Raw genomic sequence first — 72,089 nt, forward strand, 5'->3', positions numbered from 1 at the left:
GTTTGTGTTTTCTTAACCTCTTGCCTATTGAAGTGAATTTTTGGGTCAGGATTCCTGGAAAGACACTAGGAATGAAGGAAATGCCCATCTCGGGCTGTGTGAGGGCCAATCTGCTGGGTAGAGTTTCAGCCCTGAAAGACCAGTGGACAGTTAGAAGTGAGATGAATTGACTGAAGGCTCTTCTTTATGCTACCCGTGTTTTTATTCTCTATCTGAGAACTAAGGATAATGTGTTGGGAGCAGTGAACCCCCAGATCCTGAATTTCTTGTAAACAACTCGTTTTCCCCTGATCTGAGTGCCTACAGCTGCTCTGAGCACGAGACCTTCAGGAGTTCCTGATGGCAGGAGAGTGGTTTCTGGTGTGTTTGGCTGGGGCGTGGCTATCCCTATATAAGCTGCCCCTGAACACAATAAAGGGGGCATTCTTGGGGCATTCCTGTTTCAAGGATGACCTGTGTCTTTGGCTAGGAGTCTTTGTGTGGGTTTCAATCTTCAGTTCCTTGCCCGGTTCCCAAACAGTATGGTGGTGCATAGAGCACAGATGTGTGTGGTGAGCTGCAAGAATGTATAACTTAAAAGGTTGGAACCAGCAGAGTTGCATGATCCGTCCTGCATGCTAAGCCAACAAACCAAGAGAAGCACAAAGGCTTCCTTCAGCCCAGAACACCACCTGCATCCTCATCTTGGAGACTCTTGATGATTCTACAGTAAGTTGATGTAGGGAAATTTCACAAATAATTTTTCTTCTTGTTCTCTTAGTGTGCTTTGGCCTCCCAAGTTCATTTATAGAAGACTCGCCACGTCTCTGTCACAAAGATGTTCAGGGGAGGCTTAATGCAGAAAGGCTTCATCTCTTTCTGTCCCCTGAAGAATAAAGTCACACACTGTAAAACCTATAATTTGCTCAGAAATTTCTCTAATGGTGAAATAATTGATAAGGCATACCAATTCAGACTTATCATGAATTATATTTAATGATTAGAGAAAACAAGATTTTTGCTTCTTTATTTTTGCTTTGGGTTAAGCCATAGTTCTGCATTTTCTTCATTATTTTTATAACATACATCTATGCACATTTCACATGAAAAGGCTGATATCTTCATAAACTGGCCCCTGGAAAATCTCTAGCAAAGGTGATTATTAGCATATCCTGTGGGCTCTATCATGTGCCTTCGGGTGAGGTTCATGAAAGGGTATACAGAGCTTTCCCACTTCCGGTGAAATTTGCTATATGTAACTATGTGTTAAGTTCAGTCCCTTTACCCACTCTTCTTGTTTCAGGATAACCATTGCTGAACTTATATGTCCTTTTTTTTTTTTTTTGTATTTCAAGCTAAAGTTCACATCAAGGAACACATAAATCACCTATTTGTAGCTAACATTATTTGTTTTTTTTTTTTTTTCCTTCAGTAATTTCCCTGCCTAGTTCTCAGACACTTGACTTCTCAATACCCATGACTACCCTCCCTGGGTCTCTCCTGCTTCTATCCTTGCTCTGACCTGCAGTGAATGCATATGTTGTGGGTGTTTTGCTTTGACTACCTGGACTCCTGAGAGCTGACTCACGTGGCCCGGGGCCAGCAGCATATTCCCAGACACTTGTCAGATTGGCAGTCTTGACCCAGACTATGACCGCAGAGCTTCTGTCCGCGGAGCCTCTGAAGCTGGGAGAGCTTGGAGAGGAGGGTAGTGAGGTAACTTCCTTGGGAAGTTTTCATAAGAAAGGTTGAACAGACTTGCTTAGATAGTCGGAGTCTAGACTGGTACTCAGAAGCCGCCTTGCCGTTGTACGATCCTTTCCACAGTTACCATAAAGCAGCCAGGGCGCTGTAGAAGCAGAGAATGTCTGACTGTCTCCCTCCATGTTGTGTTTTAGGATTTCTGGGTCAGGATCCCTGTAAAGACACTAGGGATGAAAGAAAGGGCCACCTCGTGCATATCTGAGGGCCAATCTGCCCAGTAGAGTTTCAGTCCTGAAAGACCAGTGAACAGTTGGAAATTCACATGACAATTGGACAAGGAGGTCTTGAAATGCCAAAAAATGAATTTAGACATTTTTCCTGCAGACAGGGTTAAACTGTCAAATCAGGGACTCCATCCAATCACCAAATACTTATGAATTCCAGGCAAGAGGCTAGAGATATAAGTTAATTCAGGACTTACATCCACATACATTCATAAAACAGGGTGACTGGTGTTCCAATATGTGTGTCCTTCGAGTTGAAGACTCCTCTCTGTGCCCAGGTATGGGAATCAAACAATGATTGCATTAAAGGCAGGCTGCAGATGCTACTGCCTGGCAACTCTTTGCAAGCAATCCTTTATTAATACTCTGCTCCACCCTTTGCTTTCTTGACATAGATGGAATTATCTCCTCGCTTTCCCAAGAATGCTTCGAACACACCTTCACCCATACGGCTTTACTCCACTTGCCCCATTCAGCCTAACTTAGTATCTGTCCAGTTTTGAACTTCTACTCATGGGTCAAACTGAACTCCCATCACCGAGCCTCGCCACGGCTGTACTGCATCTGAACTCCCCTGAACCGACTGTTCCACGTCTTCGCCTCTCTGCTCCCGTTGTTATTTCATAGTATGGCAGTCACCTCAGTGCCACTGAAGAACAGGGGCTGTGTCTTTGGCATCTATTGTAGTTCCTCACTTATTGGCTGATTCAGTCACTTAAACTACGAAACATTTGCCGAGTATCTGTGCTGTGCAAACACAGCGGAGGAAAATGAACTTGACCTGGACACTCCATACCAGGATTTTAAAACGAATAAGAAAGTTCTTTGTGGATAATGGATTTGAAAGCAGAACAAATGATTATTATAACCATCAAAATAATTTACATTTGTCTGTTAATCTGGAGTGTAGAGATATCTTACATCAGAGTCAGGAAGGCCAGGATAGGCCTTTTAAAACACAATATACACATGATGTTGTACAAAGTTGGAATTTCTTCCAAATTCATAAAGCTATCAAAATATAGTACGTGCATTACGATTGCTCACTGCCTCCACCTGATAAACATCACAAGCAATCAAGTGTCCCCAGTTTCTCAGTAGCCATTGACAACTTTAAATGTCACTGAAAAATCTGAGTCTGTATAAGACTCTGCTTAGGGCCAAAGGAAAGTAATTATTTGATTCAGTGTGCGTATGCAGTGCATATGTGTATGTGAGGTGTTTCAGATTGCCCTTAAAATGTGTTACTCCAAGAATGACCTGTAAGTTGTGTGTGTAGCTCATAACTGGTGTCATGGCTCACACCTGAAGACTGATGTAGATGAAAGAGAGTACTCCTTGGGCAGAAGAAATGACATAGCCCCACCTCACCCTCATGACCTTCACCAGGCCCTTCCTTGAGAGTCCTTGCAGACCATGAAAGGAACAGCACATGACATACAGTGTTACACTGAGCTGCAACAGAAGAAAGATATGTTTTTGTTAGTTCTGTTTCATATGAGAATCTTTGTGATGCCTGATAATAATTCACAGTATACGTTATTAAAAGTACTCCATTTGTTATTGACAAAATATCAGCTTTAATCCCTCCCTTAGTTCATTCCTCCCGAATGCACATATTATTTTGTAAGAAAGATGCCTCCTAAGGCTCACTGCTCTTGGTAACTGACGTCACCTACATTGGCATCTTCTCACTGTCCACCAAAAACCTGTTTCTTTCCTCAGAAGAGTCATTCAGAGGTTGCTTTTAAGGTTATCCCATGATGCCTCTGGAGTTTCTTGATATCCCTTAATGCCACTGGAGATTCTGGATTCTCTCAGAATGCCCCTGGAGTTTCTGAATTATCCTTTAATGCCTCTGGAGTTTCTAGACTATTCCATGATGCCTCTGGAGTTTTTGGATTATCTCATAATGCCTCTGGAGTTACTGGATTATCCCATAATGCCTCTGGAGTTTCTGGATTACTGCATAATGCCTCTGGAGTTTAAGACTGATTTTTCTACTCAATATGTACAGTTCCTGATATATAAAGTATATCTTTATATTCATAATCCATATAGAGTTTCCTTAAAAAGAAAAGTGTAAAATAGTAGAATAAAGGTAAACCTCAATAAGAGTTTTTGTTCTCACTGGCACTATTTTATTAATTTTTTTCCTTTTATGAATGATACTGAAATAGGTTTTAGCTCCTACTTAAAATATGGTTAATTACATCTGGATTCCTGGTTGTTACATGTCTTCCTGATTGTAGTCTTGATGTCTCAAAGTGCAAATTCCTAGCTTTCAATAACACCCATTCTTTCTTTTAGAAGATTTATCTTATTTAACTATCTGTATAGGTGTGTGTGTGTGTGTACATGTGTTCAGGTTTCTGCTAAAGTAAAAAGGGGGTGTCAGATCCCCTGGTATACCCTTGCCTCTAGACTGACTCTTAACATAATAACTTTAAAGCATATATCAAGGAGTTTCTTGATAATTTTCAATTTTCTTTTGAACTCTGAATGGTTTTGCCTTCTCTCATTTTGTAGCAAATATCCTTTGTTCTGACTCCCATTTCTAAGGAGTCAGCCCCATTATTTCCTTCTCCTTCCATCAGCGTTGTTAGTATTTCCTTAACCAGTGATCACACTGCAGCCCTTTCTGCATGCCACTTTGAATGTTTTGTGAGATTTAATGTAGTATTTCCAGACGATTTAATTTTAAATCATTTCACCAGGAAAACATGAGTGGAAATCTGTGCCATGATGCTGGTAACCACCCTCCGTCCCGCCCTTCCTGCAGGGACCCTCACAGACCGTGTGTGACCCAGCACTGTTATTCATATCAAGGGGCAGTCATGTTAAGACACAGAACGGAGTCCTATGCTTCCCTTTAGATGAGAAAACAAACATAAATAGAAACTCAATATTCTCTTGCTCTACTGACAAAGGATTGTATTACTCTCCAAATGAGTGTGGAGCATCTCAATTTGGAGTGCCCTTGACGGGATCAAAGAACATCAAGAGGCAAAGAACTGATGTATTCATGAAAGGGATACAGATGACTTCATCTGGCATGACAGTAGAGGACCAAGTGAGAGGAAGCAGTAATAGCATTAGTAAAGAGTAAAAACGAATATACCATGCTGGTAGGGAATTGAGTAAGTGAGGGAGGGGCTTTCATAGAATTATGAAGATGTGGCAGAGGAAAAAATAAACATGGAAAAAATGAGGTAAATGTTGCAGAGCCTATCGTGTGACCACCAAGCATTCCAGGATATTTGTGCTTATCTGAAGGACCACATGCCATCGTGTGTGACAAATGGCATACACTGACAAGATATGCTGAACTCACATATGAAGCCCAGCAAAGTTTCTGGATGAGGACCCTGAGACCTCACTTCACATGGGATGAGAGGGACAAGCAACCGAGGCTGAGCTTGGTTTAGCATCTCAAGCACAAGTATAGGATATGGCACAGTGATGCCCTCCAAAGGGAAACAAGCCTAGGGACTGCAGAACTGGGGAGTATAAAGAATTGGGAAAGAAGCTGATTAGAAGCAGGACCTCAAAGCCCTTGGTGGAGTAGAAATCAAAGAGAAGAGAAAAGCAGCAGGGGCCATAAATCAGCAGCAGAATGGCAGCTGAGAGGAAGGGGATGGTGGTTCAGTCAGGAACACAGAGGGGACTAGAAGAGCCAGACATGAGCAGGAAAGAGAGGAAGTAGGACACCATCCTGGGGCTGGGGTAGGCCAAGAAAACATTCACCAGGAAAGCTTTCTAAGCAGATTAGGACGCCTAACTCCTAATGATATCCCGGTGGGAGCCATAGACTTCCGGCTTTTGTTGTTGTTTTTAATATGATCCCAATGCACCTTCATCTGTTGTGCTTCAGGAAACTTCCAGAATATGACTATTCTTCAGAGAAGTTTCTATAGTTATCCTAGAGGATAAATATATAGATAAATTTAAAAAGTAAAGTCTCTTTTTAAAAAATTATTCATTATTTTCATTTTATGTGCACGAGTGTTTGTTTATATATATCACGTACATTCAGTGACCACAGAGGCCAGAAGAAGGGATGGATTCTCTGAAACTAGAGTTACAAACCCTGTGAGCTACCATGTGGGTGCCGGGAACCAAACCTGGGTCCTCAGGAAAAGCAGGGAATGCTCCATCTCTGCAGGCGCTCGCTCGCTCTCGCTCTCTCTCTCTCTCTCTCTCTCTCTCTAGCTCTCGCTCTTGCTCTATCTTTTTGAAGCAGAGTTTTATATAACCCAATTTGGCCTCTAACTTCCTATGTAGCTGAGGGTGACCTTGAATCTCTGAATTCATGATCCTCCATCCTCCACCTTGCCAGGGCTGGGATTACAGGCTTGCACCACCATGCCCATATCTTCCCTTTTCCATTTAAATTTGATGGGACAGATAATACCACTAGCCAGATGACAGTGTGAAATCCTAGCAACCATTGAGCCTGTCAGTCAGATTCATGTGTCTTAGGCCCAGCGGACTTAAGGTAAGATCTAGTCACGAATCTTAAAGCTCTGCCAATTCTACAGCGCTAGAACCGAAAATGTGTCAGTATATATCTCAGAATAATTGGGAGCCCTCCATGGTAATATACTTCTAATATGTCTGCTCAATCAATCTCCCAGAGCTTATGGAGCATGCATAATTAGAAGGCATCTGCCTAGATTTCCGAATAAGATTCTAGTCAGTGCTGAGAGAGCAGCCTGAGACACACTGAGACAGACTGAGTGAGCCAGAAGGCTGGGCAGTCCAATACTGCGTTTGTCTTGTACAACAGCCCTCCATGCCAACCATATACAGGATAAACTCCTCAAACACCACCTGCTGTCCACTGAGCCCCTCATATTAGTAGACTGTCACACATAGGGCAGAAGGTATATCTGTGTGCTAACCACATCATCCTACACCCACTTGTGCTGATATATGTGTGTGTATGTATGTATATTTATGTCCTGAAGTACACATATAAACATATGTTTGGGGGAATTGAGTTTCAGGGACTTTTGTGCTTTGGTAACACAGAAAATCCCAATCTCTCCTGAAGGTCAATGAAAGAGAACCAGGTTTTATAATCTTCACAGGACAATCTTACTTGTTCTCAAATAACTGGCAAGTAACAATTAGCACAGGGTCCAACAGCAATAGTTGTGGTCTCTGGATAACAGTGTGGTACCCAAGCAAGCAGAGGAACCCCCGTCTGTACGGAATCCCAGATAGAAATCAAAAACATCCCTGACTGTCCTTCGACTTCCTGCAGTTTTCCGTTTGAGCTTTGAGACGTTAGAATGCTTACTTCATGTCCCTGTGGCGGTGGCTGATTTGCATTTGTGTTTTTGTTCTGAATGCTCTCATTTATTTTTGCAGCTCCTAATTGAAGCGGAAATGGTTGTGATGCTCTCCCAGAGAGCCGTCCTCTTGCGAAAAGCCTGAAAGAAGGAGGTACTGGTCATGCCTCACACCCCAGTAACTTCACAGGCTTTCACTTTCCACATCGGCGGGGTAAAAATACAAATTTGTGTGCTCTTTGGCAAAGCAGGTTTAAAAGAGGCCATCAAGAATGTACCTACTTAAGGAGGGTGGTGGTGCTCTCCTTTCATCCCAGCACTCCTTGGGAGGCAGAGGCAGGTAGATCTCCGTGACTTCAAGGCCAGCCTGGTCTACAGAGTGAATACCTGGAAAGCCAGGGCCACACAGAGAAATCCTGTCTCAAAAAAAAAAAAAAAAAAAAAAAAAAAAAAAAAAAAAAAAAAAAAAAAAAAAAAAAAAAAAAAAAAAAGGAACTAGTTATAGTGAGTTCTTAAAAATATATGTTAGCTCTAATTATAACATGGAGCCATATTTCTTGCTGTCTCTTTTCCTAGGAACTTGGAGACACAGTAAAATCAGAAGCTCGTGTCCCTTAGCACAGGTTAGAGGTCTGGAATGGAACCAAGGGAGAGACTTACAGAAGAGTCATGTTAATTGAAAATACCTATCTGAAAAGTAAAAATTTTTATTTTCCTGATTTTAGAGAAAAAAAAGGTCAGTAAACAGACTATTGATGCCTGCCCTGTCTACTGTAGGCCATAAACGCCTGTTCTTCCTAACAAGTATACAAGGCTCACTGGACTATTGAGATTTACCACAGAGATTTCCTCATCATTCCCAAAGACTTTTATTAACCAATGCAAGAGGTAGGCAACTTCATAAAAAAGATAGCAGTTAAAGCTAACTTAAAATTGAATGCGTAGATTTTAACACGAATATTTGTACTAATTTGTTGAGAATGGCAAGCAGTATATTTTGATGTGGCTTTTTCCTTATCTGCTCATCCTTGGTTAGGGGCTCGGCCGTTTCCATGGCTTCACTCTTGGGACCAGGGTTGCAGTAAGCATGGGCCTGCAAGGATCTTTTTGATGTGTTGATTTTGTTTCCTTTGGCTACAGACCTAGAAGTGGGCAGCTGGGTCATAGAAAGCCATCCTCTCAACACACAATGATCATATGTGGATGGCGCAATCTCCACCAAAACCAAATGTTTACCTATGAAGGCACAGGCTAGTTATAAAAGCTTAAGTAAGCAGGAGTTCTTGGTGTAATGGCTAAGTTATTCTGTGGGAACCGAAGACAATAAGACTCCATTGAGCCAACATTTTTTTTTTTTTTTGAGGCCATTAATCTTCTGAGATTAACAACTGTTTAAAGCTACCCTATGGAGAGCAAATAGATAGAAAAATTAAAAGCACTCAACCCAACCTCGTCCCACTGGGAATCTGATCACAGGGCCACAGTGGTCATAGTCCCCTATGGATGCAATGCGTTATGGATCAGATTGTAACTGTCGTGGTACAGCTTCTGTCTGCAACCATACCTGGAAGAAATAGCCCAATCCATTCCTGCCAAAACCACTTGTGTATCTACCACAGCCACCTTAAGAATGGACGCCATTACAATTCTAAACGCGGCAACCAAACTCCGGGGAGAAGGCACACTTGAAATGCAGGGATTTTTGTCAAAGTTGCTGGTACGAAACAGAGCCACTTACATCAAAGCCTAACAAAATGGAGTCAGTCAACCATGGTGGAAGGGCCCAAATGCATTAAAAGGAGCTATTTAGTGAACTCCTTAGAACTGTATTGCAGGTAAAGGCTGCGTAATAATGTTTGCGGAGGAGCCAGCTCCAATTCTCTCGTCACCAATGGTTGTGTCAAAGCAGTCTCCATGAACTTCTCCTTGTTTCCTTTGAAATGCTTGCCCCTATTTCTTGGCTTCACCCATGGTCTATGGTAGTAGCCTGAGTCCAGACTACAGCCTCCTGATACTTACAGATAAACCCCTTGTGAAACTCAGCAGGGTTTGCGGCAGGATAGGAAAGCTCTTCCATGGCCTTTCTCTGTTTGAGACTATGCTGCTTATTTTAGCTTAGCACCTAAGAAGTGACTGTCACCTAAAAACACAGGGGAGAGGAGGCCCAGGAGGGTGGCACTGCGGACCTGGAAGATGACGTCACTGAGACGTGCAGTTTGGCTGCCAAGTTGGGCACGCCCACCAGGAAGCTGGAGACAAAAAAAAAGAGATGGAGGTTGGGTAGATGTTTCATCGCATTTAGAATTGCTATCTCGCAGGAAGAGCCAGGTGGCGTCTCCGGCTCGCAGCCTGGTTTGCAGGAGAAGGAACTCTGGATTTCATGGACCTACGCTCCGCTAGTGAAATAGGTTGATGCTGTCCCGAGGTAGCCTAACCGGCGGCTCAGCGCTTCACCCGAGGAACAGCTCTGCACCACACGTGCTACGGGGCTCTGGCACATAGGCCCTCTTGCAGACGCTTTGTTCAGGCATGCTGTGGAGACAGTCCAGATGTGTACAAGGCTGGGTTTGCTTCACATGGGGACCTCTTGGTGTGTTCTCACTGGAGGGAGTGGAAACACTCATGACAGACCTCCCTCAGAGAGAAAGAAAGGGGCCCGGACATTTCAACACTGGATTCCCCAAGTCCTAGGTGGATCCCGTGGCTGTCTGCATTTGAGAACAATCCAAATGGCCCCTTTGAAGTTTCCTTTTTCAAGTCCACTTAAACAGAATTAACAATATTCAGAACGCTAAGTTTACAAAAGAAGAGTATCCAAGAGAAAAGGAGGCAAGATACTAAACTCATCGTTCTACAGATTTCTATCCAAAACACACAGGGGAAACGCTGATGGAACAATTACTCCCGAGCTCCGGGGACAGCGAGACAAAGAACAAGACAGGCTGGTACAGAAAAAGAAAACAATGACGTCAGCTTTACAATTTGGCGAGGCAAGCCAGCAGGCAGAGGTGTGGGTCCTACTCCAGGGCCTGCTTAGGAACACCAGCTATGGACCAACAGTGTGACCTCATCCGTTTGGCCAGGTTAGGGCCAGAGAGGCCACACTGCCATGCTAGTTGCTTGCTCTGAGCTTTGCAAATCAGTGGTGTCTACAGCTGCTGAGTTCCTCTCAGCGGGGACCCATTTTCAGTTGTATCTTCTGCCCACTTACTTGCATTTATTTTATTTTTGATTGACAAACCGTAATTACATATGCTCACTGGACATGATGTGATAGTTCCCTCCGCGTGGTCAGTGTGGCATGATCAAATCCAATAAATTAATATAGCTGTTATCTGACTTACCTGTAATTTCTATGGTGAAGTGTTTGAAATATATTCTTTTAGATCTTTGGAGATTTATAATACATTATTTCTGACTGGGGTCACCCTGCTGGGTGACAAATCTGAATATCTGTTCCTTCTGCTTATCTGAAAGGACCCACACATTCCTATCCATCCTCTGGTAGCCATCTTCTTGTATCAAGTCTTCAGTTTCCTAGGATTCCATACATAAGCAAGGAAGAGACCTGGCCAGTCGTCCTCATCACCTTAGACCATGAAACCCAATATGGACAAGTTCAACAGAAACACCATATATGGGCTGCTCATGCATGCTTCAGGCTGGGGCATGAATTTCATTTTTTTTCCATACATGAGTAAGGTCATGTAGTGTTCATCTTTTTGTATTTAGCTTACTTCATTTAACACAATATTCTCCAAATTTATTCTTGTCACAGATTACAGGAGTCCCCACTTTCATACTGACTACACTTCATGAAGTAGTTTAAAATTCTTACCACATTTTAGACACACAACACAGTATCAGGAAATATAGCTTTGTTGTAATGAGGCTTGCTAGAATTTAAGCATCTTGTATCATGAAGAATTTATACTGTGAATAACAGCTCCTGTTTTCTTTCTCCAGATCATAGGACAAGTGTTTTACTCTCCGTATTTGTCTTTGATTATTTTAGGTATTTCATATAACAAGATTAATTTTTTCAAATCTATATACTATTCTCTCTCTCTCTCTCTCTCTCTCTGTGTGTGTGTGTGTGTGTGTGTGTGTGTGTGTGCAGATATTTTGTTCATTCACCCATTTGTTCATGGGCCTTTAGGGTTGTTTTCTTATCTTGGATATGTTATCTAATGCTACCATGAACCTGGAGTTTTGCCATCTCTTTAAAATCACGATTTTAATTATTTTGGACAAAAACTGGAAGGTGAAATTGCTAGACACCATGATAACCCCAATTTTAGTTTTCTGAGGAATTGCCATTGATTTCCATGGCGGTAGCTTCCATTTTAGTGCTAAGTACACAAGGGTTCCCACTTCTCCACACCCTCACCAGTATTTGTTACCTTTTAGTGCTGTTGTGGATGATAACGGTGCTGGAGGTGGCAGCAGTGATGGTGGCAGCTGCATCCCATATGGTAGGGACTGGAAGCCCCATTTTCCCAAGTGCTCAGACTGGAAGCCATCAGTCTCTCCCCGCCCTGCTCACCCCTCCTTCCCTCCTTCCCTCTCTCCAGCCATCTCTCATACTTTATCTCTACTTTCAGAAGAATCCCAGAGGTCAACACTTCTCAACATGTCCTCTCCGTCTAAGCTGTCACACTCTCTTTCTGAATTCATGCACCAGTTGGTCACTTGCCCCTGCTTTGTCACTGCTTGTTGAAGAAAAAAAAAATGGTCTAACCACAGAGCCAGAAGATATCAGTTCAAAACACTCATTGCCTTGTGTTTTCTTCTGCTCAAATCTTCCCAAAGGCTCACTATAATTCCCTGAGTAGAGTTCCAGTTTCTTGCTAGTTTCTTACCTTGTTTCCGAGTCTCTTCATTGTGTTTTTCCATCATATTGACCTCCCTGCTATTCATTTAAAGCATCGAGCACATGCTCAGCACTGGGCGTTTGAAACTGTAGATTTCTCTATCTAGCATGCTGGTCTACCTACGCGACTTTATCTCCCATTCCATTCGGGTCCCTGGTCAACAGTCATCTTACAAAGGAGGCTTTGCCCAACATTGTGTATCACACACAGTTCTACTGCAGTGTTTTCCATTTTGAACCAAAGAGGTGAATCCTCCCCTTTCCTGGAGGTTGAAATCTCCTACAGAGATAAAAAAAAAAAAAAAGTGAATAAAAGCAGCTCAGAAAATGGTGTCAGAAACTCAATGAAGAGGTGAATACAAGAAGTAATATGACTTCTACATGCATTTGAAACAAGTTGAAAAAAAAAGGATACACAGAGAAGTTGATCTCGAAGTTCTGTCTTGAAAAAATGGTGAGAGTATTTACCCCACAATCTACAGGAGCCAAGTTCCACTCCAATGAGCACCTGGAACCATGAGTAGTCAAGCCCTAGGTATATTACTTTTCCCTACGCAGAAGCACCTACAGCCAAGCTGAACTTATAAACTATGTATGGGAGAGAGAGGCAATAGTATTCAACAAAAAAGTAGAATAACTGCAGCTATATACTCTACAAGGAGTTTGTACTCTGGAACTTGTCGAGTGAAATCAGATGAGGGAGGTATAGCAAAGGATTCTAAGTAATCAATGTGCTCTGTGGTACACTTCAAGGCAGCGTGGCCTGGCACTTATACAGGGGAAGAAGGATGTTACACCAGGAACTGCTGGAAAATGTAAATAGAATATTACAGCGAATGTTAAGAGAGAGAGAGAAAACAAACAACCCGGACGTCACGTGGACACCTGGTTTGGGTGTCTATGGTGGTGACACTTGCCAAGTGTAGGAGTGTACGCTGGGGTGGCAAGTGTTCCGAGTGGGGATAAAGACTGAGAGGATATTAGTGAGGGTCCTGCAGAAAACCTGGCACACACAGCGCTAAAGGAAACTTTTGGGAAAAATAATTTAGAAAGCTGTTTAGGAAAAACTACCCAGTTTAGGGAAACTACCCAGGGATGTTCATTACCTAGGACAAGAAAAGGGGACCATTGTTGTTAATAGGCCTAACGGAGATGTCATGGGGGCAGTGTCTGGAAGCCATGCTGTGTCTAAGAAGCCCTGCATCCTTGAGTTAGGTCACCACACCTGAGCGTACTGTAGAAGGGAACAAAGGCCTTCTTCACCTTTGCTGACGCCTCCTGCTGGCCAAACCAGCAAGAGAGCAGAAAGAGAGTTTGTTTACACATTACCACTGCCCATGAAAGAGAGCCTTTCTGCATCCAGAGTGATCTTGATACAGAAAACACAGTAGCCTCTCCATTTCTGTGTTCTTTCAGGATAAACTCAGCCTCATTCCTCATTAAAACATAGACTATCAGTCAGTGTTTCTGATCTGCATCCTAGGTATATACAGACATCCCCTGCATGTGTAGCAATAACCATCCATTTTCTCCTACACGAATGTGTGATGAGCCCAGATTAGTGCAATGCACCATTCTTCTCCAGGTTACTGCATCTCCCTGTTCATATTTCATATAGGATCATTGTGCATACGTTCATAGAGAGATCAGTTTTGTGTCCTTGTCACCATGTTTTCTTATGATTTTTATATTTAAAACTTTACCTGGTATCATGTATTTGTTTTTATTAATGTCTTTCACTACTGGAGTATTTAGTATTATATTTTATTTATTATATTAATATTGTATATATTTATTTATTATAATTTACAAAATTATGGGTAGGTCTGACCTTACATGTGATCATCAATTTACTTCTTTCCCAGTGACGGCCTTTTCTCTCTACCTATTTCCTGCTGAAGTGTTCCTTATTAATCCACATTCTCCTCTGTTTACTTATTGATTCCTAAGTTACCTTACTTTTCCCTTTGGGGTCACAATAGGCTCCTTTACGTCTTAGACTTCAGCGGTTCTCGGCCAGTGGGTCTCAACCACTTTGGGGATAGCACATCAGCTACCCTACAAATCATATATTTACATTAGGATTAATATCAGTATCAAAATGACAGTGATGAAGTAGCAATGAAATGGTCTTAAGGCTTGGGGTCACCACAGCATGAGGAACTACATTAAAGGGCCGCAGTGTTGGGAAGGCGAACCACTGGTCTTTGAGTGTTGACGTGCTCACCTCCCTTCCTCCTTGCTGATACTGTTTGAAATGTTGAGATCCCATTTGCTAAGTCAGTCCCGTTGTCACAGTCATGCATTCCTATCCCAGGGTCTCATTTCACCTCCAGCAGACACTAGCATTATTGTTTCGTGCAGTCAGCATTTATTTGCATTTCCATATATTTTCCCATTATATTTTTCCTCATTTCCTCCAGTGCTTCCACGTTTCCATCTGGAATCACTTTCTTCGGGCCTGAGGAATTGGCTCAGAGTTCCTTAGTGTGGCCTGTTTTTGACTAAAAATATGTATTTTACCCATTCTTTTTTTTGCATTTACTTAACATGTATGTGAGTGTATGTATACATATAGGTCAGTGTATGTGTGTATTACTGTGTGTAACTGTGTATATAAATGTGTACATATAAATACATGTGTGTACTTGCGTATATGTTCATGTGTATGTGTTCATGCAAATGTGTCTGTATGTGTGTGTGTGTGTGCCTGGGCCACAACACAGATGTAGAAATCAAAAGACAACTTGCTGAAGTTAGTTCTCACCTCCTACCATATGGGTTCAGAGAACCAAGCCCACGTGGTCCAGCTCAGGGCCGAGGACCTTCACCTCTGAACCATCCAGCCATCCCTCATCTTCATTTTCGGATGATTTTTTTGGGTACAGAATCCTAGGGCTTCCAATATTTTCCTTCAAGCTTTAAAGAGTGATGCTCCTTTGCTTTCTGGCTTTCGTAACTTGATGAAGTGAGTTTCCAGTGTTGTTGCTTGTTTCTTTAAAGGCAATAAACCTGGCATGAGTCAATCCCCACATTCAATTCCCAGTCCTGCAAATAAGTAAGTTAAAAAAAAACCAATAAATGTTAAAAAGTAAAAGAAATTAGTTTCTCCTCTTACCAAATACTGGAACAATTTTATGGCTTTGATTTTAGGTAGCTTCACCATAATTTTCATTTTGTGCTAATCTTGTTTGAGCTTTGATAAATGTTTCAGTTATAAAATATCCACCTAGCTCCTTTCTACAGATGTGTCTATCCTAATGAAATCATGCACACTTGCCTCCCTTTGTCCTTCCCTCTCTGCTTTCTCAAATATAATAACCATATCTTCCTATTGTTCTTGACTGAGAATGCCAGTCATCTGAGGGTCTGCACCTGCTACATCACCTCTCTGTTGTTACCTGACATCGTCCCTGCTTTGAATAACAAGTTATTTCTAGTTTTTCCTCATAAAGTGCACACTAGTTGCTGCCTATCCCCCGACTCCGACCTTCTACCTTCTTTCCTCCATGAGACATTCGGAGCAGTTTGGCTTTGTGGTGAGGTTGATACCAAATTTCTTCCCAGCACAAGGCTGTGGGAGAGTTGACTCTTCCCTCTAGCATCTTCTGTCCTTGTTCATCCGTGTCCCAGATAGCACCAGAACCCAGAAAACATCCCACACGGAAAGTCATGGTTTTGCTGATGGCCCTGTGAATTTTTATTTTGTTATACAAGCTCTGCATAATGTCATAACTGTTCTTCTCTTCCTTAATAGATGTTCTTGGCTTGGGTAAGTCTAACCCTATGACTTTGCTCCGAATCAACAAATGCCTTGAGAGAGAAAAACAAGATTGTCTAGACATTATCTGTTGCTCTAGAAACATGTTCATCTTCCTAGTACACTGAGTCTTGTTTCTGTGGTTCCTGAACACCTGTGGTCATTATCATTCTTGATTGACATCATAGAGGATCACCTATGCTCTGGGCACAGTGTCTTCCAAAAAGGTTTAACTGTGAAGGGAAGACCCACCCTTATGACGAGTGGCATCATCCCATGTACTGTGGCCCCAGACTGCATCAGGACCAAAATCAAGTGAAACACTGGAACCAATCCTTTCTTTTTCCTCACTGAGGACAGAGTGTGACCAGCTGCTTGTATTCCTACCACCACAACTGGAGCCACGCTCGCTGCCATGATTTCCCAACTGAGACGATCTGTAACCATGGACCAAAAGAAGCTGTTCTTCCTTGAGCTATCTTCACCAGGTAGCTTATCACTGGAAGGAAGAAAATAACTGGTGTGTACCGCTAGAAAAGGGAAGCTTTTGAGATTTACCCACATTTGTGTTTCTGTGAAAGCGTTAGCCTACAGAAAGCTACTCTACTCAGCTGGGAAGCAGAAACACTGCTAACTTGATTTTATAGACATTTCATGGTTTACTTTGGACCAGCTAGCCTGTAACTTTCTCACTGCTACAAGTTCTGATTCATCATTCGTCATATGGTTTAAACAGACGTTAAACCAGAGCATCAGAGTGCTGCAATCAAGATTCGTCATGACAAGCATTAAATCACTGAGGACTGCTACAGCAACAGACAAATGAGCAGACCATAATAGAATGTCCAGAAATAAACCCAAGGAGATAGCCACACTCAATGTATGATCGAGTGAGCACTTCAAAATGAACTCCTAAAAATGGTGCCAGGGTGATTTTCAAGGCTCTGGAAAAAAAACCCTTTCTATATCTTTATATCTTACATTAAAATAAATCACAGGTTCATACATATGTGTTTGGAAATAACACAATAAAATACTAGAAGAAAGAAGCATACATGTATGTGTGTGTATGTTTTATTAGGATGAGACACAGCACTGCATAAATCAAAGGCTGCATTAAATAAGAAAACATACAACATTCACACACGTGAAAAAAATACATAAGAACCATGACAATCAAAGTCAGAACAATGGTTTAAAAACTGACGTATTGCCAGGTAGTGGTTGTGCACGGCTTTAATCCCAGCGTTAAGGAAAAAGAGGCCAGCAGATCTCTGTGAGTTCGAGGCCAACCTGGTCTACATATCAAGTTCTGGGATAACCAGAGCTACGTAGAGAAACTCTGTCTAAAAAGACAAATGAAACCACAGCAACAAAACCCTTACATATAACTCATACTAACCAAAGACCTAATTTCCTTCACGGAAGGAATTCTACAAATTACTACGATCTGTGGCAGCAACCCTAGGTCCTGTACTGTTGCTGTGATAAAGGGTCCTCCTGCGTCTCTGTCTCTGTTGGTGCTGATAGGAGACAGTACAGTGGGGCCAGAGAAGGAAAGAATAGTGGATATTTAAGAGGAATGATCAGTAGAATTCTGTCATTAAGTCACTAACTGGAGGAGAGATGACTTTTTTCTTCAATTATTTTCATTTGTTTGCATAAGGAGAATATTACAGAATATTTGAAACCCCTCTCTCTAACATTTCTCTGTGTGTGTGTGTGTCTGTGTGTCTGTGTGCTTCAAACCAGGTTCAAACTCACAATCTCAGCCTTCCAAACACTAGAATGGCTGTTTTGTGCCCCTGATCTCACACACACCTGGCACAAACATTTTTTCTCGTATTTTTTCCCATATCTATTTAGAGATTCTCCATTAAGTCATTGAAATAAAAAAAAGTGGCACATTAAAACGCTTCCATATACCTTTCCAAGATGTTGATAACGCATCTCACGAGCGATTGTTAAACTTCTGTCAGGCTCCCACAGGAGGCTGCTGCTCTTCTGCCTGAGACAAACCAAGTCTCTGTTCAGACCATTGGTTTATTGAGGCTGCGGAGACAAAGGGATCTTTGTACCATCCAGACATGCTCATCATAAAGAAAAGGCCGACGCTACTACTGCAAAGCACAGGTTAAAATTTTTACTGCTATGTATGTAAGCCAGTTTTCAATTATTTATGCAAATGACTCTAGGACACTGGAAATAAAATGAGAGACAGATAGACAGAGAGAGGTGGAAGGGAGGGGGAATAGTGGAAGCGATTTAACAGGCACTATTTACAGTCTAATTCCTAAAGGAAGGATCAGCTCTACAGAGCATCCAAGTTCTGAAGAGTGAACACTGAAGGTCTGTCACGTGGAACTTGTCTCCTAGCATAAAAGAACACAAGTGAAAAAAATTGGAAAAAGTGAAAAAAAAGGGGGGGGCAAGGAGAAGTGGGCAGAAACTACAATAATCCTGAATTTCCCACCACAAATTTATCAAAATTTACCATCCTACAACCCTAGGGGCCAGGCCCTGAGCAGTGGCAGCAGCAAGGAGGTGAAGACCTGGTCTGCGGGGTTTTGAGCCTAGCATCACAATTAGGTAATGTCCATGCTACTTCTATGGGCATAGTAACTTGACATCCCTGTGCTTCAGCAACCCCAACTATGTAATTAATTGATACATATACATAATAAATAAACATTAAGGGTAAGACTGGAGAATAATTGAGTTTGCAATAGCACAAAGCACATACATGGGTGCACACAGTAAACACATAAACAAACAAACAAATAAATGTAAACCAAGTAGTTTTTAAACTAAAGACACAAGTGGAACTGACGAGATTCCTCGGTGGTTAAGAGTTCTTAAGTGTTCTTCCACAGGACCCAAGTTTGGTTCCCAGCACCCGTGTCAGGTGGCTCACAATAGCCTGTATAGCAGTCCCAAGGTATCTGACATCTTCTGGAGTCTGTGGGTGCACATACAAATCACCCCCCAACACAGACATAAATAAAAGCGAACGTAACTCTTTTCTTAATTAAAAATGCACAAGCATCCTATGCTCTAAAATTTGAAGGTTTCATATTGTTGAGGTGTCCATACTCTTGACAGCCATCTACAGATTCAATTTAATTTCGGCAGACATAGAAAAGAAAATCCTTCCTGAAATTTCATATGTAATCTTGAGAGACTCTGAGCAGCCAAAATATTATTTCAAAAGAATCGGGTTGAATATTACGTATTCTTTGATGTAAAATTTTGCTATGAAGTTACAGCACTCAAAAGCTATGATGGCTGCTTAAAGGCACACAAACACAGACCAATGGAATTAAAAGTCAGCAGCATCATGCAGAGTCCAATGGTTTCTGAGAAGGATGCAGGCATCACTCGGGAGAGAAAACTAGTCTCCTTAACAACTATGTCTAGAAAAACTAGATACCAACATGCGAAAGAATCAAACTGGGCCTAACCGCATCCCTTCTGTCTGTGAAAGTTACAAGACGCCACACCTCAGTACTAATGCTGTATGACACTTAGAAAGAAAGCAAGGTTCTACATATGTGCTACGCCTCAGCCCGGGTCTAGATGAAAATAAAGAGCTAAAACAAACCCCTGCAAACAAAGATGGCTCCCTGGAGTAGTGAATGGACTGTATGCCATGTCAGAAACGCTCAGAGGGCAAGTTCCTTATTCAATGTGAAATCAATCATTGGCACGGGACAGAGATAAAGCCTACTGGCACATGGACCACTAAAATGACAAAACCGTAAGAACTAACCAAAAGCAGGGCATTGCGCTCAGTTTGTTGAGCAGTTTACTTAACTTCCACAAAAAACAGGATTAGAGCCCAGTACATAAACTAGATATGGAGCACATACCTGTAATCTTAATAGTAGAAAGGTGGAGACAGGAAACGGGAAGATCAGAAGTTCAAGGCCATCCTTGACTACAGAGCAAAGTCAAAGCTAGCCTGGGCTACAATAAGGAGTGAAAGGAGAAGAGGAGAAGGAGGGTGAAGGAATCTTGAAGGTCGCAGCTGGTGGTGGAAAGACCCGCAGCCTTATCTGAAAACTGTTCTAGTAGAGGGAAATGTATTAAACCCTGAGACTTCCTTCAGCTCCAGGTGCGGACACTCTCTTAAAGCCAACCTGTTTGAGCGGAGCATCTACCGTTGACCCTATTTCCACTAGACAAGAGCTGAGGCAGGAGGATCCTAAGTTCCTGTCTCAGCCTCTGGAGCAGTTGCGACTGTAGGTCTGGTCAAGTTGAGGATTTATCCAATTTCTAAGAGACCCCAAACGGAGAAAGGGAATGTCATCAGACCCACTGTTTTCGATGACACTGCAGATGAGCAAGGGTGTGGAGCAACTGCAGGCTGGGAAACTGGGGTGAAAGAGTGGGCCCTCGGCACCTTAATTCTCATGTGACCTGGAGTCTGCTCTCTCTTCCTCTTCCTCAGCTTACTGTAAAGCATTTATTATGGGTTATGGTCCTTTAGGATTTTCTAAATAGAGTATATCAGAATTATAGGCCTATTTTAGACCCATACATTCTAAAAATGATTAATTTTTGTGTTCCCCCTGAGTGTTTATTTAGTTCTCAGTGTGAAGAAATGACTGTTACTGTTGGCCACCTCCAAACTGCTGAGAATGCCCTCAGGCAGTGCATACTGGGGTGAGTACCCTTGAATATGCCAACTCCTTTTTCCTACTATAGAACGATACAACAAGGAAATGGCCAGAAGGCCTTGGGTATTAGGGACAGGACACAAGTCATCTCTGAGTTTGGTGACATCGAATGAGCGCTACAGCTTTCTTTGATTTGATCCTCATGTGGAAAAGGAAGAAGCTATGGGAGACGACGCGTCTCTCACTCACGTTTCTAAGGCACGGAGCTGAGAGAAGTCTGTGGAGGGAAGACATTAGCAATCTCTAAGGAAAACACAGAAAGCCAAATAAGAGCCAGGGCAGGTTCCGCAGTTTGTTCTTTGCCCAGCCAGTTCTAATCCTAAAATAAGGATGAGGTGGGGTCTGTGGCGGAAACAGATAACCGTTGAGAGTCAGGAGTTTGAGTAGCGCGCAGTAGCTCACAATGTGGACAAAGCTAAAGAAACTGATTTGAGAAACTGTGGAAATCACAGGCTCTCAGCCCTGGTTACCACCTCAGGGACCTTCTCAGGCCTCCTTGCCGAGGGCTGCTGCATAGCCTGTTTAGGCTGGGAAATCTCAGATCTTTTGAGAGAAGTCTGTGTATCGGGGAGGAGGGTGACATGGGTAGACATGTGTTCTACTCATGTGGCAGTCAGAGGTCAACCTTCCGTGTCTTCTAACCTCTTTTTGAAGCAGAGTTTCTCACTGAACCTGGTGCTTGGCAAGTAGCTGTACTGAGAAGCCAACGAACCCTTAGGATCCTCTTGTCTCTGACTCCCCAGAATTAAGACTACAGACATCCTGCCATACCTAGCTTTTTACAGGAGGGCTAGAGATCCAAACTCAAGGTCAAATGTTTTAGTGGTAAGTACTTTATTAACTGAGCCCCTCTGAGTAGAGCCAACAGAGAACTCTTCCAAAACATTTCCCTGGATACCTAAACAGAGATATCAGAACTTTTTGGATTAGTTATCCTTGCTTTTGTTTGGAGCCTAAACCATTGTTCCTAACATGCCTAGTTTTAGACCCTCATGCCAGCTTCCCTTGCTTCATCCATTTATCAACCGGCCTTTCAACCACTCACAAAGCCCGGTCTTTTCAATAGGAGGCAGAACACGAGCGAGTGATCACTCCCTTGACACTTCAACACAGCACACTCTTTGCACGCTGGTTGCTTTGTTGACAACTTTGCCATTGTGCCTAGAAATGCTCAGAGGAAAAGGCTTGTTCTCCTTTAGTCAAAGCAAAACTAATCATTGGCAGGAAGCAGAAATCGGGTTCTGCTCTGCCCCTACCTAAGTCAGTCTCTGCTAGCTGGGAACGGCAAGACGCTTACCTTCTGCAATAGTGTGTGTGTGTGTGTGTGTGTGTGTGTGTGTGTGTGTGTGTGTGGTAGTGGGGTGTACACCCAGGAATTACACTCAGGATGCACATACTAGCTGGTTGTTTTACCACTTAATTGTGCACCAAATTCTTTTCTATTATTTTATTTTTGAGACGGAATCTTATCAAACTGCCCAGACTGGACTTGAACTCTTCAGACCTTGAGCTTCTCATCCTCTTGCCTTAGACTCCTGGACATAAACCCAATGGGAGATGTGAGGCCCTGGGATCAAGTTTTAGTACCACGTGCACACATGCACATGCATGACCACACACACACACACACACACACACACACACAAATATGTCCTCGCTCAGTATCTGTGAGGACTCTTAACTGCTATCTTTTCCAGAGCTTTCTACAGCAGGCAGGGATGTTTCCTTCCTCCATCATACTGCACTAGAAGGGGGATTGTCTCTAGCAGGCTGAGTCCTAATTGTGAACCATCTGAAGAAATGAATGCAGGAAAAACTACTCCAGAGCCCCAATTCTCCTGTCATCAAAATAGCTAATAAGGGCATTTTGTGAGTTCACTGGGGTCCTAAGGGTTCATCTATCTAGTGTCTAGCCCCCAAGGGGCAAAACAAAATCTGTAATCCCGAGTGGGTTCCATGAAAAGACAGGCTGTTTTTCAGATTTACTTGCATGGTTAGAAAGAGACCGTGCCAGAGAAAACCCTCTTCAGGGGCAGTCCGGTCACATTCTTGACTAATGAGCTTGGAACACAGTGTCCCTGCTTGGCTTTAACAGGGAAGACTTGAGGGAGGGGAAGTGTGAAAAAAGTACAGGGTGTGATGGAGTGGAAGCCACGCTCAGCACAGATCTGTGGGGAAGCCCCCGGGTATTTCCTTCACCTGGGCCTGGCGAGAACTATGCAGCCAATGAGGCATCCAGAGCACAACCACAACCCAAGACCAAGGACCATTAGCGAGTGAGGAGTGCACAGTCAGCTTCCCGTTGGCCAGCAGGGGCCCCGGGAGAACTGAGAAACTGCAAGCAACTCTTGCTTCCACCACAGGAGGTTGCAAAAGATTTTCAAGAGGATATGGCGTGTATATTTCCTCTCTGCCTTAGTCCTCTTTCAAATCCTAGTGTTCGTGTTCCGAAAAGTCATGAGGTTGGGTAAGAATGTGAATTGGCTTGTAAAGGAAAGGACAAGAATTTGGCGCACACGAACCTTTTAGGGCCTTCCTGAGTCTTGTGAGGAAAACAAAAGGTCTGCGTTCTTAATGATATAGTTAAGCCATATCCCGGCACACAGGATACACCATGAGCCCCATGAATAGCTGTAGTAACTGGTGGGGAGTGGCTTCCATTGCTGATACATTAGAATAAATAGCCTCCTAACCGGTGGGCTGTACATTTCCATGGAAAACACTCAATAAGGTCACCATGTTTTAGGGATCATGAAAATGCTCATGCCCCATCTATACAGAATCCGAGAATTGCATGGGCCACAAACAAGGAGGAGGCTTGAATGAAGGGGACCTTAGACACTGCTGGTGGGAATGATGAGAACCAGGCCAGACCCTATAGAAGCAGAATGGAGGTTCCTTAAAAAACTCAAAAGAAACCCACCATGAGACACAGCTATATCACACCACTTCTGGCCATGTATTTCAAGGACTCCAAGCCAACACATCACAGAGATCCCTGCATGTCCGTGTTCACTGCAGCCCTAGTCATAACAGTGAAGTTATGGAGCCAACCTAGGTGTCCAACAAGAAGGAAGGGAATATGGTAGGTACAGACATTCAGTGGATTCTCTTTGCCATAAAGACCAAGGTTATGTCCTTTGCAAAGAAGTCACTGTGATTGGATAAGCATACTAAGAGGGTTAAGCCCGTCGCTTTCATTTGCAGTTCTTAGAGCTTATATACATCTGTAAAATCACATACATGTAGTGGCAGAAAAATCAAAACAAAACTGCAAATTTAAAGGGGACTAACAGAAAAGGGGAGAAGACAGAAAAAGGCACACAGGGGCAAAGGGACCTTGTGCTTAACACCACACAACGTATATTGCACGAAGATGCCTATATGTACTGCGTACAAGACATTCAATCAAAAATCCTAAAAGCAGAAAGCCTCAATGGAATGGGTATAAGGGAAGGAGTATACTCCCATAGCGTAATGGTTGTTCTCTATGTACAATGTTCACAGCCACTGGACTCATTCTGTGAGTGTCTAGTAACTGGCCACTCAGTGTCCCCAGTGGCTAGCCACATGCCTGTGGTTCCTAACCATGCATGCTATCTGGCGAGTGATTACTTCTGTACCTGTGTCTGGGTTCCTAAACAGACTGCAGAAAAGCATAATAATAATGCTACCTCATGACTGTAAACCTAAAATAGATATTCCCAAGCAAGGGTACAGAATGGCCAAACACCTTTTCTGATTCCATCGTCCTTAATCTGTTCTTACCTTCCTTTTTCTTAAGTGCTCAACCTCTCCTCTTCGTTCATTTTTAATACGGCATCTTGTTTTCTATTTTCTATTTTTAAAATAGAATTTAAGAGTCAAAGTACCCACTCATTATCATCACATCCACCCACTAACTAGTACGTATGTCTGTGGATCTACTCTCTTCTCCTTGGGCTACAGGCAAGTTGTCAGTGATGGCTGGTAACCAGCACGAGCCACAGCAGTAGGGAGTAGGCCCACCTCCTCTTGTCCTCACCAAGAGCAAGTCCTCTCTTGTACCACCTTGTCCCCACACAGTGCTCCCTGATCCCAACCATACACAAGTGCTCTACAATGCCCCCCATTTGCTCAGTCCATCATGGCTTCCCGTCTTCCTCTGAAGTCACTTAGCTCTTTTGCTTTTTTGTTTTTAAATTTTAGAGAGAAAAGTTCTCAAAGAACTTTCAAAATATCGATTCTTGCTATGTCTGTTTCTCCTTATACTCTTTTTTGACCCAAGACTGATATTGTTTTTGTCTTCCTTCCAAGTTAACAATTCATATAAAAACCCATGAGAAGCTTCTACAGAATTGATTAAATCTAATAGTCCATTCCCAATTTCATCTTGTTCAAACCATCCAGAAGCACCGAAGCACTTTCTTCATTCAGCTTCAAGTAGTCTCAGGTCTTCTCCAACCTTCTGGAAGATTTCCCCATGGACTTTGCTACTTCCTCTTCATCAACTCCAGCTTTCGGTTTTATCCTCTCCCTGGATATCCTTTCTCTGCCTGCCCTCATTAGCCAATACAATGACACGGCTGTAAACTCGTCCGGAAGTCAACCTGCTATCTCCGCCTCTTTCTTGAATCACTACCTTGACTCCAGCTGAGCAAAATTTACTTTGCAGGTTCAAATTCGGTGCCTGGCATTCCTCTCACATCTATTCTTTCCCCCGATATCATTAAATGGCAACTTGGTTTTTGTAATTGTTCAGTTCAACAACATTAGAACCATACCTACCTCTTCTCTTGTGTCTCAACCCCACAACATCCAATTACTCAATGAATTCCCTAGACACTATCTTTAATATAAGCCCTGAATGACCCTAAGGTATTCCTACCACTTTCACCCCTATCCTTTCTTCAGCTGTCATCAATTCCCCCTTTTAATTTCATCAGGTGCAACTCTGCCTCCAGGCTTCAATAGCTTCACTCTTATTTCCCTGTAAAATGGTTAAAGTGAGAACACACATCCATTCCCTGCTTACCCTGTAACACCAGAGCCTTGCAAAAGTCACAAAGGCCCCAGCATCATTGCCTGGTAATTGAATCCCACACTATTGTGGCCCTATCTCTCGTCTCTCCCTGGTTCACTCTGTCCCAGCCACAGTGGTCTTCTAGAGATTCTCCACATCCTAGACAAGATATGGGCCCAGGACATTTGTACCTGTTCACCTGTGTGCCTCAAAACCCCTCCCCTGCTCACACTCACTGTCTCACTGAACAGCCCCTCACTTCTTTGCCTCATTTTATCTTCTCCACTGTTCCCTAGCCAGTAAAGCTTTCCCCAAATGTCCTTCATTAAATATTGATGCTAATCCACGATCTCCTCTCCCCGTGTAGCACATATCCTCCTGATGCAGAACCCAACGTGTGCTCTATGCCTAACTCCACTAGATAGAAGCTCTACACCCATGATAGTTTGGAAAAAATGGCCCCTCAACAGGAGTAGCACTATTAGGAGGGGTAGCCTCATTGGATGAGGTGTGTCACTGGGGGGGGGGGTGGACTTTTACATCATATATGCTCAAGATAGGCATTGTGAGTCGGTCTTCACATCTGCTGCCTGTGAATCAAGATATAGAATTCTCAGCTCCATATTTAGCACCATGTCTGCCTGCATACCCCCATGTTCCACCATGACAATAACGAACTAAACGGCCGAAACTGTAAGCCAGTCCCAATTAAATGTGTTCCTTTTTAAGAGTGGCTGTAGTCATGGTGTCTCTTCACAGCAATGGCAACCCTAACTAAGACAATGTTCTGGCTGTGTAAGAGCACTCGCAGGTCAAATGAATTTTAAATGTTCCAGCAGGTGTACATATGAAACACATCATTCTATCACACTAAGAACCTATGAAATACCAAGCATGGGGGTATTGTGATATTATGAAGAAAGGTAGAAGCTGGGAATTTTTTTTGATTTTTTTAAACAATAACCTAAAGAACATTAAGAAAGACAATATAAAATAATAAGAAAAAAGCAAACAATGCATTTAAGGAAAAAAATCATAGCATTTCTCAGCTTTATAATGTAAGTATTTAAGCAGTTCCTCATCATTTATGCCCTGGCAGTGCTTAAGCATTCATGGACATCTCATTTATGACGGTTCTCCAGTTGTTCCTATCCTGGGCAGTCCTAGATGCTTGTGTTATTGTCATACCTAAGGTTCCACAGTCTTCCTTTATGCTGTCTATTAAATGGTTTTGGGACCTTCCTCTTCTCCTTATCCCATGTGCTCCTCCAAGCAGTACTATCTTCAGGTGTCTGTCATCTTTCATTCTGATAACATGGCCGACATATCAAGTGCCGTTGTTATATCCTGTAGTTTACTTCCTTCTGTAGATGGAGATGTTTCTTAATGTTATTGTTGCACAGCCTATCTCTCCATGTGATGCCTAGAGTCCTCCTGAGACACGCCATCTCAAACACATTCAGCTGCTGTTCTGAGGAGTGTTTCATTGTCCAGGTTTAAGAGTTGTAAAGAAGGCAGCTTAAGAAAACTGTCTCATATACTTGTAATTTTGCTGTTGTCTTGTATCTCTTGTTGACCAAACCTCTCCTTGTGCCTGGAATGCAGCCCTAGCTATCCCTTATCCACTTCTTAATGTCTGAAACAGTTTCTTCCTTTAAACTGAGGTTTCCTCCCAGAGAGACAAAGTTGACTGTTTGCTTGAGGTTCTGATTCTTTATAGCAATGTCAAAATCCTTGTGTGCCCTTCCCGTGTGTTGAATCTCAGTCTTCTCGATGTTTGCTTCCATACAAAGGTTTTCACTTACTTACACAACTCTATTTACCATGGCCTGCAGCTCATTTGAATTTTCAGTAAGTAGTGCGGTATCATTGGCAAAATGTAAGTTATTGATTCGCACACCACCTATCTGCACACCTATCTCCTCACCCTCCCGGGCTGTTACTATTATTAATTCCGGGAATATATTAAAGAGTATTGGTGAAAGGACACATCCCTGCAACACTCCTACAATTGTCTTAAATCGATCACTTAGTTCTCCACAGACTTTGACTGATGCAAATGTATTTTTATAGGCATTTTCTAGTATTCTTATGATTTTCTCTGGGTACCTGTAGAACCTCACTGTTTCCCAAAGTACTTTCTTTCAAATACTATCGAATGCCTTCCTGAAGTCGATATAACAGACATAAGTCTTTCCCAAATTCTTGGTATTTTTCTGTCAGTTGCCTCAAAGTGAAGATCTGTTCAATTGTGCTCCTGCTAGCTCTGAATCCACACGGGGCCTCTGCTAGGATTTCCACTGTTCTGCCCTTGATCCTTTGCATGATAAAGGAGGAGAAGATCTTACTGCTATGGCACAAAAAACTAATGCCTCTATAATCTGAGCAGTCCGGCTTGTCCTTCTTGTATATGGAAATTATGACTGAGTGCTTCCATCCCACCGGAATTACTCTGTAGTAGGTGCTGTTGGGTACTTATTTTTAACAGTTATTAAGCTCATGTTGTCTATTAGGAACAACACCAGTTTTTTACATGAGTTAATTAATTTAAAGCTCACTGAGATAAACATATTTTTGCTGGTTTTGTTTTATTTTGATTTATTTGGTTTGTTTTTTGAGGCAGAGTCTCCAGTGTCCTGGACTGGCCTAGAATTCAGCCCGTAACAGAGGATGACCTTGAACTTCAGATCCTCCTGCCTTACTTCCCAGGTCCCAGGAATGTGTGCACGTGCCACCACACCTGGCTACTGTTCTGAATTCCTTTTCAGAAAAGACAAAATTGAGTCACAGAAAGTCAAGTGACTGACTCAAGAAGGCACAGCACCTGGGTATAACAAGGCAAATAGTAACCCTGAACACTCACAACGAGCAGGAAGGAGGCTATGCTCTTCCTCCCTAATCTGATAAACAGGTTCAGCTTGTAAACAACACGAGTGAACAGATTCTATTTTCTTCTTACGTGGTTTCAGCCTGCCAGAAGAGCCACTAATGCAATGCCTAAGAGCCAATGAGCTACAAACTTCAAATTAATAAATTAATATGATTCAAGGAGATCTTATCAAAAGCTGGGGATTTAGCTCAGGTGACTGAGTGCTCGCCTACCGTGCAGGAAGACTGCCTTGGATCACCAGCACCACAGAAAAGTGGTTTGGGAAGCGGAGGCAGGATGATCAAAAACTCAAGGTCATCCTCAGCTACGTAGCAAATTTGACACCAGGAGACATGAGACTCTGCCTCAAAAAAAAATGTAAATAAAAACAAAATCAGAGGCAGGTTGTGATTCTGTAAGTCAGGGTGGACCTGGGGGTGCCACATCAGCTGTTACTCCCAGGTTGTTGAAATAAGAAGAGGCGGGGCTGCGTCCCCAACACCCCAGCCGCTTGGCTAGCTCATGCCCGAAATAACAACACACAAACTGTATTCATTTAAGAACTGCTTGGCCCATGAACTCTAGCCCTTACAGGCTAATTCTCGCACCTGGACTAGCCCATTTCTAATGATGTGTGTAAGCACCCCAAGGTGCGCTTACCGGAAAGATTCTAGCCTAAGTCCATCGTGGGTTGCAGCTGCCTGGGAGAGCTGAGCATGGCGTCTCTGCTCCAGCAGAGCTGTCGGGTCTCTCCGGGAGCAGAGCAGAGTCTGACCTCACTTCCTCTTCCGCCCAGAATTCTATTCTGTTTACTCCTCCCATCTATGTTCCAAGCTGAGGCCAAGCAGTTGGTTTATTATAACTTAACCAATGAAATCAACAGATTGATATATGACACTCCCACATCACTTCCCCTTTTTCTGTTTAAAAAAAAAAAAAAAAAAAAAGAAGGCTTTAACTTAACATCCAAAGCTCTAGAAATGACAGAGACATCTCGCTGCCTGGACAGTCACCCAAAGTTCCTCTGTACCGTTGGGGCATCCATCTTCGGCCTACAGGCCCATAGTTTCCAGCAGACATTTCCACAAAGCAGGAAATTTCAAAGGCAGTCACTATCTGCTTGTCCTGAAGAATGTCTTGCAGACTCTTTCATGAATCAGGAACCCCGAAAGATCATCTCACCTTTAGGCAAGTTCAGCAGTCCTCTCTCTGCGGGTTCTCTGTGTCCAGTTTATGCAATAGTCCAGGCAAGAGCAGTTTCTTGCCCAAATGGCTATCAAACTCCATAAGGATCCTCTTCGATGCCCATCTTCCTCTTGAAGTAGATTGGTGCTGCCAGGAGCAGAGTGTCTCATTGTCATGAAAAGTCCTAAGTTATTAAAACATTTAAAATGCCATATTCTATAATCTTTGAAAAATATGAAGAATGCCTATCTAAAATATATCTATGCACATCTAGAAAACCTTAACTAACATGACTACAAACTTAACTATTATTAATGATTATTCATTAACAACCTATATACATTACAAAATTAACCTTAAATTTAAATCACTAAAGCAAAATCCATATCAATGTAAATTATTCATACCTATATCATCTCCCCCTTTAAATGTAAAAGAACATTTATAAACAATATTTGGGAACATGGGCGCAGTTTTTTCTCTCCAAACTGCTTCCTGCTGAATGGGGGCGTCGTTAATTAGGTCTTTCATGGTATAACCTGTGTGCTAGTTTCATCTCAGTTGGCAGTTGAGCGAAGCAATTTTCTGAAGGTATTCACAGCAACCGTTCAGGAGGGCGTGGTCCATCATACCATATCGGAATAGAAGAAATGAACAGGGTCTCATCCTCTGTGAAAACAAAAAAAGAAACTCCTTTCCAAAGTATCATGTCCTTAGATCCAAATTTCAAAGTCAAGGCATCAAAATCTCTACGTTGGATTAGTTCAGCAGCATTTATAAACAAATATCTTTTGGCAGCTGTTGCTCCTTCCTCAGCATTCAAACAATTCAAAGAGAGCATAATAGTATACAGTATCAAGATTCTCTGTGTATTTTCCATCTTTGTACGCTTTATTTTAACCTCTATTTCGTTTATTTTTACTTTTATATTCTCTGTATCTCTTTGACCTGGAATAACTCTGTAGACCAGGCTCTCCTTGAACTCTCAGAGATCTGCCTGTCTCTGCCTCCCAGGCATTGGGATTAAAGGTGTTTGCTACCACACCTTGAACTCACAGAGATCTGTTTGTCTCTGCCTTCTAGGCACTGGGATTAAAGGCGTGTACTACCACACACAACTTCTCTTTTTCTTATTTTTTTTTAAGAACTTTTAACTTTTAGCTTGCATATATTTTTAACACACTGTAAATCATTTAAACATTTTCTTTGTCTTTGAATCTCTTTACTGTATATCTCTCTTTTTCTGACCACACGAGCCTTTAAATTACTGAGCAATATGAGTAGGATTAAAGCCGTGGCTTTGCCAGCTAGATCCAGTCCATTCCTTAGCTTTCCGGCCTCATGGCTGAGGTACCGGTTGTAGCCACGTTTACTGCCACAACTCTATGGCATTTCAAGGTCCCTGCCAGCAAGCGAGCTTCAGCAGCCTGTGCTTGCAAACCACACGAACCGCCTGCGTAAAAGAGTCAGAGTTTGCCGTGGCAGGACAGCCCAGAAAGCCGGCATTTTTAAACGGCACAGCTTTTTTCCTGCTACAGCTGAAAATCGAAAAGCATGCGTTCAGCTTTTCGTCAACACCGTTTAAGTGTTTTGTGGCAGGACCTCTTAATGAGCTGCAGGGTTTTGCAGCTGAAGCTGAGTCAGGAAGCCTCTCTTAGATGAGAGTGCTTGCTTGCTTCTAACAAGCAGAGGAGACCCGAGAAACTGCTGCTACCAAGAAAACATGCTTTACTCTTTCCCAAGCTTTTTCAGGCTTTCTGTGGATTCAGTTGTCCACACGTCTGGGCGCCATCTGTTGAAATAGGGGCGGCGGGGCTGCGTCCCCAACACCCCGGCCGCTTGGCTAGCTCATGCCCGAAATAACAACACACAAACTGTATTCATTTAAGAACTGCTTGGCCCATGAACTCTAGCCCTTACAGGCTAATTCTCGCACCTGGACTAGCCCATTTCTAATGATGTGTGTAAGCACCCCAAGGTGTGCTTACCGGGAAGATTCTAGCCTCCGTCCATCCTGTCCGGGAGCAGAGCAGAGTCTGACCTCACTTCCTCTTCCGCCCAGAATTCTATTCTGTTTATTCCTCCCACCAATGCTTTAACCTATGAGGCCAAGCAGTGTGTTTATTACTTAACCAATGAAATCAACAGATTGATATATGACACTCCCACATCACCAGGTGATGCAGCTGGTGTTCCCTACTTTAAGTAGCAAGGACTTAGATAAACTAATGCCTACATAAGACTTTTTAAAAATTGACTGACCTATATCTGACACTTGGAGAGGTCCCTTCAGATAGTAGAGAGTGGATAAGCATGAAAGTAAAGCATGGATAGATGGGTAAGATAAATTCTCTCTGTCCGTGTCAAGGCAAGAGCAAGGGGAGAGTCAAGATCGCCTTGAGTACATCTTTTCAAGTGCACTGCAGTGGCCAGGTCTGATGGCATTTATAGTTTCCTAACAGAATTAGTCAGGGATGAACTTGGCTTACTCCCCAGGCCTTTAACTTATCTATTGTTCCCAGTGGACCAACAGCTCGCTCTTCAAATGCCTTGCCAGTTTATCTTTAACCAGAAGCATGGGCTTTTCCCGGTCTTTGGCTGGGTTCCTTCTTCCTCAGCCTAAACAGAAGTCCACCAGTGAGAGAGCCCATCTATGGCTTCTTTTCCTGCTTTCTGCTGTGGGATATCTAGGAAACAAAAGTGTGGCATCCACTTGCCCTCTACAGCCCCCAGCCAGGAGCTCTTTTTTCTGTCTGCACTATCAGACTACGGGGTTGCAACTTCCTTGGGTGGAAAAAGCCTCCATTGCCATCCTATTGAACAGAAATGGCCAAAGGTCAGGGCAGCCTGTCCTGGTGGGCATTTTGCAGAGACTAGCTCGTTCAAAAGCAAAGTTGAGGCAGAGATTCTGGGGATTTTGTGTTAAAATGCAGATGGTGATTCAATCCAGCCTATGTTATTTTCTTATGGCAGCCCAAAGTAAATTAATACACAAATGCAAGCACACAGATGCATATACATAAAACACACACAAACGTACTCTCTCTCTCTCTCTCTCTCTCTCTCTCTCTCACACACACACACACACACACACACACACACAGAGAGAGCAACAAAGTCTGCAAATGCAGACAAATACAACTTCAAAGATTTAGTATTATCACATTAAAAAATGGTAAACAGTATTATCTGAGTCCAGTCTTTATGGTCCACCTTTGTAGGTACACTCGTGTGCAAATGCCCTGGCATTATCTGTGCACTGAGAGAAAAGGGGGAGTGAAGTAAATATCGGTCAGCTGATAAGGCTGGGAAAGAGACTTCAGCCAGATCTCCTTTGGAGGGGCCCTTCTCCCGACCTTTGGGGTGAGTTTGCCTCCCATAGACAGTGGGTCCATAAAGTGGCCCCACATGTGCCTCCTCTTCCAGTGTCACAGACACATTCCTTTGGCTTTCTACTGCTCTGCCCTAGATGCATGCTCTTCACAGACCTTCTCCTGTGGGGACTTTGCCAGGAGGCGGAAGGTTACGCCTGCCTTGAAGAGGTTAATGATTACCAAGAACTTGGAAGTCTTTCCTCCATTGTTATTCACAGAAACTTCAATGCAGGGCTGAAAACAAAATCCGTTGAGGTAAAAGGAGAAGGGGGACAGAAGAAGGAAGCCAAACTTCGGCCTTAACCAGTTCAGCTCTGGAAAAGCAGCAATCGTCAGGGCACAGAGAAGCTCTGCTCTTCTGCCGCAGCCAAGAGTTTAAAAATAGCAACTGCACCATTTCATTAAATGAGGAAGTCCAAAATTATGATTTTCAGGCTGAGTGAATAGCGGATGCCTCAGCTCACAGAAAAGGAAGGAAAGGGAACTACTCCTAGTCAGAAGTGACATTTTAAAAATGGTCACCTGTTTCTTTATTTTCTTTCTTTCTTTCTTTCTTTCTTTCTTTCTTTCTTTCTTTGTATAATGGGTTGCATATGGAGCTCAAAGCGCAACTTTTGGGAGTCACTTTTCTCTCTACCATGAGCAAGGAAATTTATAGAAGAAATCATTTATTGAGGCTTAGAGTTTCAGAGGATAAATCCATAGCCATCATGTCAGAGGGCATGGCAGCATGGTGCTGGAGCAGTAGCTGAGTGCTTACAGGCTCAGACATAACCACCAAACAGAGAGAGAGAGAGAGAGAGAGAGAGAGAGAGAGAGAGAGAGAGAGAGAGAGCTAACTTTGGATGGTATTGAAACTCAAAGTCCATTTCCCGTGACACACCTCCTCCATCAAAGCCACACCTCCTAATTTTTCCCAAGCAGCCCAACCAACTGGGAATTAAGCATTGAAATTATGAGCCTGTGGGGACATGCTCACTCAGATCTCCAGGTGGTGCATGCCCACCTCTCCTCTCAATACTGAACTTGTGTCTGGACTGAGCCTTTGGGCTCCCTAATAACAGTACCAAATATAATTTCAACTTGTGGAGTGGGCCTTCTATCCAAGCAGAAAGTGGTTGGTAACTCCCATGACATCTGTGCCACTACTACATGAACGGGTATATCTCACCAGTAAAATAAATCTGGCAGAGTTCACAGCTATGTAAAATGGTGACTCTTTTTTCGTCAAGGACCATACATAGTACCTTCCAAGACAATGAAAGCTAATCAATACGGATGAAGCTTCCAGGTAAGCCCCAGCCTGTCCTATGATTTGAGTGCATGGTACCGTCAGCAATATGGTCTTAACACCTTTTTATAATCAGGACTCAGACTTTGCTGGCTCCTGCAACTGTTCTGACCCTGACTGTGGCATCTGTAGCTTAGAAATTAAATGATTAATCTTGACTGTAGACTTAGTTATGTTGAAAAACACTTAGGAAAGTAGCAACACACTTCTCTGTATCTTTTAGAAATTTCCCAGAAAGAGTTACACCTAAGTTCGGTGACATCATAAATGAATAATTCTTTTGATGCATTTGACGTATGGAGGCATTGCTAAGCGGTGATAAAAGTTAGGGACTAGTTGGAGGAAGTAGCTGACTTGGGTGTGTTCTTGCTATAGTTGACTAACACCTCAGAAACCATAAACCTAAATAAGAGGTCATCTTTTTACATGGTTTATGTCAAGTATTTAGTCACAGTGCTGCAAGCCACTAAAATACAAAAGTCCTCATGGTTCTTCACACTTTTGTTCTTGTGATTTCCTTCACTGCTAGATCATTACCACACCCATGGTGAGGGTGTTAAGTGTCCCCCTCTGCTCACAATCATCCCATGGATTTTCATGTCCCTCACAATTTACAGTCATAGTTACTCAGAAGCTCATAGGCTCCAGAGAACCTGATCTCTCAATTCTTTGACTTCTTGTTTTACTTTTCCTTTTTCCTCACTCTGCTCCAATCATATAAATCACTGTGCACTTTTGCTTTCAAGAGTAGACTTTCCCTCCAAAAATATTTGTTTCATGCATTTCTGTAGTTTGCTTTCTATATTCAATAGGGGGTTGGGTAAACCAGTGATGGGCAGAACAGAGAACCAGATTCCTAGGCCAAAAAATTAGGTGCCTCAGCAGTGCTAATCAGCTGTAGAAAGCCTGAAGGATTCTGGGAGAATTACTCTTACCAAGTCTAAGTTGAAAAGTCAAAGAAACTGATGTCTGATGTCAGCAATGGTGATGGAGAACTGCACAGATGCAGAAGAAGATGGGGCTCGTTTATAGGCACACAGGCTGCTTCCCTCCAGCCTCCCTTTCTATCCATGCCACCTGTCCATTGAAAGGTATGACTCCCATTCAGGACGTGTCTCCCTCTCCCCCTCATTGCCCAGGTGTCAGGGTTCTCTGGAACGACCCCACAAACACACAAATGTGTTTCACTAGTCATAGTCATCTCTTCATTTAGATAAGTTGTCATCCAAGACTGAAGAAAGACGCTTAAAAGAAATCCCACACTAGTTCAGAATTGAGAATAATAGAGGGTTATTTATTTAAGGGTAGACTCACAAGTCACAATCTTCTGCTGGAATGGGGAACAGCAACCAAATCCCACAGTCAGAAAAGAGGCCAGCCGTGCACTTTACATAAACACAAATAGAATAGGAGGCCAGGTAACTTAAAGGCTACTGGTAATAGGAATTCCTACAGCACAAGACCAACAGTCATCTTGCCTTCATACCATCCTCCCATTCAGCTATCATCTTCTTCTTAGTGACCCTTTTTCTGACCCATGTCACTTAAAATGCAATCTCCCCCACTGCTGCCGTCTAGAGAAGTCTGCACTTGTCCTTGCTCTATTTCATCTACATTATCATCATTTGTCTATATATTTTCTCCAGTTGTTTTATCAAATGTCATTGCTAGAATGCCAGCTCCATTTGAACAAAGACTTAGTTTTATTTTGTTAATTGTAGCTAGAAACCTGAAATTAAACCATCTGTAAATAAATATTTTTTATTTATTTGGTTCAAGGAGTTGTGAGTATCTGGGTAGTCATTTAAAATGCTAGGAATGGATGATGGTGGCTCATACCTTTAGTCCTAGCACTCGGGGGGGGGGGCAGAATCAGGCAGATCCCCATGAGTTTGAGACCATCATGCCTTACAGAGCAAGTTCCAGAACAGGCTCCAAAGCTATAGAGAAACCCTGTCTCAAAAAACCAAANAAAAAAAAAAAAAAAAAAAAAAAAAAGCTATGAAAAAATAAACCAGAGAATGGATGTCATATTGAATCATTGATCTCTGCTCTTATTTCCAGAATTCTTATAAGGAAAATGTCACAAAAATTCAAAACAATTAGATATTTTAATTGGATATATTATGGTTTGTTACAGATGCTAGTCTCCTAACTGCTTCTGGGAACAAAGTTTTATTGGGATGCAGTTGCATGATGTCTATGGGGCTCCTCTAGCACAAAGACTAAAAGATTTGCATTTTGGTCCACAGGGCTGCCAACTTTGGATTTCAGCAAATGTCGCTTGAGTTTTCTCCTGTGTTCTGTCGGGCACTGTAGAGGCCCTTTGCTGCTATGTGTTCTGCTGCAAGGAGCCCAACCAATGGCTGGCAAAGGCTGATGATCTGTGACAACTTCATTCGCAGACACCTAGCTTCCCACAAACTGTCCTCCCAATGGCTGATCTCGGGGGCTCTTCCGGTGCTACCCATGGCTCTTTGCTTGTTTTGTAAAGCCCTCAGCTAACACAAGAATTTTTGACTGACATGGAGAACTATATATATCCTTATATTCAACCCAATGAAAAATTCATGCTTCTCCACTCTAATACTATGACACATACACATGTTTTGTCTTCTTCCTTTTGTTGACCTACTCAATAAGGAATTTCCAGATTGCATTGCTGTCAAATGCATATTCCAGTAGTTCATGGGCCTTGGTAAAACAGTTCCTTTTCAGTATAGCAGTATTTGATGATGGACATTCATCCAGATAAGTCTGATAGGTGATTTCCTCATCATGCAAATCTCAGATTCCACTGATACAAACTACATAGTGCAGCCTACTACACACTTAGGCTATGTGACATATTAATATGTATATTAATCGCCCCATAGGTGATTATGGGGTAGCTTATTGCTTCGGGATGAACAAAATAACACAAAATAAAAAGCAAGCAGAAGTTGAAAACGATGCAGTAAAGAGACTCAGCAAACAAAGCATACGAAGCTACTGCCAGGCTTTGGGCTGTAAGATGCAGTGTTAGAATTCAGCTGCTTCTCAGTCCACAACACCTTGCCACAGCTCTCCCCACTTCACAGATACTGAGAAGTTTCCTGCTTAGACCTTATCTGCATCCCTAGATAACAGACTTCCCACTGCTAGAATCTCTCACCCAAGGAAGAAGTGAGTTTACATCAAAGAGAGTATTCATTCTGTTCCCCTCCTCTTTCTCGGCCTTCTACCTGGGAATCAGAGAGTCTCACTCCCCAGTCCTTAGAAAGGTACATGCAGATGCACCACTTCTGATACGTGGGCCCTGACCTCTCTTCAAAGCTCTCATCCTCATGTCTATCTCTAGTACTGAGAGCCTGAACTCCACTGAGCGCCTCTCTCCAACATAATGTTGTCTGTCTGTCCATGGTATTAACAACTTTTCCAATAAATTCCTTACTTACCAGTAATTGACTTGGTGTCCCTCTTTAACCCTTTCTTTGGAAACCTTTCCTAACCTACTATTTCAAAGTAAACTTGATTTTAATGAGCGCTCTAAAACAATGACACACACACAGTAGAGCAAATACATAAACAATAAATAGCCCTGTATCATTATGAAGTATTGTACCCTGAACATCGTAACATGTGCTAAACTATATACGACTGGCCACACAGGTTTGCTTACACTGACTACACAGAAATGTGTTGAGCTACACAATTCAATGGCCAAGGTATCATTAGGCCATAGCCATTTTCCATCTCCATTATACCCTTATGGGGTCACCTCATATATGTGATTATTGTTCAGTACTTGAAATGTCATTATGTAGTGTGCAGTTGTATTCCTTGAATGAAGAAGCAGATGTTTTCAATATTTAATAAGTAAGCATTTTGGCTACGTTTTTGAAACGTTTACTATCTTTGATGATGAATACAGTCTATATGGAAAGGCACCTGTGTCTACGTGCTCTTGTTTGTGTATGTGTGCAGAGGAGCATATATCTGGGTAGCCTGGATCCTTGATAGGTGGTTGAAATAAGCACTCAAGACTACCATAAGGAAGTCACCTCCGCACCATTAAACTGCATTCCTTTAGCTTTAATAGCAGTAGGTGGGAAGCACTCAATAGACATTCTGACTTCTGCTGCATTAAAAAAAATAGTCCGGGCACTTTAAAAAAAAAAAAAAATAGATGAACTCATGGCTCCAACACAACCACGCTGAATCAGGATCTCAGAGGGTAGGTAGGTCCTCTTGCAATGCTTTATTTGTGTGGGTGTGGGTATGTGCGTGTGCAAATGCTCCTACTGGCTGTAAGGTGCAGCCAGAATTTATTGATCTTCAGGCTTTGTACCAGCCCTTCAGCATTCTAAGAACTGCTTACTCATCCCAGGGTTCACGCATATGCCCAGGAGGAGACAAGGATCTATTCACATGGCTTCATGCCATGTAGTATTAATTACAGCCACACCGTAATAAATAAATTAAATAAATAAGTGGTTTCCAGCTTGGATCTGTGCTGGGTTTTCGCATGGCCACTGGAAATCTGAACCCAAGTCTTCATTATGGCGTGGCAAGCACATTATTGGATAAGCCATCTCTACAGTCTATATTTTTATTTTATAATCATTTTTCTTCTTCAGTTTAAAAAAAAAAAAAAAACAGAAAACACCTCCATGTGCCTTGCAATTTGCACCCCCTCAGCATCATGTCTTACTTTAAAATTACTATATGTTGTAATCACTCATCTGGCCAGTGTCCATATGTGCATGGGGGTGGAGTCATCCACTGGAGCATGGGAAACCTACCAGTGGCCCTGCCTTCAAAAAGAATGGTTCTCCTTCACCCTGCAACTATCGCCTGCCAATAGCTCCTTGCTAAGGGGTGGGCCTGGGAATCATCTGTCCTTCCACGTTGGGATACTTGCTGACTGGATCTTACACGAATAGCCTCAGCTGCTATGAGCTCATGGTGTCAATAGCTGTGTCCAGTCCAGGAGGAAACACCCCACAACCCTCGTTCCCTTCCTCCGGCTGCTTTATTCTTCCCACCTCCTCTTCCACGACGTTCCCTGAGCTCGATGGTCACGAAGGTGACATAGATGCCCACTCTTGGAGCAATAATGAAACAAGACATTGAATATGAAGCTATTTAGTAGTGTTTTAAATTTTAGCAGATTAGAATCTTACAGGGACCAAAAAAAAAAAAAAATAGAGTCAGCGATAATGGAAATAAAAGCCTGACTCAAGGGTCATTCCCTAAGTGATCAGTTCTTATTTTTGAGAGATGCAGAAAAAGCTAAGAAGGGAACATGCATGGGAAGACTCAAGTCAAAATATAGGATAGATACCTAGTGATATTTGTGAAGCACAAGCATAGTCCAACTGGGAGTCCATGTTGGGAAAGGTAGAAGAGAAGAGGGAGAAAGGAGAACAAAGGCAATCCACGGTAACCTTAGGAAATAGATTGACATTTCGCCACACTTCCAAAAGCTGGTCACAAAAGCTCGTTCTGGTAGCTGTGAGGAAGGTAGATAAAAAGGCTGGGTGCAGGTGAACTGATTGGAGCCACAATCCAGATGTGAATCTTCTCTGAGGTGTCTGGTAGTGATGACCATGAGCAAAAAGACAAGTGGTGCCAAGGGTTCCGTCACCCCAAGGATGCTGATAATGGTCACAGAAATGGGGAGCTGGAAGCCGGTGACAACTTTAGCAGAAACGGAAGGCTTGTTTGGCTTTTTCCATTTATTTATTTGTGTGTGTGTTAGTGGGTGAGTGTGTGTTTGGGGGTGAGGGTATCCATCTCGTCAGAGAACACCTTGTTCAAGTTAATTTTCTCCTTCCACTGTGGGTCCCAGGGGTTGAACCCCCATGGTTAGGCTTGGCAGCAAGCATGCTTAGCCACAAAGTCATCTTGCCTGCCTGAGACCAAGGGTATGATGAACTCCCTATTCTCTTTGGTATGCACAGATTAACGCATAATATAACTGTCTGGTAATTGTGCATGTGGAGTAGATGGAGCTGAAAGGGGAAAGGATCGATAATGCCACTGTGTTTCCTTCATGAGATAGCTTGAATTAGTAAGGCCGAGTCTGAGACTATGTTATCCTCACTGGTTATCCTCTTGACATATTTAATGTATTTGTACATATGCCCTCCAGGAGACGCACAAAGAAGACGATTAAGATGCATCTGGAAAAACTGGTGGGGCCACTGCTTTCTGGCCATGTAAAAGGAACCCTTTTAGTTTTAAAGTTTGACTGAGACCTTGTCTGCAAACATTTGACCACGCCTGGTGGGGAGCCAATAATAATAACAATAAAAAGCCCTAGAAACTCCCACAACAGCACATCAGACTATAATAACACCAGAAGTTAGACAGAAGATGATGGCTAGGAGGTGCCAGGTGATTAATAACTCTGTTTACATATTATATGCAGATACGTCAGTAGACTAAGCACAACCAGACACATTCTTCAAGATGAGGTGTCCAGGTATGCCACCGGGGTTCTTCCCCCCCCCAAATTATTGAATATTGAGCATTACAAGAGGCATAAGAGCAGGTAGGGAGGGGCAATCAAGAGGTCTGATCCACCCTTAGGTAGAGGACGTGGGAAGGTAATCCCTTCTTCTCAGATAGCTAAGCAGTGGACCATGTGAAAACACTCCGGCTTAATGAGGTCTTGCCAGGCTCCTGAGGGAACATTGTGTTCTCCCAGCTGCAAAGAGAGGAACACGGAACCAGTGGGGCTCTCTCTCTACACCAAGAATGTCTGCAGGGAATTGTTCAGGTAATTTATGCCACAAAAGCGTACTATCCGTCATCTTCCAGAGAGAAAAGCAAAAACACACGCCAGAGATGGAGCAGGAAGTTCTGAGCGAGGGTTTCCCGTCCCATGTATTAATAAAGCGCAATGCAATCAGCTCTCCGTCTCAGAGCACTCCTTCTGTGTGGACTCAGCCAATGACAAAAAACAAGGGTTTATATTGGAAATGGCCATCACAGGCCCATGTTTTAATACTTGGTCCCCAGGTGGAGGCACTGTTTGGGGGAGATTATGGAATCTTCAGGAATGGAGCCTAGCAAGATGGACTGGGTCATGGGGGAGGGGAGGTGGGAGGGAGGAGGAGCCTTGAGGTTTGCGTCCTGACTCTGCTTTCTGCATTCTGTTTGCTTCCTAGTCTGCTGGACGTGAGCCATGTGCCCCTGCTAACACAGTCAAGAGCCGCTCTTGTGACCCTGCCTTCCCCATCATGGTAGACCATGCCCTCAATCTTTTCTCCCTTACATTGATCTCTGCCAGATGTTTGGTCACAGCAACAAGAAGCATAACTAGTACAGACCTACAACAGCTGTATCTGTACCAAACACAGAGACACTTTCTCTTCTTATTCCCTGACCCGTCAAACACAGCAGCAGTTCACCGTGTTAGGTATTATAAGTAACCTAGTCATGAGTTTAAATATACAGTGTGATAAGTGTAGGCTATATGTGAACATACACTGTTTATAAAATGGACTTTGGCATCCACAGATTTTGGTACCTGTTGGGGGTTTTGGACTCCCAATGTGCTATTTGTGACCATTCTGCAGAGGTTAAAAAGGGAGACTTCCTCATTGTTCCTACCATCTGAATGCCACACTCTTTTAGGACTTAACATTTTGTTTATTCTTGGGGACCCATCATAAGTGGTAGCATTGCTGTGATGTAATAGAGCTAAGAATTGTAGTTTTATGTCAAGGCCAAGCACATACATCTGTGTGGACCGTAAAACAACTACATTGATTGCCTTGTAGGTCAAGCCAAGTTCACAATAGAAAATAGGAAATTTGCACTTTACACTTAAAATGTACAACACTGAACTTGGGAAAACATCAATATAAGGCATATTTTGTCTTATGTAAACCAATCTTGAATGCTAGCTAGTTAAGAGAATTTGTTTATAATATTAGGGAAATTGGCCAAAAATAGAGCCTACATCACAAGAAATCCAATGAAGGCTCTTAAATTAAAGGTCATAACATTAAAGTGGAAATTGTTTATAAGAGATACTGTGAAAGAAGCAAAACGGGGCTTGATACCTATGTTCCATAGGTACTGCGTACCTGTGTAAACTTCCTGTTATTGTGACCATATACAGGATACAATCAACGATAGTAGGAAAGGGGCGCTATTTGGGCATATTATTTTCAAAAGGGGGTTTATTTGGGTTTACTCACAATCAATTGGCTTTGGTATCTTTGAGTCTTGGCCAAGTCAGTCCATCACGGAAAGAGCAGATGGCAGGGGAAAGTTGTTCACCGTGTGGAATATAGGAAACAGAGACAGAACAGAAGGGGCTGTGTAACACGAATAATAAAACCCCAGAGAACCCTGTTTGGGATTCAACCCGAGAGCCAGAAAAGCAAAGCAGCCAAACCACTAGAAAAGTCTTACCTTTACCAAGGCTGAGTGACTGCAGACTAAGCAGACAGCCTCTCTCTCCTCTCATTTTATATTCCCTCTAGTGCTGGGATTAAGGACACTTGACTCCCTAGTACTGAGATTAAAGGTGTAGGCCACCACCACCTGAATTTCTTTCTTTCTGTATTGATCTTGCATAGCCCAAGGGTGGCCTTGAATTCATCTGGCTCTGTCTCACAAATCCTGGGATTAAAGGTGTGTGTTACCATTGCCTGTCCACTAGTGGATTTAGATTTATCTCTGGTCTTCAGGCAAGATTATCAAAATACAAATAATATACCAGTACAGGGCTAGAGCCCTGAAACCCCTTTCCAGGGTTTCCACCTTGTGACTAGCAAGCTCTTCACGAGGACTTACTAGTGAAGGCTTTAATCATCTCCCAGTAGCACCCACTAGAAGGTAAGACTTTCGAGGTACTCCTGATCCAATTATTCAATTATAGCAGTGCCCCTTTCTCTCAGGGAAGCCATTTTTAAAATCTCTATTCTTCTTAAAATTTGCTCTATCTTTGCCACGTACTTGTTGTCAAATGCAGATGACAGGCATGAAATAAGAGCATCCAGTACATGACTTGTGCATGAAATTAGGGTTTCCATGTAGATGATGTGTGCATAAATTAGGGCATCCCATAGTTGATCTGTGCATGAATTAGGGCATCCATCTAGTTGTTCTGTGTATGATATTGTGCATCCCAGCAGACGACAAGTGCATGAGATTGTAGCATCCCCATAGATGAGCTGTGCATGAATTAGGGCATAGCAGATGATCTCTGCATGAGAATAGGAAATCCCTGCACATGATCTGAGCATGAGATTATGGAATCTCTGTAGATGATGTGTTCATGACATTAGGGCATTCCTGAAGATGATCTGTGTGTGAGATTAGGGCATCCCCCATAGATAATCTGTGCACGAATTAGGGTATCTCCATAAAGCATCTTCACTGATCAGGACTTGAGATGAAGGCATTTGCATTAATGATCAGGACATTCCCATCAATGTCAGAGAGATGGGATAACGTCCTCCTGTTTGGTGCTGTCTAGAGCATGTATGTAAATTTTTAAGTCGGCGCCTAGCTGAAGGAAATCTGTTAGTGAAAGAGGGGATTTACAGTTGGATCAGATTCTAGCCTCTCTCTGCTTCCTGGTGCACCCAGATGCGAGCAAGCCACTTCGCATGCTCCTCTTGCCACAGTCAAGGGCCCCATCTATCTCCAAGCCCTTACTGGCCATGATGGATAGTACCCTCAAACTACAAGCACAAATAAACGTGTCCTTCCATTAGCTGTTTCTTGCGTGGTATTTAATCATTACTAGCAGAAAAGAGACTAGTACAGTCTTGCAATAGCTGCTTCTGCTTCCAGCCTGTAGATTTTCTTTTCATTACTTCTTAATCAATTAAGCATTGCAAGAAATATAACCCACACAGGCATTCGGCGTGTGGTCTCAGGTAACACATGCAATGTTTTCATGGCATGGGAAAGAACGGCCTGGAAATAAATCTTACGCTCATTTTCAAAATTGATAATCCTAATATTCTTTATAAGAAATATGAGATGACAAATGAACAGGCTCACTGGAACTGTTCAACACTACTGTAGAAAACCTGTGATATGGGAAGATAAAGAGACAAAATTGGAAGCAACGAGCACTGTGTGAGCCCGCAGCATGAAAGAGGCTCAGTCTGGGTCACGCAGTGTCTCTACTTGTGACAACAGAGGATCTTTGAGAACCAACAACAAAAGGCTTGCATGTGTCCCTTCATGCCAGAGCAAACACAGACACTGTTAACTCTTAGTTCCCAGGCACCTGTCTCTGTTTCCTCCTCTGCAGACACATTATTTAAGCTAAGACAGGAATGCATCCCCTAAGCTGGAAACTCCAACAGAAAAGTCATTCTTGCTTTCATATTCTTGACATTCTATGCATTTCCGTGGCATTTGTCTGCCAGAAACCCTCCATACTCAGAGGCATAAAGTCCTCCCTTGCCCAGGGCAGGTTTATTGTTCTTTGGGGCTCCGTGTACAGCAGGGGAAGCTTCCTAGAGCTACTTCTATAATTGAAATGAAGCAGATATAAAAACAAAAAAGAAATGATCCAACCAGGATCAGGCTCAGTGTTGCACAAGCACGTCAGACAGAATAATACTGGACACGTTTGTCCATCGGGCGTGATGAGGAAGAATGTTCTGGATGACACTTCACTTACCAGAAGGGCTAATTAGGGTTTTACTCTCCGATTGGTCATACTCAAAACTTTCGTGGGAAGAAGTTGCCTGACCTCGATATGTGCACAAGTTCATGCGTTCCATTCCCACTTCTTGCTACTGAACGCGCTATGGTTCCAGCTCCCGTCCATGCCCTATGTCCAAAGCCAGCCTTTTTACACAGCCACACATTCTTGCATTGACTCATGTAGCAAATATTTATGAGGCCTCCGGTATGAGCTAGACACTCTGTTATGCTTTGAGGGTGTAAAGATAAAAAGACACAGAACTGAGAGTGGGTGGGTCATGTAAATGAACAATTAGCGCAGCGTGATGGCACACTGTGATGGAGGAGTGCCCAAAGAGACCACACAGGTGGGGACAGATAACTCAGCCTGGGCTGCCAAGGGCTCTGGGAAATAGCATTCCAGAAGGAGAGAGCTGAAGGTGCAAACGCACGGGTACAAAGAGCAGACCTTGCAGACAGAAACTCTCAGGGGCACTGGTTACCTGTAGGGCATCTGGGGAAACAAGGGCATCTGCTTTAGAGAGTCTTAAGTCCTTTGTCCCTCTGCCTGTCCCCCATGGCCTGGAGGTCTGAAACAGTCCCGTTTCTAATGACTGAATTAAGGGGCAACCGCTGCTTATACTAAAGTGTTTCTTCTTTGTGTTTTTTGTTTGTTTGTTTGTTTGTTTTTTGAGACAGGATCTCATACAGCTCAGCCTTGCCTCAAACTCACTATATAGCCAAGGATAACCAGACAATCCAATATAGATAGATTAGCTTGATTATCCTTTATCCAAAATTATTGCATCCAGAAGCATTTATTTCAGCACTTGGAATATTTCCATATATATGATAAGCTCTCTTGGGGTTGTGATGAAGGTCTAAACAAGAACTCCTCTTTCTGTATGTGTCTTATACACATACCCTTAAGCTCATTTCAAGCAATTGTCTTTAATAGTTTTGTGAATGAAATGAAATTTCATACTAAGGAATTTTCCAGCGGGAGCATCAGCTCATCATTCGAAGATTTTGGGGGTTTACAATAGTTTGGATTTTGAAATTTCAGGGATAGGTTGAAAAATGTGTAGAAACAACACAGCTCTGCCCAGAGCTGGGGCAAAGAGGCTTACTCTCACCTGCCCTGCTTCCTCTTTCCTGGCGGTATCCCTGAAATGCCGCTATCTCATCCTGGGTCCTGATGAACCCCAAGCCTTACCATGAAGTCCAGAAGTTACTCAGCCTGAAACATTAGGCATAGAGAGATTACTCCGGCTCCCTATTTGGTAAGATGAACGAAGTCTTGTTCCTGTAGAGTGATTTCAAAGGCTCTCATGGCTCATGTGCACAGCATCGATCATAGACATTCAATAAGTGTTTGTTCCACCCCCTCTCACCCTTTCCACTCCAAATGTCTTTCCCTTAATAGGGATAATAGCTATATCTGCATTTGTAGGGAGAGGGCAGATATCAGCCTTCTTAACATATTAAGAGTTGCTTTAGGCTCTTTGTCTATAAGCAGCCTTTGTTTTAAACTGGAGATGATGGGACACTGGAGACTAGGGACAGAGAGATAGACAAGATGACAAACAGATGGATAAAATATGGGACCCAGGCCATCTTTTGGTGAGTCAATGTCACAGAATATAGATTTAAAAATCACTTAGAGATTTTTAAACAGAAGATTAGTAGACGACAACCTTTGTTTCAGAAGATCCAGAGTGATATGTACACCTAAGAATGTTCTAGCCAAGAGCCCAGACCTCCAATGTACTGTGTGGGAGGGTGGCTCTTTCACTATCACTGTAGCTCCCTCCTCCCCCATGACTTTTTTTTTTAAGCACTACGTAATTTAAGATTTGGTTTCAGCAAGTTATCAGAATTCTTCCTAGCCATGAACCCTGTGAACTACACTAATAAATGGTGCGGCAAGATAGAGCCATGGCTAAATGGTGACCCTGATATAGATAGAGAGCTTAGTCACCAATGAGACATCTGCTATCTGTATTACACACCCTCCAAGGACCATTTCCAGAAGATGGGTTGCCAAGATTGTGAGAACAAACGATGGATAAGGACCAGAGCAAAAGAGTATCTTCAGGAAATGACAGGACCAGTGTACTAATGACCTCACGGCAGTTGCGGTTGCCTGCATAAGACCCGCACAAGATCAAGCCAGCCACACTGCAGTACAGAAAGGGGAGCACTTATAAGTCCCACCCTAGCTGATGAACTCTTTACAACCCTGGCTGATAGGTTCTGAGAGAAGAAGACTCAGATGTGGTTCCTGGCAGGTTAACCGAGTTCCAAGTTTGGCTGAAACCCATGAGTATGTGGATCCTACAAACTGGACCCAGTGGGTTTTAAAAAAAAAAAAAGAAAGAAAGAAAGAAAGAAAGAAGGAAGAAAGAAAGAAAGAAAGAAAGAAAGAAAGAAAGAAAGAAAGGAAAAGGAAAAAAAGCAAGAGAAAGCACAAAGGTAGTTAAAGTTGGGGGTAAATCTGGGAAGAATTTGATGGAGGAGAGGGAAGAACATATGGCCAAAATATTGCATGCATATATGAGATTCTCAAAGAATTAGTAATATTATTAATTTTAAAAGAATTGATATTTATCTATTTGTATGTGTCTGTGCATCTGTGTCATCTGTGAATGGGTAGTGCCAGTGTGAATGCAAGCTCATAAGCGTGCAGGTTTGAGTGCTTGTGCACATGTACAGAGACCAGAAGAGAGCATGGCACTGTCTCCTCCATTACTCTCTGTCTGTTCCACTGAGGAAGCGTTTCTCCATGAGTCAGGCAGGGACTCATGACTCAGCAAACTCCAGCAAGCCTCCTCTCTCCTCTCCAACCGGAGCTAGTTACAGGAACTTGTAGGGATTGCCCAGCATGCTACATGGCGACTGAGATCCCACATTGCCCGTGGGCAAGCACCCTTAACCCCTAAACCATCTCTCCAGAGTCTCTCTACCTTTTATCTTAAGCCTCTTACCCCTCTCAGAGTCCACACAGACACTCAATGCAGTCTCAGCTGACTAATACTGGACACCTTTCTAGAACGGTCTTCTAAATTCCTCACAACAAGCAGGTTGCACAACATTTTGTAAGGTGCCCTCAGGCAGCCCAGTGAAGTGGTCCAAAATGTCTTGAACAGGCTGCTTATTTTAAGTAAACAGGACAGCTCTGTATGAAACCTGAACCCTATGGCCTAAAGATTTTGGCTGCTTAAGGTTCCTGGTGTTAGCTCAGGAAGCCAGACAGGACTAGATGCCCTCACCGCCCTCCACTGCAAGATATTTAGTTTCCTCCTCAGGAAACCAGTCAGTCTCAGTAGGGGGCCACCTGAAAGTCCTGAGCTGCCGGGAAGCCTGAGAGGATAGTGTCCAAAGGGCCTATCAAGCTGAGGCATCTTGAAGCCCCCTGCAGTGCTATTACCATGAAGCAATCATCCACCCTTTGAAGTTAATAATTAGTTAATATAATCCAAAGGTAGAGACCTAGCTCCAGTAGGCAACAGAAGGGGGGGGGGGGGACACCAGCCAGCCCAGAGGGTAGCAAGGTAACTTAAAGGCAATGAGGAAAGAAAGCACCACCCAATCCACAGGCCCCTGAGCTGTGTGCACCAGGCCAGCTGGAGACATACCACAGTTCCTGCAGGAGTCTCCCAGCTCCCTCTCAGATGCTGACAGTCCAAGTTTGTAAAGCTGAGACCAACCAAACGTTTCCACGAAGATTCTCCAAGGAATCAGTCATCTGATGACGCTAATGTATAGATTACTCATTTTCAACAGTCTTAAATTTAAAAATCACTGCTAGGTAGCCAATGTGGAAACACAGCCATTCCTGGGTAGCTAATGCAGAGACACAGTCGTTCCCATGATGGTTCTGAGAGACAGGGATTATTGGCTTCCAAATGTCCGGAGATAGCCCTCAGTTTCAAACTCATTGAATCTCCTCATTCCTGGTATAAAATTGGGCAGAGAAGTGGCCCTACACACACACACAAAGAGAGAGAGAGAGAGAGAGAGAGAGAGAGAGAGAGAGAGAGAGAGAGAGAGAGAGAAGAGAGAGGGAGGGAGGGAGGGAGGGAGGGAGGGAGGGAGGGAGAGCGCCCATTATATTGGACAGAGGTAGTAGATATTTGAGGAGTAGAAAGGTCCAGAAATCTTTAGTGTGATTAGCCATAACATCAATTCAGATACATCTCCTAACTCCGTGAAATTTGCAAGCACAGAAATACTTTGCTCTTTGCTAATTGCAAAAGAACTTTTCAGAAAACTATAAGTACACTCTGAAGCTCCGCTGCTTTTATATTATGATCATTTAGATTGGTTGAATTGTTTTCAGAACTCAAGTTGGGCATCGTGATAGATGCCTATCATCCTAGCAGTTGGCAGGTAGAAAGGACCCGGCATCCAAGGTCACCCTTATCTACCTATCTAGCCAGTTCAAGACCAGTTTGGGCTCAGGGAAACCCTGTCTCAAGAGAAAAAGAGAAAAGAAACTTGAACAAAATTTCTCACATTCTATCCCTACCTGTTAGTTAGCAGAGCCCTGGCCCAGCGGTGGCGCCTTGGAGTCTTGTCTTTCTCTTTGACCATATTTCAGCTGTGCCTTTGGACTTCCTGATTCCAGTTTTCAATTCTAATCTGACTCGGTGGATGTGCTGCCTAGTCTTAGGTCAGCTTGACCCAGTCACTTTGGAAGAGGGGCTCAGCTGAGGGAATGCCCCTCCCTACTGGATTGGCCCCTGTGAGAAACCCTGCGGTGCATTTTCTTGATTGATGATTGATGTGGGAGAGTCCAGATCACTGCGGGGCCACCCCGGGACAGGTGGTCCTGGATGGTATAAGAAAGCAGGCTGAGCAAGCCAGGAGCAGCAAGCCAGTAAGCAGCACCCTTTCATGGCTCTGCTCCAACTCCTGCCTCCAGATTCCTGCCCTGCTTGAGTTCCTGCCTGGACGTCCCTCACTAGGGACTGTTACTTGGAAGTATAAGGTGAAATAAACTCTTTCCTCGCTAAATTGTTCATAGTCACAGTCTTTTTTTTTTTTTTAAATCAGCGCCTGGCACCCTATGATGAAAATGGGAAATCCTCAGCTTGCTCAGAATAGTGTTAAAAGATTTAGCCTGAGAGGTCAGCTTTGGGTGTCTTTCTTTAGGAAAAGCCTCTTTGTTGAGACAGGGTGGGTGGGTCAGTGGGATCTGGGACTCACTAACTAGGCTGAGATGGAAGAGCCTCTAGGGGCCCACTTGTCTATCTATCCTCCCCAGTGCTTGGATTATAATCAGGCCGCCGCTCCTGGCTTTTTACATGGAATCAGGAGATCAAACTCAGGTCGTCAGGCTTGTACAGCAAGGCCTTTACCATTGCACCATCCCCCCTGTTCTTCTACTATGTGGATTTATTGGCTTGGATTCATGCATCTGGGACACTCTTAACCTTGCCATCTGCTGTAGCTGAGGGTGCCAGACAAGACACACTTTCAGTGATGAGAAGCTGCTATGCATCCCAGCTGGTTCCAGAGCTATACGACCCAACATAGAAGTCAGCATAAAACTAAGTGTGAGGGTCCAGAAGCTTGAAGTCCTGTTCTCGTTTCATTCAGTTGCTGTGTGTTAAAATGCTCTGACCTAAAGCAACTTGCGGGAGGAAAGTGTTTATTTGGGTTACACTTTTGGCCCAGGCTCCATCAATTGAGAGACATTAGGGCAGAAACTCAGTACCTGGAGAAAAGAACTACGGAGGAATCTTGCTCACTGCCTCACTCTCTGGCTGGTTCACATCCTCTTGCTTAGCTGGCTTTCTTCTAGAGCCAAGGACCACCTGCCTAGAGTGTTGCCCACGGTGCACTGTGCCCTCCCCATCAATCCTCAAGACATGGCCACAGGCCAACCTCCTCTAGACAATCCCTCTACTGAGACTCCCTCAGATGACTCCAGGCCATTTCAAGTTGACAGTTGAAGCTACTGGGAGGAGCCCCAGGTATAAATGTGGAAAATAAGGATTCATACATTTATGCGACATTTGAATAACTGGAAGTTTACTCAGAGCCTCTGGGCTTCCTCATTGCCAAGGGAGGAGAAGTGAAGGGAGAGGCATTCCTGGGTATCAACCCCTCACACTGGGGACATCTGCTCCCTGTAGTGGAGCCATGAGCTGCAGAACTGACTGTGTACTTCCTTGGGTTAAAACATAAATAAAGCAAGGGAAGTGAAAGGCAAAGCTTGTCGGTCCCGAGTTTAAAAATTATAGTTTCTTTCAGGACAAAGTCCAGACATCTCACAGCAGGGAGAACTCTTGGCCTGCTCCTTTCAAAGACTCTCCTTTCACTACTTCTCCAGCTACAAATGCCATCCATCCCTCTTCTTCCAGTGTTGACTTTAGCCACTCATGTGTCTGTGCCCACCTCGGGTTACCTACAGACACTTAATGTGGCATGCAGATATGGACACATGAAACAGCCTTGGAGCCTTGGGGGAGATACCTGGACTGAGGAGAAGGCAATCTTTCCAGTTGAAATCTGTGAGAGTGGAGGGAAGGGCAGGGGAGGAAGTCCTGGGTTCTTACTAACTATATAATGCCCCGGCCCTATTCAGGTCAGCATCAAGTTCTGGGTGGATATGGAGCTGTTCTAAAGCCACGTGTCTGAGCCATCCCCGTGTCTCTTCCTAGCCTCTGTGCATTTGCTGAACCTGAGATTGATTTTTACTTCCTCTGAGAAGTAGAGAGTCCTACATAAGTTCTGTAGCTAGGTAGGGCTCCCCTGGTTGACAACACATTCAACATTTCAAAGTAGCAAGTATAGAGAATTTGATAAATGTTTGAAGCAATGGGTGTGTCATTTTCCCCAATCTGATCATTAAGACTTGTACGCAATTGCCAGGAGGTGGTGGCACACGCCTTTAATCCAGCACTCGAGGGGCGGATCTCTGTGAGTTTGAGGAGGCCATCCTGGTCTACAAAAGCTAGTTCCAGAACAGGCTCCAAAGGTACAGAGAAACCCTGTCTTGAAAAAGAAGAAGCAGAAGAAGAAGAAGAAGAAGAAGAAGAAGAAGAAGAAGAAGAAGAAGAAGAAGAAGAAGAAGAAGAAGAAGAAGAAGAAGGAATAAGAAAATTGTATGCAATTATTGAAGTACCACATTGTAACCTATAAATATACACAATTACTATGAGTCAGTTAAAGATAATGAATAATGAAAAAGAGGAAAAGAGCTTTAACACAAAGGAAGCTTTTAGCTCTAGAAGATTATCTTCGTGGGTATATGTGTGTGTACATATCACATGTGGGGGTGGGGCAGGCATGTCTTGATTGCACTTGCCCTTATCCTTGGGGAGGGGGTCTCTCACTGAACCCAGTGATCACTGATTGGCTGGACTGACTGTGGAGTGAGCTCCAGAAATCCTTCTATCCTTGCCTTCCTGTGCTAAGATTACTGGTGTGCATAAGCATGCCTGGATTTTTTACAAATAAACTGAGAAAATGAAGATCTTTACACTGTGCGGCAGACAGTATTCTGAATCATTCCCCAGCCCTGGTAGAGGGTTTTTAAAGGGCTTCTGAATTAGTTCCTTTTGTATTGCTGTGTTAAAGCACCGTGACCAAAAGCAACTTCCAGAAGGAAGAGTTTATTTGGGCTCATGGTTCCAGAGGGAGAGTCCACAGTGGTAGGCTCGGCAGCAGGGGTCTACAGTGCACTCTGAGATTGTAGCTTTAACCCCAGACGCACTGCAGAGAGAGGGAACTGCAAGGAGGGAGAAGCTAAGAACTCTCAAAGCCCAACCCCAGGGACACGCTTCCTTCCAACAAGGCCACACTGCCTCTCCAAATAGTGCCACCAACTGGAGGCCAAGGGTCCAAATATATGAGCCTCTGGGGGACATCCAAACCACCCCACTTTCCAAAGAATGTTTATGCTGAATCCCTTTATGCTATCATAAGGCAATTGAGAGTTAGTTGTTTTTTGATGTGGGGGTGATTTCTTATTAATAAAGAAACTGCCTAGGCCCCTTGATAGGCTAACCCTTAGGTGGGTGGAATAAACAGAAGAGAATTCTGGGAGAAAGAAGCTTAGTCAAGGAGTCGCCATGATTCTCCCACGCCAGACAGATGCAGGTTAAGATCCTCCCTGGTAAGCCACTTCATGGGCTACACAGATTATTAGAAATGGGTTAGATTAATATGTAAGAACTAGCCAATAAGAAACTGGAACTAGCCGGGCCAGGCAGTGTTTAAAAAAATACAGTTTCCGTGTAATTATTTCGGGGCATAACCTAGCCATGCGGGCAGCCGGGTGCCGGGGACACAGCCCTGCTGCTCCTAATGCAACAGTTTTTCTATTTTCCTTTTTAAGTTTCATTTATCTAATTTAAGCATGTTTGGATCACAGGAAGCACACAGATCATGGTGTTAGAATTCAATGAGGCTTGACAAAACTGAGCCTGCATCCCTAAAATTTTTATCACCCCAGAAGGTTCCCAGATGCCCTCTCTCAGTCTGCTGCCACTGTTCAGTTTATTTTGGAAAAAATGAAACATGGAAATATATTGTCCGTTGGCTTTTCTGGAGTTGGCACTATGATCAAGAAAATCGACACACTACATAAATGACCCAGTTGGCTAGTGGATGAAAGAGATGCTGAGGGTGACCACTCAGCCTTGACTAAGAGAAGAGACATGCACTTCAATATCATGGGGCCTCATGAAAACTCCAGGTACCTGAGCTTATCCTAAAATATTAAGACCAGAATTTGGGGGTATGGGGTATGGAGATTTCAGAAAATGTCTCTGTGAATTCTGACATGGAGGGGCCAGAGGAAGCACAAACCAAACCGTAGAATTCTTAATGATGTGTTGTGGGTGCCGAACTTAACTATTGATAGATAGGGGAAAGGAATACAGAGGGTTCGCTGTTTTATTTCATATAGTTTGCATTCAGAGGAGAGGAGCAGGAAAGGTCGTTCACACTGGGCCTGGGGGTCCACCTGACTCAGCAGCCTGAACAAGTCACTTCCGTCTTCAGATCTTATTTTCCTTCTCTGTAAAATGCAGGGTTAAACTTGCTGCCTTTGGGCTCATGTCTATCCCTTTGTTGTGGTGGTGGTTGCAGTCTACCGCTCCCAAACCAGGAACCTTGAATTTTTTTTCCTCTGTTTTGTTTCCTATTGGATGCAAGTCCATCTGGCTCAGCGCCAGTGTGGCCAAAGGTCTAGCAATCATTTCAGGTAGGAAGACAGACACCTGGTTCATAGCATACTTTGTTTTCTCCACCACCCAGCTATAAGATTTTTAATAGCAGAGTTCTTTCCTTGTTTATCTTTGTATTCTTAGACAAAATAGGTGCTCAATAAAAGCTTGCACAGGAAAGTGCGACCCATAAAAACCAGAGCGACATGTGACCCGTCCCTGACTTGTTCCAGTATTCACAGAATCTTCCCCCATCAAAAACTGTAATCGCTGCAATCGCTATTGTCTTTCTATCATGCAAAGACAAACTCTCTGACCCAAGATTCCCAGAAACACTGAAAATCGATTGCATTCTTGCCTCCCCGTTGAGATTTACAAGCTGTTCTCCAGAACCCTGACCTGTCCTTATCTCTCTTTGTCCCCCATTTCACATCTCAACAGGTGTAGGACCAATGGCAAGGCAGGTAGAAGCAGACGCCAAGACAGGCTTGGGTTAGTAGACCAGGGTTGAGGGCAGAGGTAGAGCAAAGGAGTCCCACGCCTTGTTTACTGTCTTCTCTAGCATGAGGAAATGCCTGTGAGAAGGAATGGAGGTTGGGGTTCTGTCTACACCATCAGCTTTGCAAATCATGAACAGTTTGGAAAGTTCTATGATGTTTGCGGAAGAAGGTCAAAGTCCCAGACTCTTGGTATGAACCTTAGATGTGTCTAGTTTGCGCATGTCTTCTCTGCTTAGATAACAGAACCCTATCTGCTTCACCGGGGTCAGCTGATCACAGCTAGGTGGCTGCTGACTCCATGTGACCTTGGGGAGTCATTCGTCATCCAGCCAGTGGGATACTTCTGCTAAACTGAGACAGGGGGGAATTCTTAAATGAAGATTCTACCAGAATGAGCTGGAAGAAATGGGCTTAGAAATATTTTTTAACCCCTTACCTCCCATCCACTTCCCCACCTTCTGGAGAGACTGGGAAGATCCATCTAGAGCTAGATCATCAGTTAGGGCTATAGGCTGCACTTCCAGAGGACCCAGGTTCAACTCCCACCACCTACATGGCAGCTCATAAGCATCTGTAACGTAACAGTTCCAGGTGATAGTCACTTCTGGTCTCTGTGGGCACCGCACACAGGCGGTACACAAGTGTACATTCAGGTGAAGTAGCCTTACATGCAAAATGATAAAATAAAAGAAGTTAACAAAAGATCTGTTAAGATACAGTAGTAGCAACACATAAAAAATTTAGCCAAAGTCTTGGCCTGCTGCAAGCCTCCAGCAACTGTCCCTTACTACAGCTTGTGTGGTGGTTTTCTGATGCTTCCTGGGGTTGATTAGACCACTAATTTGTTTGATACAAACCAGGAGCTACCTGAGTGAATTATGTATGAATGGGCACCCAGAGGTGCTAACTGACAGTGTCTGCAAAGGCCTCCTTGAGACCTCGCTAAGAGCTGGTTTGAGGGCGTAATTAGATTCTAAGTCAGAAGAGGAATGAGTATCTAGGAAATGAACCTGCACAGGAGGAGGTAGGCATGACCACTTCAGCAGCACTGGGAGACTTCTGCACTCCAGGAGGCCAAACCTCCTTGCTGGAGGAAACAAGGGCTCAGCCTTATCAGCACTGAGATGATGGAGCATGGTTTGGACCAAGCCTGCCTTCCTGGGCACTGTTTGGGCCCATCATTCTGGCCTTGGCACTGAGCAGGTGGAATTCTGTCACCTGCTATATCCCAGGACCAGCTCTAGTTCCCTCCAGGATTAGGAGGCAGAGCTGCCTGGCCAAGGTGCTGTTCCGTGCTTTGGCAGCTCTCTGCTGCTTCTCAGTTTGTTCTTTTGTTATGGCTACTGGTCCTAACTCCTCCTTTGTTTATTCCTTGTCAGCAGGCATGTGAGATTATGTCAGCCTTTAGGCAAGCTCTGTCCCTGAAGGCTGCCAGGTAAGAGGTCAACTCTACCAGCCAGGACCTACCCAGGCATAAATCTAGACTGGGGCCTCTCAGTTCAGCTCAAATAGGTACAAGGGGAAACAATAAACAAATGAGGCATCTTGAGACTTGTGGAGATTGCAAGGATTGGCTTTGCACGTCTGTTAAATCCCTAGGCCACTGAGAGAAAATACACACACACACACACACACACACACACACACACACACCTGCACAAATGGACAGCTGTGCATCTCCTACCCAGGGCAGGTGACCCGTGGGGCCTTCACTGTGCTCACCCTCTCACTCTTTGACAAGTGAGCCAACAGGAATCTTGCCTGAATGACCCTTAAGAAGCTCAGACTTGCCTTGGGAACCCTGAAGGGTCAGAGGATTCATGTTTTCACTAAGTACAGTGTTTTGAAGAGCCTTAAAGGGCTCTGATAAAAGTCCACTACTGCCTCCGTTGGTTCATTGACTTTCTTCTTCTCTCAGGAGATAAGAGCTCTTGCTTTCCCTCTCTCCTTTAGGGTAGTGGAAACTGCAGAGATACAGCTCTACTGGGTGAGCCTTGAAAAGGTGTTTATGACTCTCAGGCTTTCGCTCATTGCCTGAAAATGGTAAAATTAAAATAAGAAGAGGCAAGTTACAGGGTGCAGTGAAGATTCAAGGAGAGGAGAGACGACAGCATTAGGCCAGTGCAACCCCCTTCAGAGTGACTCCTGAACCTCCAGCTAACCAAGGATCATTCAGGTAGAACTTCGCCGCTGATGCCCTTCCATAGCTGAGTAAGTGGCTCACTGAAAATTCTAACACAAAAAGAACTTTGGTCACAGTTTGGAGAGAAAAGCAACAATTATCATAAAAGCAAGTCAATTGAAACAAATGAGTGAAGCCACTGAAGTTCACTTCCGGCAGCTCTGGGTATGTGAATCAAGACGTAAATTTAAAAAAAAAAAAAAATTGAGTTTGAAATCTGGGAGTCCCTTAATATTCCTTGTTGATGCATTTTGCTAAATCCCATGTTCTTAGCATAGTCTTGTTATGTCCCAAGGCCTGAAAGTTCAGAGGCAGAAAGTAAATGTGCTGTGAAGAAGAGATTATTGCTGAGACCAGATTGCTAAGAGACGTTGATAATCTGTCTTCCCAAATTCAAGAGGATTTGAGAAAACCAGCTTTGCGTTTCATCATTCACGTACCAACCATTCATGGCATTCATTCACAAAACAAGCAATTTTGTATTCTGTTCCAGGGATTTCATAGGATGCTGGTGTTAGAAAGGCGAATTGCCATGTATTAAAGGTGGGCTCTGTCTATAGGTGGTCTTGGTTTGAATCAGGACCCACACTGAGCTGACAGGCACAGGGTGAAGCTGTCACACCACGACTCTGCAGGGAGGGGAGCCCCTCTCTAACAGGGGGTGTCAGGGAAGGCTTCCAAGTCACTTCTGAGTTGGTTTTTAGGGGCTGAGTGGGGTTTGTTAGGAGGAAAAGAAGAAAAAGTGAAAATCTAGGCACGGAGAACAAAATGGGAGTGTCTAAGTACACCGAGTCTTCTGTGTGTATTATCTGTGGTTGAACCTTGTGATAACTGCGAACGGGTTATTTAGGAATATAGATTATTCTTGGAAGCTCAAATCAAAATCAGATTGTACAGTACTCTTGCCTGGCCTTGCTTAGTCCTCAGTGTTCATCTTTATGAAGTCAGCATGGGTATTTGACAGCCAGAGGGTGGAATTCACTCGAAGGTGTATTGAGACCTCAGTAATTTTGCGATGTGATGATGGGAGAGTTTATGAAGTGAACACAGACCATTTCCCCCTGCTTTGGCTTAACTGTTAAAGACGGGGTTTAGTTTATTCCTGGTTTCAGAAGTCATACACGTCTTTATGCAGTGAAGGCTCAAGACGCAAATCAAACAGATTGTGTGTCTTCCGAACAGAAAGTCAGCAGCACGTTCTTTTTCTCATTGGTTTTCTGCTTTTGTGGTTAGAAATGGTTTCTCATCTAAGAGGTCAGAAAAAATGATTCTTTTTTTTAAACTTCCTGGTCATTCTTTTCTATTTTTAGCTTTTATACTTAACATGTGAACACAGAATGAATTTATTTTAACACGAATCTATGTGAAGTAGACTCTCAGGTGACATACATCTGTATGTATTGGGTCACACATGTGTGTGTGTGTATTACTGATGATTGTATCTTGGACCTCATACATACTGAACCCTCCTGGAACCACTGAGTTACACCCCCAACCCAATTCAGTCTTAGTCTTTCACTTCATTTTCAGTTTGGTTTCTTTCCTGTTTCTGTAGCATCATCACTTGGTCCTGGGTCTCCTAGATGGTTTGCCTAAAATAAAATGTTATTGCTTAAGACATTCCTGTGATGCTTCATTATTTCTGTATCCAGATTCATCCGACATTATCCTTGGCCCTTCTGACCACCTCTTGAGCCATTTGGCTCTTGTCAGCCATTTAGAAAGTTACCATGTGCAACAGAAAGGGTTTTCATTCTTATGCTTCCTGAAACAGCTGCCTAAGGAATCCATGGGTTGATATTCTGAGTGCCTGCCAAGCTAAGGATGGTATTAGACTCTCCCATCCCCAGCCTTTGAACGATGACAGACCTTCATTCATATCTTAAGCAAACATGATACTCCAGGATATAGAATTGAATGAGACGGTGCCTGTCCTGCGGTGGAAGGGTGGGGGTTCTCTCTCTCCCTTCTGGAGTGTTCCAGAGGAGCTGCCTAGGCATAGAGTTTCATGGGATGATCTCATGGGAATCTAGATAATCGCATTCAATTTACTTAACAAATAGTCGTTGAGCGCCTAATATTTGCCAAGACCAGTGCTGGGTGCTGGGATACATGGCCTCAAGGAGCTCACTGCTGAGTGGAAGACAAATAAATAGGCGGTTCTACCAGGAAAGATAAGGCTAAGTACGTGAAAGCATTGGGCCTCCGATGCCGTGGCTTTCTGTGTTATCCATGCCAGCCTGCCAGGCTCTTATCAGCTAAATCAGCCCAAAGCACTTCTTTTACATTAGAAGTAACGTAAGAGCCAAGGCGGTTGTCAGTTTGTTCGCCTAAGATGTGAGACCTGATCTCGACTCCCTTGGGACTCAACTTCTAGAGTTACAGAGGAAATCGGCAGGAGCAGAGACGTGAATGGGAGAACAAGCCAGGCAAGGAATTCAAAGACGGGATGAGTGGATGATGTATTGCTATGGCCCGGGGAACTCCGCTGGCCTCCAGGCCTCCTGCTAGTCAACGCCAAGAGCACAGCCTGAGAAAAGATAACACAAGCCCGTCACTGAAGACTGTTCCTTTCCTTTTATCCCAGTGACCCATATCCGTGGGCCCTGCTGATGTTTGTTTTGACTTCTGAACTCGGCAAACCGAGGCAGCTCTTGCACTGTGGGCTGTTTCCCTGACAAATCTTTTAGGGGTGAATTAGTGAGCTTCTGTGGTCATGCTAGTGGGGCACAGAGAACCACCCGCAGAATACCGAAAAACAGACTCTCCTTACCCCAGATGGGAATTAAACCTATTGCACAATCTCTGGGGACCCTCCGAGGCCCCTCCCACCCACTGTGCATGCCAGACCACCATCTATTTTCCGAGTAAGAAGAGAGAAGAAGGTGGAACACAATTCATAAAGACAGCTGTTTTACAAGAGCCTCCCAAGCAAATCTGATGGAGGAATTGACAGTGTTTTGAGAGCTCTTCTTCACTTTGCCTCCTTCTTTTTCTGCTTTCTCTTGATTGACCCGACAGTTGGATTTAGAACAGGTGTTTGCTTCCTCCCAAGCCCCTTGAGCTGATATAGTCTCTGCCATCCCTTTCTCTTCAACTATCAGCTGAGCTCAAAAATGGAGACATCTTCTTATGCACATTGAACACCTGATCCTTCTTCCCTGAAGAAGCAGTCTCCGAAATCTCACCATTCTCTTTCAACCACATAGCATTGGCATTCTAAAACGGGAATCGGGACACATTGGGAAGTCCCTCCTATTACTGTCCTGACTGCCTTCTCCCATTCTGACTGTCAGGGCTTGGTTACACCCTCATGTCATGTCCTGTTCCATCGTCAGAGATAATTAGAATCTGTTCCTCGTTGCTTTCCCACTCTCCTTCAAGTCGTCGCTAACTAGAGAAAACAGCACCCTACTCAAGGCTCCTCCTCCCAGGCTTCTAGAAAAGAGAAAGCACAAGGAGCTGCAGAAAGTTCTGGACTCACTTAGTGTTTCCTCTTGTGTAGACCAGTTTCATCCCTGCCGAGTTTCTTGAGCCGAGGTCCTCGGCGAGGCGACCGTGCTCATTCTGCTGTAGTCACTGGCGTGCGTATCACTGTTTCGTTTTTTGTTTGTTTGTTTGTTTCTTGTTTTTCTTCTTTGTTTTAGGTTGTCATTGAGTCAAGCAAAAGTTCTATACAAGTGCTGTGGTTCCTCTTCAGAGCTGGTAACGTGAGAGGAACAGAAACAAAAGGTAATTAAGGCAAGAAATACACAGGGAGACATAGGTCTCTGCTATTTAATCTGACAGCTGAATTTACATGCTCATGTGCTCACAAACACACGAATAGCGTACATACGTTTTGTGTATACACATGTTTATACTTATGTATGTAAATAAATGTGTATGTGTTTTATGTAATCTGGAATTCATCCTTAGCTTTAACCTTTTTCTGTTTTCCTCCTAGGGCTCTTTATTCTCTCCCACCACTCGGAATCTGGTAACTATACTTTGTTCTGTATTGTCCCAGCCCAAAGAGGTCTTAAGTACCTGTAAATGTGCCTGGGCATTGTGGCATGGAAGCACAGGAAAGCCTTACACACACACACACACACACACACACACACACACGTGCCCAAGTTGCCTTCCCCAGGCTTCAGTCACTAGGAATCCTGCTGTACAGAGACCAATTATGCACCCAAGAGGAGGAGCCAGACCCATGCCCTCCCCTCTGTCTCCCTCTGAAAGGTTCATTTGATAAAGCATGCCACTGATTAGGTATTTATACTTTGCATGCCAAAGATTAAAGAAAATGAGCAATATTGTTTGCAAACAACTCCCTATCATTACTGATAGGAATCTGCAAAAGGAAGCTCCGTGACTGGCTAGGGTTTTCGCTTATAAATTTGGGTTCTTAGTCTTTGATCCCTCCAAGTATGGTTTTATGCATCAATTTCCTACCTTAGGAAATCTTCTGGGCTCTAGTCCTATAATACACTACAGCTGATAATACTCAGTGCCTCTGGGATTTGTAGTCTAATGGGGGCAAGCAGAAAATGAATGAACGTACAAACTCTGGGAATGGATGGGCGCCAGGTCTGGGTAAAGGATGAAAGGGGAGGATTGCTTCTTCAGAAAGGTGAGCAAACAAGCTATCATCCCTAATTGATGCCATCTGACATAGACTTGCAAGAAAGGAAGGTGAGTTAGGTGGATATCCAAAGGACGAGGATCTCAGCCAAGCAAGTAACAAGCCCAGTGGTCTGGCATGAACGAGGGCTCCTGCTGTTCAGACAAAAACAAAGAGGAGAACAATGTGTATAGCTCATAAGGAAAGAAGGCTGTAGAACTCAGAGAAGCCAGGGACCCATCATGACGCAGGGATTAATCCATAGTTAGGAAAGTACGTTTAGTTTTAATCAAATTGACTGCTATGGTAGAGTTGAAAGCAGATTTAAATTATACCCCCCCCACACACACACATACAAACACACAACCTAGGACCTCAAGCATGCTCCACAAATGCTCTACCTATATGCTATATCTCCAGCCTTCTTTTATGGTGAAATAGGTCTCCCTCAGTTGCCTAGGCTGACCTGAACTTGTCATCTTCTGACTTCTTCAGAAGAAGAGCAGGCATGCTATCATCACCACCAGGCCCAGCTTAACTCAGGAAGCTTAAGAAGTATTATTTAATTACTTATGGAAGAGTGGATTGAAGAGGCACAGCCAAAGAGCAGAGAGCAGGCAGATGCCCATTTCCACAGCGCAGTAGATGGGGGAGTGGCTATCATGGGGGATGCATCAGGCCATGCAGACAGCTTTGCTCACTCCTCACCATACCCAGATAGAAGCTCACATTACCTGAAAGCACACACAAAAGCTACATCCATCACTGAGTGCCTCAGTCCAGATTTCTGTGCGGATGCTGAGGATGAGGCACAACCACATATACTATAACAAACACACTAACAGCATCCTTTGGCTTCTTTCTCTCTCCTCAGCACCTGTTTGGTACATGGCCTTCTTCTTAATTGCCACTCCCCCACCCCATGCAAAATTTTGGGTTGCTCTTTCCTCTACTATGCAAAGATATTCATCCTTACCATAGTTGTTACAACACCAACCATGAGCAAATGCCTCTGCTGTTTGGAAAATAAAGTACTTTTCTGTTGACATCTGCTCTCACCTTTGGGACAATGGAGAAACCACCCTCTGTTCCTTAAGAGTATGTTTGCCTTCTTCCTCACACTCCAGACAGCTCATCCAAAGTGATTTTGCCTCAAATAAATTCTGTTAGAAACAAATGTGTCAATAATAAAAAAGTAAGAATAAATAAAGATGATATGAAATTAGGAGAAGGATTACTAGGGACTGAGGAGGGTATGGAGGAGAGAAAGAGCAAACACAAATGGACATAATCTAAATGTATCTGGCCCATCACATCATCTAGTGTATGCTAAATGCCCATCAATTGCTATTAAATGGTTAATAAGAACAAAAACGCAAGCACTCTTGCAAACTGTTACTTATTCTGTGAAAAACTAGGAAAGGAGTTTGAAGGATCTGAAATAGGAAGAAACGATAAAGAGCTGGAATATGAATTGTTGCTTTTCTGCCCCCTCTTGTCCCTACTCCTTCTTCTTGTGTAGGGATTCAGATCAGCCAACTTCCTGTTCTTACTACCGTGCTATGCTTTTCCAGCCAGTATGGAACCTCTCTTTGAAACTGTAAGCCAGAATGAACTCTTTTTCTTTAAGATGCTTTGGGTCATGGCGTTCCATCACAGCAACAGGGCAGTTCAGAATCCACCTTTCAACTCTGATAAATCATTGCACGCATGGGAACATCACAGCAAGCTAGGCATGGTGAACACATATCTGTAATCTCAGCACGATGGAGGTGGAGGCAGGAGAATTAAGAGTTCAGGTCAGTTTGGGCCCCATGAAATGCTACCTGCAGGGGAAGGGACTCACTTTACACCTCCATGAGTGTGTGCAATTAATATATATTAATTAATTAATATATTAATTATATATTAATTAATTAATATATGACAACTGAAAAAGCAAATATAGCGATCATAAAAAAAAAACAAGTACAGGGGAGGGTGATAAGTAAAGTGCTTGCTGATTACGTATGAGGATATGAGTTCGGATCACCAATACCCATGTGAAAATTCAGGCCTATACCTGAAATCTCACAACTTGGGAGGCAGAGACAAGAGGACCCTGTCTCTGGCCAGCTATTCTAGCTGAATCCGTAAGCTCCAGGTTCAGTGAGAGACTTTGTCTCAAAAAACTAAGGTAAAGAACAATAGAAGAAGACACCTGACATTAATCTCTGGCCTCATTGTGGGTACACACAGAGACATACACACACATGTATACACAACACACACACACACACACACACACACAAATCCACTCATTGAAATTTTCTACATCTTACCACACCAATACTTCGTTGCATCTGTTAGTAGTTCCTTCTCATGCTGCTGTTCTCCTCCAAAGTAGCTACATTTCCTCACAAGGCAGCCTCGCTTATCTAACACGCATCCTTAGCCAAGACTACTAACACCTGGAAAAATATTAATAAAACCAACAAAATGGACAGAAAACTCTATCACTGCATCTCGTAATGCAATGTATCACATAGACTTGAGGCTGATGAGTTTTTGTTGGGTTACTTGCTTGATTTTTTTTGTTTGTTTGTTTGTCTTAGCTTTGATCCATAGCCAAACCAGGAGCTCTGACTTCAGAGCAGAATGCCTAAGTTTAAATCTCAACAGATCCTCACAAAGACAAGAGTAAAAGACACACCTTAATGGGCAGTATCCAGCTAGCTGAGTGTCTGTGCAGTATTCTTGGAGCAGAGCTATCAGAGTTCCACAGACCACAGGATCGTCTCTGGGATGAGAATCAGCCTGCACACTCTTCTCAGCGACTGGTGCCACTTCAGAAGTGGCTAAAGGTTTGCAATATTCCTGCTAAAGGTGTGCAATATTCTCTCCCAGCCTTAGCAGCTACAATACATTTCAAATTGTCATTCTGTCACCCCATTCCTATTCCTTATTTTAAAGGCAATCAAAAGAGAAGTACTTGTAATTCTATCTGAAAAGTTCTAATGAGATGCTTGGATCCTGAAACAAAGGCTTAATGAGTAAGCTCTTGCTTGAGCACCCTCAGGATGTTGACAAGGTCCCTCCACGCCCCTGAGTCTCCCACCATGAGCTGGCAGGGCTCCTACCACCCAGCAAGTGAAAGACAAACGCACTTGAGATGTCTTGCCCCCAGGGGGAATACAAACAGAGAAGGCAGAAGGCAGGGCCACCTCCAGAGTGGTGATGTGATGAGGGTTACCTTCTAGCTTGTGGGGGAGGGCTCCCACTCCATTTGTCCTCACTGAAACCTTGGAGGACAAGCAAGAGATGAGGTTCCGATCAATCACCTAAAACTCTCGGCTTATATCTGCTAACATTATGCTTGTGGTATCTGTATAGTAATAGCTCAAAAGAGAAACACCCGTAGTTTGTTTAGCTAAAGAGCAAAGACTGTCACTTTGGGAAAAACAGAATTTTTAATAAAAGACAGATCAATTTGAGCTTCAGATTCTGTTAAAGAGGTCAACATTCCTAAATCTAGATGTTCTGAATAAAGAATAAAATAAAGAATAAAAGGGAAGTCAGTTTCCCATGGTCTATGACAGTATGTAGACCATGATGACAAAGATCTGGCCTTTTGACAAAGATATTGTGCCTTCTATATTTAGAATCACACATCCCTCTGGGAGAGGGGGCTTTCTGCTGAATACAGGTCCTGTAGAATAGAGATACAGCCCAGGGCCTCCTGGGCTAGTTTGAGCGATGCCATGCTCATGAGTCATCGTGGGGCATGCCAAGTCATTGAGTTCCACCAGGAAGAGTCACTCTGCACTGTATACCTTCCTTCTGACACAGTCTGACTTCACTAGAGATTGAGTTTTTCTTTTTGACTTACACGGTCACTAAGGGAACCTCACTCATAAGCAGATAGCACTGGGTGGAGTTTAAGCCCAGCTTGTCTTGAGTGGAAACACCTCTCCCTGAGCTTTGCTGCCCTCCCAAACTTTAAATCTATGGTGGTATTGAATAATAATCAAATCTCCCTAGACTGGGGTGTGGGCTGGCGGCAAATGAAGGAATTAGGGGAAGTAAGTTATAAGAGCACAGAGACTGTCTGTGGAGTGTTTGGCCACAACTATATCATACAATCCCCTCCCCACCCCAATCTCAGGGAACATCTCAAAAGAGGGAGTGGGAAAGTCCCAGCCAGCCAAAGGTCAAGATGGACCAGATTGAAACCGTGTCTTCTGGATATGACAGGGCCACTGCACTTGTGAACTCAGGGCAGCTATTACTGCCTGCACAAGGTCTGCTCAAGACCAAGCCAGTCACCATGCTAGCATAGAGTGGAAGGCGATGATGTACCCCCTATCTCCAGCTGAGAAGCTATCAATCGCTGAATGCTTCTGGGGTAGGGAGCCTCAGTTTCCTTCAAGGGTATAATCCCTGAAAGATTGTCCATGCTGTAGTAGGTGCCTCATGCCCATGAGTGTTTGGACAGTATAAACTGGAATCTGTGGGTTAGAAGAAAAAAAAAAAGCAGACATGAAATCAGGGATGGGGGAGAGGAAGGGTGGTAGGGCTGGGGATGGACCTGGGAGGGGCTAGGAGTAGGAATAGAAGATGAATATGACCAAATTTTATTGTTTGGTTGTATGAAATTTTCAAAGTTAAAAAAAGTAACATTTTTATTAATAAAAAAAAAAACAACCTAGAAAGAATTTTTTGCTTTACTTTTTTTAAAAAAAAGTTTTTCAAGACAGGCTTTCTCCATGTAGCTCTGGCTATCCTGGAACTCACTCTGTAGACCAGGCTAGACTTGAGCTCAGAAAGGTCTCCCTCCACTACCTCCCAAGTGCTGGGATTAAAGGTGTACACCACCACCACCTAACCTAGAAATTTTTTTTTAAGTGGAAGAAAGCATTTTTAACCCATTGGTACAGTTTTTATTACCTGCTAGCCTGAAAGGCTTTATGAGAAAAAAGTGAAAATTGCTGGAACTACATGAGTTTGTACATCCACAAAAATTCACAGAAGTTATTTATTTAAGTTTTTAAATTTGAATATATGGGATAGGGGGTCTTCTCACCGAAGCATCAGTGAAAAAGCCCTCCAAACTCAAGCACATTGATGAATGTTCACTTGGACATTTGTGTCAGATAACTCGAATGAAAATAAGAGTCAATAGTCCATACCAGGACAGCAAATCCAGCTTCTTCTGTGTGCGGTGGTTGTGAGTCCTGCATCTGTACTGATTCTGGAAACGGCCCACATCTGCTGATGGTTGTTAAAGTGACAAGTCTGAACTTCAGGGAATGAGTGGTACTTGTTAATCAAGGCTAGGGAAGACTTGGCACTCTCTCTTTTTCCTTCCCCCCTTAAGACAGTATTTGTATTTCCTTCCCCCTTTCAGAAGATCTGTGATAATAAATGTCTATCTACATTTATGGACAGGAGACACACAAATTTCTGTTGATCATGACCTGAAAAAGTTCCTTCAAAGGCCAAGTTTTTGAGAAAGACAATGTCTATGTCTTGGTTCCCAAGTCTAATCAGGACCTTTGTAGCTACTATAGAAATGAATGGATGGTTTTGACAAGGTCACTCATGAGAAGTGAGCAGATACTTAAATTCATTAGTTTCAGAAAGCAGAAGATAAGTATATAGACTCCTGGGCACAAATTCCCAGTGCACCTTTGGGAAGTCTGAGAATGCTCAGGGGAAGACTTTGAACAGATCAGTCAGATAGCAGGTGGCAATGTGGACTCCATCAGCTTATAATGAAGGAAGTCTGAATGACGTCATCTTCCTTGCAGTCATGTCGAATGGAAGAAAGTGGAATTGCTCCATCTAATATCTCACACATGCCTAGCTGGGCTTGTCAGCTGTGCTTCAGAATGCCCACCCCAAATGCAAGCTCTCCTGGGACAGACCTCCTTGAAATTTGTGTTTCAACCTTTGTATGACATCACTTTCCCAAAACTAAAAGTTGGGACCACATAGAATGCCTTGTCATGAGACAGCATCATGTTCCTAATGGCCACCAGTACCAGCCATGAGTTTTTAAAATAACTACCTAGCTTTTATTTATTCATCTTTATGTGATCGTTTGTGTGGTTGAGGGTAGGTATGTGCATCGTGTGTGTGTGTGTGTGTGTGTGTGTGTGTGTGTGTATGTGTAGGTGCTCAAAGAGGCCATAGAGAATATCAGATTTTCTGAAGCTGGAGTTTGAGACAGTGAGCTACCCAGTATGGGTGCTAGGAACTGAAACTTGTCCTTCAGAAAAGCAGCCAGCACTTTTAACTACAGAGCCAAATCTCTAGCTCCCAACCACAATGTTTTTTATTAACTAATGGTACTATTGCCAACTTCTCTTGTGGTATAAAACCATCAATAAGATTGCCATTTTGTAAAACATCAGAGCATGCTTTCAAGATTGAGTTTATTTCCAGATTGCAGTCCTATTTAGTACAAAATAAGCCGCAATTATCTTTGTTCTTGACTAAATTTGATTCACAGTCACCAGTGCACTTATTCATTCATGATCTATTTCAGTAAATATTAATTAGTGGTCTTACCATGACAAGTCATTGACAGTGACGTGATCAACTCAGTGCCTTCCTGGGACGAAGAAAATAATATACATGATCTTATTTTCCTTTTCATATTTGTTTAGTGACATCAGAATTTTGAGGTAGAAAAGTGATAACTAAGTTTTCAATGTAGAGAGCAGTTCCTATTCCTTTAAGACAGATGAATGGACCCTCATTTTTTCCCATCAGACAATTCTGTTGAGGGTTGTCCTAATTTGCAGTAGGATCTTTATCATTACCTCTCATTTCTACCCTGTAGCTGTTGATCGCATCCAGCTCTGAAGATCAAAAGCGACTCCAGATGTTGTGAACTGTCCCTAGGAAGAAAATAAGCATTTCCAGCAAGGTGTAGAAAACTCAAGCAATGGCTAGAGAAAGACACCTGGTATAAAGAGTCGGCTGCAGAATGGAAAATTACTGTTCTCACCTTGAAGATTGAAATCCGATGGTGAATGTCATCAAATATATAATCAAATCATGCCAGTTGCCTAAACCAGAGAGAGAGAGGGAGAGGAGAAACTTAGCAGATACTCCCACTATCCAGTCCTTATGACAAATAGCAGAAACAACATCCATGTGGAACAGGTAACACACAGTGAACTCTCAGGAGAGGGCTAAGAAGAAAGGCCAAATGGGAACTGGAAGAAACACACCCCTACGCCAGATGTGCACCAGGGGTTAGACAGAGCTCAGAGCAAGCTCTCTCCAAATGGTCAGAGCACGGAGAGATGTCCCTGAGTGCAGGAGTGGGAGGAGAATGAAAGCAAAAGAAACTGTCCTACACCCGGAACTGTGGATGAGCTATGAGGCACTGTGGAGATTGTTTCTGATATTTGGAATAAGGCTGGAATGGGTGCAGGGTCTTCTCAGTTTCTCTGCTCTCCCTCTGGTGTAGGTAACTGGCATGTTTGGATTCTATTCACTCTCAGTTTTCAATCTTCAAGGCAAAACTGGATTTTTTCATAATGCATCTGCCTCTGAGGGAACCACAGGTATACATGGCCTTAAAGATGGAGAATCGAGACAACTCAGAATCTTTCCACATGCCTGGATGTGCAGCAACCACCGGAGGAGGAATGGGGATACAGAGAGTAATCTCTCCTGAAGTACTGAGACACGGGGCCTCCTGAGTCTGTGAACTTAGCAGGGGAGCTGAAATACCCCCTGGTTCTTACATTGTAACCTGGGGCATAATGACAAGGCTAAGCAAAGAATTACCTCAACGTCCTGCTTTGCTGGCCAAATTTCTCTACAAATAGTTCAATAGAAAATAAGAAATACCCTTTTTTGTGTGTACACATAATACTTGTCTCAATCTCTCTCTTTCTAATTCTTTTTTATATGCACAGTGCATGACATTTAATGTGAGATTAAGAACAATGAACAACTAAGTCAACATAACTAGACCCTACAATGATCCAAATGTTAATATCATCCCAAAGAGACTTTAAGCCTCCTCCCTTTTCTCTTCAATGGAATATTGGTAAATCACATCATAAATACACAAAGTTTAAGTTATGGGAAGATCTAGAGAGGTAAGGTTGATGTAACATATAAAAATAAGTCAATGTAATTTTCATATTAAGGAAATAAGGAGAGGGTCGTGACAACAAATGCAGAAAGTCCGTGATGAAATTCACCTATTAGCAAATTAGAAACAGGAGAACAAACTCTCTCAGAGTATAGATTATCCTTCAAAGTGATAACATTGAACTCTTTTCTTCCATCACCAAAGGCAAAATAAGATCATCTACTTCTTATATTTTTATTTAGCAATATTGTAAAAGATCTACCAATTTTATAAAGAGATTCCATTAAAAACATAAAATTCTTAATATAGATATCAGCTTTAATTCTAAAGAATATATTTTAAAGAAAACTCATTCCATGGAGGTCCTGGAGAGATAGCTCAGCTGTCAAGAACACTCATTGCTCACTAGGAGAGCTGGAATTCAATTCTCAGAAACTACATAGTGGCTCACAAACAACTTGAACTCCAGTTTCAGGGGATCCAATGGCTTCTTCTGACCTCTGTGGGCATAGGGCACACACATGGTGCACATACATACATGCATACAAAACACTTATTCATATAAAATAAAATAAATAAATCTTAAAATATTTTTATAGAAAAAGAAAACTCCGTGGAAAGTCAAGTATGGCAGTACGCACCTATAATTCCAGCAGTTTGCAGCTGGAAGTGGGAGGATCACAAGATCAAGATCATCCTGGGATATATAGCAAGTACCATGCTAGTCTTTAAAAAGTGAGGCACAGGATCATATGTTCAAGGTAGGCCCTGACCTATAAAACTATGCCTTAAAAAATAAAACAGAACAGAGCTGCATAAAATCTGCACAAAAAGCAAGCAGGTTTCCCTTTAGACTGTGCCCCCAACTCACCTTGCACTGGACTCTGTCCCTGCAACACCCACTCTGCCACCCAACCCCATGCACCTGAGCATCCTCCCAATGGCCAGCCTCCTCCAAAACCCCATCAGATTACATAGACACAGCTGCAGACCACACTAGTTGGAAAAGCAGCAGACTATGTAGGCACAGGCATAAACCTTAATAGTAGGAAGAACAGGCACAGGCATAAGACACAACAGTTGGAAAAAAAAGATGGGTAAATGCAGGTGTAAGAATACATGCAACAACTGGAAGAGAAACATGGCACCACCAGAGCCCAGTAGTCCTACAACAGCAAGACCTTAAAATTGCAGTGCAAATGAAACACCATAAAATGAACTTAAGAATTACTTGATGAAGATGATGGAGGCTGTTATAGAGGAAATGAAAAATTCCCTTTAAAAAGTCGAGGAGAAAGAAACAAAAAATTGGGGAAAAAACTACAAATCCCTTTAAGAAAGCTAAGAAAGCTAAGAAAAAGCAATCAGACAGGTAAAGGAAAAGGCAGGAAGTATAGGCAGATCAGAGTAAGAAAATTCTAGGAAGAGGAGAGGCAGAAACACAGTCACCATCCAATCACAGAGGAAGCAAGATAAGAACGCCTTACTGAGAAAAGGTACCAAGCCATATGGCTAAACATAGATAAGAACTATGGGTTAATTTAAGTTGTAAGAGGTAGTTAGTAAGAAGTCTGAACAATAGGCCAAACAGTTTATAATTAATATAAGCCTCTATGTGTTTCTTTGGGACTGAATGGCTAAACAGAATCTTCTATCTCCACCATATAAACAAAGTGAAAGAAAAAAAACCACATGATCATCTTATTAGATGCTGAAAAACCTTTGAAAAATCCAACACTTCTTTATGATAAAGGTTCTGGAGAGGACAAGGATACAAGGAATATACCTTAACATAATAAAGGCAGTCAATACACAGCTAGCCCACAGTCAATATCAAACTAAATAGAGAGAAACTCAAAATTATTCCTCTAAAATCCAAGACAAGACTTCTACTCTTTCCATATCTATTCAATATAGTGCTTGAGGTTCTAGGAAGGGCAATAAAGCTATAAAAGGAGATCAAGGGCATACAAATTGGAAAGGAAGAAGTCAGACTTTCACTTTTTGTGGTTGATATGACAGTATACATAAGTGATACCAAAAATTCCATCAGGGAACTCCTACAGCAGATAAATACCTTCAGTAATGTGATTGGATATAAAATTACCTAAAAAAAGTAGCCTTTTTATATATACAAATGATAGATGTGTTGAGAAAGAAATCAGAGTAACAACACCCTTTACAATAGCCACAAAAATATAAAATATCTTGAGATAGCTCTAACCAAACAAGTGAAAAATCTATATGACAAGAACTTTATGTTTTGAATAAAGAAATTGGGGAAGAGATCAGAAAATGGGAAGATCTCCCATACTCATGGATTAGTAGGATTAACATAGTGAAAATGGCAATCTTAACAAAAGCAAACTAAAGACTTAGTGCAATTCCCATCAAAATCCCAACACAATTCTTCACAGGCCTTGAAAGAACAATACTCAACTTCATGTGGAAAAAAAAAAAAACAGGATAATCTAAATCCTGTACAATAAAGGAACTTCTGGAGGTATCACCATATCTGACTTTAAACCCTATTATAGAACTATAGTAATAAAAACAGTTTGGTATTGGCAA

The 72,089-nt window shown here is 43.0% G+C and overlaps 1 long non-coding RNA gene across 1 annotated transcript; it reads right to left on the bottom strand.

Moving 5' to 3' along the window:
• Window positions 1–11,392: 11,392 nt before the first annotated feature.
• On the bottom strand, window positions 11,393–49,550 carry LOC126501553 (uncharacterized). The gene is made up of 4 exons (XR_007591713.1): window positions 49,479–49,550; window positions 17,824–17,949; window positions 14,905–15,185; window positions 11,393–12,417 (listed from the first exon to the last, which is right to left on the bottom strand). It is a non-coding gene; the product is annotated as an uncharacterized lncRNA (long non-coding RNA).
• Window positions 49,551–72,089: the final 22,539 nt, after the last annotated feature.

The sequence above is a fragment of the Alexandromys fortis genome, unplaced genomic scaffold, assembly GCF_014885135.2.
Source record: "Alexandromys fortis isolate MF-2015 unplaced genomic scaffold, M_Fortis_MF-2015_v1.1 scaffold_5, whole genome shotgun sequence".
NCBI classification, from domain to species: domain Eukaryota; kingdom Metazoa; phylum Chordata; class Mammalia; order Rodentia; family Cricetidae; genus Alexandromys; species Alexandromys fortis.